Raw genomic sequence first — 72,089 nt, 5'->3', positions numbered from 1 at the left:
TGTACATTGATGTGACCCAAATCCAAATCTCAACGGAGTTAAAATGTGTTAACAACTACGGGTGCATTGATTGTGACGTGGTTTGAAATGCATTTTCACGACGTTGCAATTCTATAAAAATAAATGATAATAATAAAAGCGGTTTAAACTTAATAAAAGCACATAAGCCACAACATGTATTTAAATCAGATATTTAGCCATTATAACAATTTAAGCGACCGTGCTAGAACCACGGGATTCGAGGGTGCCTAACACCTTCCCTCGGGTCAACAGAATTCCTTACTTAGAATTTCTGGTTCGCAGACTTTATTTGGAAAAGTCGAAAATTTCCTCGATTTGGGATTCAAGATAAACCGGTGACTTGGGACACCAAAAGCCAAACCTTTCCCAAGTGGCGACTCTGAATTAAATAAATAATCCCATTTCGAATATTGTCACTTAAATTGGAAAAACTCCGCCCGCGCATCTTACCCTTCGGGGCCGGGCGCGCAAAAAGGAGGTGTGACAACCCGTGTTGCCTTATTTGGGAAATTAATTACTTGATTTAAGGGTTCTAACACTAATTGACTATTAAACCTACTTCTTGCCTTATTTGAAATTCAATTAGAATCATTTATGGTATAATTCCCTAATTTCCTATCCCTAATCAAGCTTGATTGATTATTTGATTACTTCCTTTACCTTATTTACAATATTGACCTGCCTTGCCTTAATAAGTTGTCCGCATGGTTTTGAGTATTCTTACTGATTCCCTATTTGGTATAACTTACATTCCTTACCCTAATTAACCCTTTCTTCTTGCTATTAAGTGATTACCCCTAATTAAGGGGTCTATTCCGGACTCCTCACATGATTTGATTCTATAATTATTTGATTACCCTTATTTTATGAGTTGTGATTCACTCTTTACCTTATTTGTTTTTACTTCACTAAGTGCTATATATACTCTCGTTCTGATTCTTTTAAAGACACGAACAATAGTTCACACACACCCAAAACATTCCTCTTATCTCTCTGCTGCTTGTGATCACTGCTGGACTAGCCAGATGAAAGCCAAGGCTAGGCTGTTAAATCCTGCTTACTTTACCTTCTGTTTCTGCTTCCTTAACTGGTATGCCTCTACCATTATCATTCAATTAAAATGTGTGTTTATCAGCATGCTACATCTGTTTAAATTTGTGTGTTTATCAGCATGTTACTTCTATTGAATTTGAGTGTTTATCAGCATGTTACTTCTGTTCAGTGTATGTGTTTGTTAGCCTGACTACTTCTATCCAATATTTGAGGCTACTTCTGCTCAAAACTATGTAGTCAATAGCATGTCTAACTATGTGTTTCCTAGCATGTCTATTGATGTTCAACCTATGTGTTTATGTCTACTCCTGTCCAATACATGTGTTTACTACAATAGCATGTTGGCTTCTATTTTCAGTTAGAACTAGGTGTTCTGCCTACAACAAGTTTGCATGTTTACTTATGTCTGAAATTAGATCTATGTCTTGTCTACTTCCCTACTAGCATGATTTTCTATCTGGATACCTTGCACCCCAATCCCTATTACCCTTTACATGTGGCTGTTTGATCCACCTTGCTTCTGTGTTTGGTCATTTAGTAACCGCTAATAGGCATAAGTAATCCTATTTCTGAATGATGTTTGTTTGGCTAGAACCTTTGCCTAGGTTCAAAGAACTGAATGACTCTATTTACTTCTAATTTTCCTAAAAGTTTGAAACTGTTTCTCAAAACTACTCTTGTAAAGCACTATCCACTTCAATTCCTAGAACACTTAGGCTCTTGCCCCTCCAGTGTGAGCATTGCTTTGGAGTCCACGAGACTCCTCTAAACTTTGACACACTGGGGCTGGCTAGTCCACACTGCACAAGTTGATGATTTTTTAAGAGGACCTTGGTGTGAGCACTGCCCTGGGTCATTGAGGCCCTTGGAAACTTTAACACATCAGGGTACCCCTCTTACATTATGAGATGTGCCATTTGAGACTATTTGAAAGCCTAGTTCCCCAGGTTTTTTGCTTTGGGCCTATCTAGGCTTCCTATAGGATACTGTTATCATTCATATAATTCATTTTTACCCTTGGTTTGCAATATTAATTACTATGCAAACAGATATTGGGGGTTATATATATTTTGTTTGGAATGGGTAGATATCATGCCTATAGGATTTAAAATCAGTGTTTACATCCTAGAAGCCATGCCTATAGGACATTGCAATGTTCATCACTTGTGTGCATTCTAGATATCATGACTATATGGTTCAAATCTGCTTCTTCAATCAGAAATCATATTGTGGTGCTGTTTGACTATTTGCATGCATTCTAGATACCATGCCCATAGGTTAAAATTGAATCTTGAACTTTTACATATCATGCCTATAAGTTAAAATTCAGTCTTGCATGTTTAGATATTATGCCTATAAACTAAAAATCAGTCTTGCATATTTAGATATTATGCCTATAAGTTTAAAGTTAATCTCTGCATTTAGGATTCATGCTAAATAGGTTCAGCATATTTAGCACTTAGAAAACATGCTTGTAGGGTCTAAAACCAATCTGACATTCTGGACACTATGTTTTGTTAGTTTAAAATCAATCCCAATCAGGTTTGAAATTTGCTGCATTGTCTAAAATCAGTCCTCACATCTAGACAACATGCCCATAGGATCTAATGAACCCAAACTGCTTGCTTAAAATGGTTTTACTAGTTATTGCACTTCTAATTTACGACTAGAGATCATGTCCATAGGATATCATTGATACACGCCTATGCAAGCCTCTAGGGTGACTAAAAATCATGTAAACTGTAAAACTGTGCTTCTGATTAACTACCTAGATTCAGGAAGCCCTTCTAAAATTAGTAGGCAAGCTGATTAGGTATTGATTCCCGCTTTAATAAAGCTTTGCTTATGTCCTGATTTGTGTTCACCTAGATATTCTATCATTAGGATTCTTTTTAGTTGTCTAAAACACTGCTGTCTAAGACGTGCATTTGTTTGTTCTATTTGTGGAGGTAAAATGTGAGCCCCTTAATTGTTCTTTACTTGACAATCCTAATTGTTTTGTTTGTCGCCTAGAGTTTTCTCCTTTAAATTACTGTAGGAGAGTCTAGATCCACCCTAACTAGAAGTCCTAAAATACCTCCGGGACTATATAAGTAAAGGGGCGAGTAGTGCACGCATAGGATATATCTTAAAGTTTCTAGAATGCTTTAGGCTATGACCAAGGGGAGGATATTTGGTAGTAAAGAATATGATGACCTGTGCGCTAATGCCATGCATAACCCCTCTTGTCGAGAAAGGCTTACTGGGTATTGTAAAGATGTGATCCTATAGGCTGACAAACCTAGGACCTCCCTCACTCTATTTACATATGTGTGCTTAGACTGCTTATCTATTAAACATCCTTTATTTGCATATATGTGCTTAAACTATCTATTTGTTAAATGAATAATTCACATAAATCATGTTCGGCCGGGACCTACCATTATGGACCACGATGGGTGCCTAACACCTTCCCCCCAAGGTTGTTTCGAGCCCTTACCTAATCTCTGGTAATGCAAACTAGTTATATGAGTTAATTGCTCTAGGAGCCCTAACACACCGTAATCTGTTAGGTGGCGACTCTTCAAATACCCAGTTCCAAAAGGAAACGAGTCGTTCCCCATGAATGTCGAAACCCGGACTCCACGAGGAAAAATGGGGCGTGACTCTACTGGGGATATTTTAGGCTCTTACCATAACGAACTTTTCTTGTGAATTAGTTTTAAGCATGCTTTATCTGGTGCACCCTCCCCTTTATTTGGATTTAACTGCTTATTTTTCTAGCATTTATGACTTCCTTTATTTCCTGGAACTGACTTGTCTCTTTGTTTTCTTTTTCGTAACTATCTTTCAATTATTTGAATGTTGCATTTATCGTTTTTAAAACGTGGAAATACTTGAAAACATGCTATTTATAGTTGCATATATCATGCTCAACATCATATTTCACTTGTGCGTAATCAATCCTATAGCAACACTTGATTAGTATTTTCACTCTTCCTATATATCACCCTTTTAATCCGGAAAGGCTTATTTGCGGTAAAACTAGTCGATCAGCGGTGTGTTTTACGGTTCCATGCCTTTCCCCCCTCAAGTTTTCCGCTTGAGGGTCCCAGTCTAGAACTTTATAGAAACATTACTCTGTTTAATTGTACATGCATCATGGTCAAACCTAGCCGAATTAATATGTTGTCTACCTAATAACCCTTTAAGACAAGCCTCACCCAACACTCCATCAGGTTTTTCATAATTCCAACGGACACGATCACGATTGTGTGCATTAATTTGGAGAAATAAGTGCCAATATGCTAATCAGTGCTGTATAAATAGATGAATCTGGTGGGGGAAAGGGCCTAACCACCTTTTGTTTTGCAAAAAATGAGGCACGAAGTCCCCAGATTCGGCATAGTCGGTAGCATACCTTCACTTTTGCTAGATTGGTAGAGGGACCTTCCCTAAACTGAACAAAATCATGTGAAACGAGTCTTAGGAAATTTGCCTTCTCTATTGGATCTTCAGCCAAACAAAATGTTGATCGAGGCTGCCACCATGTTTTGGGACAAAGAAAGGGTTGTGTTCCGCTTTGGGGACATATAAATGACCCCCCTTTTGGAAGAAATAGGGGGATTTGTTGGGTTGCCTTGGGATAGCCCTGGTTTATTAGCGCCTAAAAATCATACCACTAGAGGATTCCTTAAGATGATGGGGATAAAGAAAAATGATGACTTGAAGTGCTTAAAAAACTCCTACATACCTTTCGACTTCCTCTATGAACGATACAGTCACAATAGCTCTTACCATATTTTTGATGATGAGTTCTCAATCACCTCCTTGGGCTGGGTTCATCCTAGGGTCTTCGTGTTCATTGTATGTTTCTTGGGCATGCTGGTATTCCTGATCCAGAGGGATAGAATCTATACCAGGCTGGCCATGGTGGCAAAAACTTTGATGGACGGGATCGAGGGACAGACATATACCATTGTCCCTATGATCATTGTAGATATGTACCGAGCCTTGGAACGATGTCAGAAGGGGTTCAGATTCTTTGAGGGTTGCAATATGCTACTGCAGGTTTGGTTGCTAGAGTATCTCCAAAAGGGTCAATACCATCAAGAGTTTCCACGAAGGCCGTGGAATGATCACATAGACTTCCATCATCCCAAAAGAATGACTTATATTCCGGACATGTTTGCTCAACCTAAGGATGCTGTAGGATGGGTGCAGTTTTTCAACAAGTTAATTGAGGACCAGGTTTAGTGGATGTTCGAGTAGTTCCCCACTAATGAATTCATCATCAGATCCAGTGATATTCCACACTTGGTGTTGATTGGGTTAAGGGGCATATACCTTTATGCTCCCCTCAGGGTTATGAGATAGGCAGGCAAGAGACAGGTTATACAACAAGTCACTAAAATGAGTCACTTCATAGCTAATTTTCAGTGTGACGCCATCCCATATAAGAATGAAGCACAACATATGTGGACTTTGAAGATTATCATGGGAAAGGATACCATCGAGCCAGATCGATATCATGCGGGTTACTCATACTTTTACCCCTCAAGGTTGGATAATAACATAGTAGGGATCTTCGAGCCAAGGGTTGGTCCAGGAAACAGGGTCATAGACGAAGTTGCTGAAGCAGGGTGAAGTATAACAAGCTGCGCAAAAGAATTCGTAAGTCTGAAGCTGAGCATATGGAGCAACATAAGACCGACATGGATGATCAATGAGTGGAAAGAGAGGGCTGTTAAGTCCAGTGAAAGGTTGGAACATTTGGAGTACAGTCTAGTGGAATTTGAAGGGAAAATGAGAAAGAGAGTCACCGATTGCCAAAACGCTAAGGGAAATGAAAGAGGACATCTGTCAAGGGCATTCTTACTGTTGAACCTGCGCGAACTGGGGGAATTGGTCGACAATATCATCCAGTCCGGAGAGGGTCCTTCTGGGACCAAGTAGATTAGGTTTACTTGCTTTTTTTTTTAAAATGTAATAAGGCCAAGTGTCATTAGTAACATTATCTTATTTAGTGTCATTTTGGGTCGTCTATTTTTAGCATTAATGAAATGAGGCAATTATTTGCATTGGATTTCTCCAAATCTATTTGTCTCTAGGCTTACCTCGAGCACACCAAGGCTCCCAAATTAGGACATGAATTTACATTCCTGCAATATGTGTTTAAATACTGCAAACATTTTGGAACTCTTATTAACTTGTTTACCTTTTGTTTTTCTTTATCCCTTATTATTCCCATCCCCAAAGGTTGGTTCGCACATACTGACATCATCAACGTATCACAGCAGATCTATAGGCCCTCCACCTCCTTCTCCTACATGTAATACAAAGAGTATATGGAAAGCTAAAATGGATGACTTAAGTGGTATTCGAAAGAAAAATGCGGAGGATGCGAAAACATTAGACGATCGGAGTACTCCAGCACTAAATGATTTGGTTTGTTGGAACAAAAGATACTGGAGTTACAGGGAGAACTTGAGCAGGTCCACAACTTAGCAAACCTATCCCTCACCCTGAACGTCCCTGACTTCAACCAACAAACTACCAAAAAACCAGCACCTCCGCAAAATACACGAAACCAGTATCCACAAAACCCTCACGCACTACATCAATATGCAACTCCACCTCAAAATCCCAATCCCTTACTGATACTAACTCCACCACAATACCATCATCAAACAATACAATACCCACCAACCGCTACCTATCACACAACTCAGAACACACCACAACCCATTCCCGATCCTTAAAACTCAACCAATTATCACCACTACACCCAAATCCCTGGCACTTACCAAAACAACCCTATATATGTAGAAATCGTACTTCACTCTACTCAACCAATCTCCTATACACCAGAATCTACTAAGAAAGACCTACTCATAAGGAACATGGCTAAGGAACTCATGAAATTGACAAGTCGAGTTCAGGGTGTCGAATGAGGCAAAGGGATAGAAGGTCTGAATTATGAGGATTTATACATACAACCGGACGTGGAACTACCGGAAGGTTACAAACCTCCCAAGTTCGAGATGTTTGATGGAATAGGTGATCCCAAGGTTCATTTGGGAACTTACTATGACAAGCTCGTGGGGGTCGGAAAAGATGAGAGGATCCGAATGAAGCTCTTCATGAGAAGTCTTACTGGAGATGCCCTGTCCTGGTACATAAGCCATAACCCTAAGAAGTGGGCCAATTAGGTGAGTATGGAATCAGAATTTATGGATCGGTTTAGGTTCAACACGGAGAATGCACCAGATGTTTTTTACATCTAGAATTTAAAGGAGAAGCCAATTGAGACCTTCCGTGAGTATTCTAACCAGTAGAGATCAGAAGCAGCCAAGGTCAGACCGGGACTAGAAGAAGAACAAATGAACAAGTTCTTTGTCAGGGCACAAGACCCATAATACTATGAAAAGTTAATGGTCATTGAGAATCACAAATTCTTCGATATTATCAAATTCAGATAAAGGATTGAAGAAGGTATCAAAAGCGGAATGGTGACAAATTTCGAGGCATTACAGGCCATGAACAAAGCATTGCAATCAGGCGACATATCAAAAAAGAGAGATGTGGGGGCAGTAATGGTGGTTCAAGGCCCAAAATCTCCACTCATATACCAAACACCTCCACTCACATACCAACCCTCATCTCCCAGATATTCCCAACCGGCCACTGCCTATCACACTTATAATTCCCAAACATCTCATTTTCAGTCACCTCCGAATCGCCAAAACTACCCAAGACCCCAATCTAACTTTGATCGCAAACCACCCAGATCAACCAACTGTATTAAAGGATGAAAGCCGCTGGTTATGTAACCCCTATTCCCGCTGTGTCAGTGGAGAACTCATCTCAATGGGTCAACCTAAAAAAAACCTGTGCATACCATTACGGTATGAAGGGGCACACCATTGACGAGTGTCGAACATTGAAATATAAAATACAGACATTGATTGACAATAAGGTCATACAGGCAAAAGAATCTGCACCCAACGTCCGCAACAATCCTCTCCAAGATCATAAGGGCAGTGTGATACATGTGATAGAAATGAATGAAGAATGGGATCCTGAGGGGTTAATCGGGCTTATTCGAGAGAGCGATGACTTTAAACTTGCAGTTACACTCACTCCTATTGTAGTATAGAGCATTGCATATCACAGTACAACTTGAAGACAAATTCATTGCCAGAGTCCTGATCGATGGAGATTCAAGCCTCAACATTTGCCCGATGGATACTCTGAAAAGATTGGGCAAAGGATTCCATGAAATAAGGGTAGGAAGTATGAACGTAAAAGCCTTTGATGGGTCTCAAAGGGCCACGATTGGGCAGATTAATCTTTGTCTGCATATGGGGCCAACTTGGTTCGATGTTGAATTCCAAGTGCTTGACATATCAGCTACATTCAATCTTCTATTGGGTCGACCTTGGGTACATGCCACTGGGGCTGTGGCTTCCACAATACATCAGGCCGAAAGTTTGAATGGAACCATCAGGAGGTGATTATTCACAGAGATGGGAGTAACCCAATTTACACTAGTAAAATTATCCTGGTTATCGGGAACAGAAGAAGTCTAGGAGGGGAAACTTATCACCACATCTAACATGTCAATGCCATTGATAAAGACAAATGGTGGAGTAACAAAATAGAAAACATACTAGCATAGTCTGGGTATGAACCCGGCAAAGCACTTGAGAAGAATCTCCACGGCATTACTAAACCTATACAGCTGAAACGTCATGGTAATACCTTCGGGATTGAATACAAGTATACATGGTAGGAGTATGATGGCTGGTACAATATGAGGAACTACAGAAGAAGAAACTTTAGCTGGGCTGAGGAATTTGTTCCTAGAGGACGAGGATATGGATTACAGTGCGATAATTGAGGAGAAGGAGGAAGAAGGCCTCACCATTCAGACTATGGAAAAGGGAGCCGTTCATAGGAATTGGACCGCCACACCATCCCGGGTCCGCCGAGCCTCTGGGTAGCTTGGCATTTAGCCTAATTTATTTCTATAGACATGCTAGGCATTTTAGATGTTTTCAGTAATTTTATTTTAAAGACGCATTTTGTTTCAAAATAATTGCTCGATTCATCGAGCCGTACTTGTTTTGGATGTTTTCAAATTTTAAACAATACATTGCCATTTATTATTCATTATTATCTTTCACACTTTTCTTTATACAACATTATTTTTACTTTTCCTGATGAATCGGTGATTGTGACATGTAATGAGACAACGCAACATAAGGATAGTGACTCAGAAAAAGAGGATGAAATACTTGCGGAAGTTGTCAAAGAGATGTTGAGAACTTTGGGAATAAGCCTAATTCCAACCTGGACGAAACCGAAGTAGTAAATTTAGGAGACGCCGAAACCGTCAAGGAGACTCGCATAAGCATTCACTTATCACCGACAGAGAATGAGTAGTACATTCGTTTCTTGAAGGAATATGAGGACATCGTTGCATGGTCGTATGATGACATGACTGGTCCAAGCACATCCATAGTGGCTCACAAGTTGCCTACCAATCGAATGTGTCCGCCGGTGAAGTAGAAACTCAGAAAGTTCAAAATAGATATGAGCTTGAAAATCGAGAAGGAAGTTACTAAGCAGATCAAATCCAACATCCTTAGGGTAGTTGAGTACCCAACCTGGTTAGCCAACATTGTACCAATTTCGAAGAAACATGGCAAAGTCAGAGTATGTGTTGACTATCGAGACTTAAATAGAGCAAGTCCCAAGGATGACTTCCCACTGCAAAATATACACATCCTGATCGACAATTTCACCAAGAACGAGCTCCAATGCTTTGTGGATTGCTTCACGGGTTATCACCAGATCTAGATGGATGAAGAAGGAACAAAGAAAACAACTTTTATTACACCATGGGGGTGTGCTGCTACAAGATGATGCCATTTGTTCTAAAGAATAATGGGGCCACTTACACGAGAGTCATGACAACCATCTTCCATCATATAATACACAAAAAAATAGAGGTATATGTTGACGACGTCATTATCAATTCCAACAGGGCCGTAGATCACATAGCAGACTTGAGAAAGTTCTTTGACCGGTTAAGAACGTACAACTTAAAACTAAACCCCGCAAAGTGTGCATTCGGCATTACCACAGGAAAGTTATTGCGATTCATTGTCAGTAGTCGAGAAAATTAGTTGGACCCATCCAAAGTTAAGGCTATTCAAGATTTACCGCCACCAAGGAGCAAGAAGGATATGATAAGCTTCCTAGGACGTCTCAATTATATTAGTTGCTTCATAGCACAGTCCATAGTCATATGTGAACCCATCATTAAGATGTTGAGGAAAGATGCCGAAACAAGTTTGACCGAAGATTGTCAGAAGGCTTTCGATAAAATCAAGGAGTACTTGTCCGCACCACCAGTCCTAGTCCCTCCAAAAACCGGGATACCATTGTTACTCTATCTATTTGTATTAGATGGAGCTTTTGGATGTGTTTTGGGACAACATGACGAGACAGGGAGAAAGGAGCAAGCCATATACTACTTGAGTAAGAAGTTCACACCTTACGAAGCACGATATGATCTGTTGGAGCGTACTTGCTACGCTTTAACTTGGACGGCTCAAAAATTGAGGCATTACTTTTGTGCCTATACAACATACCTCATATCCAGGATGGACCCTCTGAAGTACATCTTTCAGAAGCCCATGATGACTGGAAAGTTAGCCAAGTGGCATATACTGTTAAGTGAGTTCGATATCATCTATGTAACTTAGAAGGCGGTCAAAGGACAAGCATTGGCAGACCATCTTGTTGAAACTCCTGCGGGAGGGGAATACAAACCTTTGAAAACATATTTTCCTAATGAAGAAGTATTATTAGTAGGAGAGGACATTGCCGAGGCTTACTACGGTTGGAAAATGTTCTTTGATTGAGTCGCAAACTTCAAAGGAGTGGGAATTAGAGCCGTCTTGGTATCAGAAACTAGCCAATATTATCCGGTATCTACAAAACTTAGATTTCCCTACACCAACAACATAGTAAAGTATAAAGCATGCATACTAGGGCTCAACACGGCAATCGACATGAATATTCAGGAGCTGCTGGTAATCGGTGATTCAAATTTGCTTGTGCACCAAGTACAAAGAGTATGGGCCACCAAGAATTTCATTGATCCCATCCCAGTGAGAATTCATAATCAACCAGCTTACTGCGCTCATGTTAAGGAGGAGACAGATGGAAAACCTTGGTTCCACGACATTAGAGAGTACTTGGCAAAAGGATAATACCCGGAACATGCGAACCATACTCAGAAATGCACACTTCGGAGGTTGTCCAATCATTTCTTCCACAGTGGAGGAAAATTGTACAGAAGAACTCCTGATTTGGGATTGCTAAGGTGTGTCGATGCAAAAGAAGCATCTAAGCTACTTGAGGAGATACAAGCTAGGACCTGCGGCCCGCAAATGAACGGTTTTGTTCTAGCCAAGAAGATACTCAGAACTAGATACTTTTTGATGAACATGGAAACGAATTGCATTCAATACGTTCGAAAATACCACCAATGCAAGGTACATGCAGACATGATAAGGGTACCACCAAATGAGTTCAATACAACAAGCTCACCTTGGCCATTCGCTGCTTGGGAATGGGTGTCATCGGTCCAATTGAGCCCACTTCTTCAAACGAGCACAGGTTTATTCTAGTGGCCATTGACTACTTCCCAAAATGGGTAGAGGTCGTATCCTACAAAGTTGTAACCAAGAAAGTCATCGCAGATTTTGTCAAAGATTGTATTGTTTGCTGATTCGGAGTTTCCGATTCCATTATCACTGATAATGCCACCAATCTCAACAATAATCTAATGAAAGCCATGTGTGAAACTTTCAGAATCAAGCACAAGAACTTTACAACATACAGACCTCAAATGAATAGAGCCGTAGAAGCCGCCTATAAGAACATCAAAAATATACTAAGAAAGATGGTAGAAAACCATAAACAATGGCAAGAGAAGTTACCCTTTGCCTTATTAGATATCGCACTACAGTCCGCACATCAACTGGGGCAACTCCCTACTTATTGGTTTATGGTACTGAGGATGTCATTCCTATCGAGGTAGAAATTCCTTCTTTAAGGATCATTTAGGAAGTCGAACTCAGCGATGCAGAATGGATAAGGAGCCGCTATGAGCAATTGGACCTTATAGATATGTTACAACCCATATCCACATGCGTTAGTTCATGCCATATATTAGTTAACATAAATTCAAGAAGGAATTACCTTTGAGATGATAAGAAGTTAATCATATTGGTCTTAAATGATACAAGAGTGTATAAGGGTGATTAACAAGTATTAGAAGTTAAACAAATCAAGGATGTTGTAACTCGTATTTTCAGGTAAACCTAGAGGTTCTTAATACACTCAAGGTCATGTATTAAACTGTTTGAATCATATAATATCCGTATCATAAGTCTTAAAGTCAAACAAGTTATGAAACAGAAGTCGACAAACGTTGTCGCGACTTAGGTTCATAATTTTACTTAAACATTAGGTTAAATGTTTCTAAGATTTTCTCCTAATTTATAACGAATTACGGAATGATCTACACACCAAATTAAATATCTATGAGTCTAGTTTCCAACGCATTAAACCATTTGTCAATACGATCTCGGAGTATAGAGATATTCATATTTTCACAAGCCTGCGCAAATTGGTAGATGACAAGTAGGTGCATCACCTACTTGCCAAAATGATAGGACAAAATTAAAAGACCTAAGTCGGGCAAGAGAGGAGTTTTAAGGGGTTATGAACTCAGTTATTTAATCCATATTTCAGACCCTCAAAACCAAAGTTAACCCCTGCAACTCCTCCCCAAAAATCCCACACAAACCCTAATCGATTTTCCCACTCTTTCAAGTTCTATTTGAAGGTAACACCTAGAGTTTGAAGAACCAAGTGAAGGGCTGAGTTATTCAACAAGCAAGGTAAGTTACTGCAATCTTTCATTTATTTTTCTCTGCTTTGAATTAATGGTAATTCGTTCTATACATGTAAGAACTCACGGGACGGTGATCGGAAGTCGTGAGTTCGAGTTATTCACTTGTAGTGGACTGTTTTATGGACTGTTTTGTGTTGCTATTGGGCTGCGTGTTTTACTACTATTTTGTTGAGTTTTGGAGGTGGAAGGGTGTTGAGGAACACAATATATATGTAGGGTTGTGGGCTGATAGTGATTCGTAACATTTCCGGGTCGTTTGACACGACTACGGTGGTCGTCGTATTCATGATGTAATTAGGTTGTGCATGGACTATTTTGGGAGGCTCAATATGTTTATTATTGATGTTGTTTAGGCTGTTTGGTGATTGTTTGGAATGGTGTGAAGTCATATATATAGGGGAGGTGCTGTCCGTTTCAACGTAAAATTGGTTGTGGTGGATACATAATAGTTATGACGCTTAAATGATAATGATAGTATCGTTTCTCTTATTGTAGACTAATGAGTTGTGACAATTGCATAGCTTGTGATTGGGGCAGTATATACAAGGTATTTGAGGCTATCGCTTTTCTTCTTTTGCACGACTCCGATTGTACATAATGTAATGAACGAGCTTCCAAAGATACTCTACTCTTAGAAGCTAGCAGTACTTACATTGCTTTCCCTCTTATGGAACGATTGATGTTAATGTTGCTTCTCTTATTCTTATGTTATCAATGTTGTTGGTACTTCCTGATTCTTATAAGGTTCGTAATGAAGAGTTGGTCCTAATAACGTGTACAGAGGATACCGACCTTACGTCACTCCGAAAGGTTTAGAATGTGATTCCATGAGTCGAGCATGCATTATATATATGTATCTATTTTACTCTACCGAGCCGCGCTATAGTCGGCCGGGTACGGCACATATTGTGCAACCACTGATCAGTTGGGTTTTACCGAGCTCCACGTGGCCGGGTACGATTCTACCGAGCCTTATGACGGGCCGGTTACGTTTTTACCAAGCCTATTATGGCTGGGTATGATATGATGATGATTATGCCCACAGAGGCGTATGTTTTAAAAGTTTATGTATACATACATATGTTTCATGCATTTCTTGTCAGTAGCCCTCATAATAGGTACTCAGATGTTCCAGGTTGTATATTCTCTATCCCTGCTTACATTACTGTTCATATTTATGGTTCCCTGCCTTACATACTCAGTACTTTATTCGTACTGACGTCCTTTTGTTTGTAGACGCTGCATGTCGTGTTGCAGGCCCTAATAGACAGGTAGGTGCAACTCCTCCACCACAGTGGGTTGTCCAGTTCAGCATTTTTGGCGAGATCCCTTCTTCGGACTTACCGTGGTCTTGGTATGCATTTTTGTTATAGACACTATGGGTATGTCGGGGCCCTATTCCGGCTATTATGCAACACTTATGTTCATTTAGAGGCTCATAGACAAGTGTCGACTCATGTATAGTTTGGTATGCCTTGTCGGCTGGTTTTTGTTGTATAGTCTTTCATGGTAACGTGGTAGCTCGTACCTTATATGTAGTTTCTTGATTGTCTGGTCATCCCCTTCTATGTATGTTGATGCCATCATATTTTATTGCTGGTTGTCCATGATCCAGGTCTACCATTTATTTTGATCTCGTCAACCCTAAAAGATAATAAAAAAAAGGTTAGATAAAATATACGTTGGTGCTCGGCAAGTATGGTCGGGTGCTAGTCATGGCCCTCCAGTTTGGGTCATGACAAACTTGGTATCAGAGCAAGTCTGTCCTAAGGATTGTCCATGTGCCGTGTCTAGTAGAGTCTTGATTATGGATGTGTAGCGCGCCACATTTATAATCAGGAGGCTACATGACATCTAGGGTTGTTACCTTCTTCCTGAATCTAGATCGTGCGTAGAGTTGAGTCGTAAGTGTTTGTCTCTAATATTCACCTTGTTTTCTTTCAGCGATGCCTTCGACTAGGAAGCAAACAATTAGTAGACGGCTTGATACAACTGCGGGAGAGGGTACCAGTCAGGTTCCCCAAGCCAGAGCAGGCCAAAGTAAGGCTCAGAGTGAGATGCCGTCTCATACCTCAGCTACCCCGTCTCTTCCAGAGGATATTAGGAGGCACCCAGCACCTCCAGTTCCTCCGTCTGGCGCTATAGACCAGGATATGCAGAGTGCTTTGCAGTTATTGACTAGCTTGGTAGCTGCTCAGGCTCAGAGGCAGAATACAGGTGCTGCTGAGAAACCAGTTAGTACGAGAGTTTGTGATTTTATTAAGTTAGACCCTCCAGTGTTTACCGGATCAGACCCCAAGGAGGACCCGCAGACTTTTATTGACCAGGTTCATCGTACACTTCGAGTTATGCATGTTAGTGATACAGAGGCAGTAGAGTTAGCTTCTTATCGGCTATGGGATTTAGCGGTTCTATGGTGTGATAGTTGGGAGAGATCTAGGGGTTCGAACGCTCCTCCAGCTGTGTGGAAGGAATATTCTGAAGCCTTTCTTCATCACTACTTGCTAGTTGAGATACGACGAGCTAGAGCTGATAAATTCTTGAACCTTAGACAAGGTAATATGAGTGTGCGAGAGTACAGTATGCAATTCGATTCTTTAGTAAGGTATGCTCCCTATATGGTGGTCCAGATGAGTGATAGGGTACATTTGTTCATGAATGGATTGGGACCACATCTGATAAATGAGTGCACGACAGCCTCCTTGGTGGAGGGCATGGATATTTCCCATATTCAGGCTTATGACCAGACCCTAGCGGATCGTAAGCGCTAACAGAGGGAAGATAGGGAGAAGGATAGGGGCCAGCATAAGAGGGCGAGATTTGCAAGGTATTCTAATGACTTCAGAGGCAGCGTCAGGCCCCAGTATTCGAGGAGTTCGGTGCCACCTGTAGCTAGTGCTCCCCCACAGTTTCAGAGGCCTCAATATGATCGATTTACCCATTCTAGTCCAGGTCAGAGTTCGCAGGCATCAGGCTCGCAACATCACAAGGATACTAGTCAGACGAGACCCACAACACCACGTTGTGATCAGTGCAGCAAGGCCCAATTGGACTGTGCTGTCGAGGTTCTGATGCATGTTATTCTTGCGGACAGCCTGGCCATATGATGCGGGATTGTCCTAACAGGGGAGGTGATGGTATGGCTCAGCTGACTGTATCTGTGTCTGCTTCTTCCTCATCAGTTCGACCTCCAGCACGGGGTTTTTAGCAGTCGACAGGTCGTGGTATATGTAGAGGTGCAGTGCCGAGTTTGAGGGGTGGTCAAAATCGAACCTATGCTCTAGTAGGTCGACAGGATCTCGAGTCGTCTCCAAATGTTGTTACAGGTATATTATCTGTGTTTTCTTATGATGTATATGTGCTGATTGATCAGGGATCTACATTATCATATGTTACACCCTTTGTGGCTAATAAGTTTGGCATTGAACTTGAATTGATAAGTAAACCCCTTGCGGTATCTACTCCGATAGGAGATTCTGTGATTGCTAGAAGGATATATAGAGGTTGCACTGTGATGATTTGTAGTCGTCAAACCTCAGCAAATTCATTTGAGTTAGAAATGGTTGATTTTGATGTGATAATAGGAATGGACTAGTTGGCCTCATGCTATGCAAATGTTGACTATTGTACGAAGATGGTTAGGTTTCAATTTCCTGGTGAACCCATCATTGAATGGAAAGGGAATATTGCTACACCAAAAGGTAGGTTTATTTCCTATCTTAAGGCAAGGAAAATGATCTCAAAAGGTTACATTTATCATTTCGTTCGGGTTAGGGATGCGGAGGCGAAACTGCCTACTTACAATCAATCCATGTGGTCAACGAATTCCTAGATGTTTTCCCATATGAACTCCCAGGCCTTCATCCTGGAAGGGAGATTGAGTTTAGCATTGATGTATTGCCTGACACTCAACCGATCTCTATCCCTCCATACAGAATGGCCCCGGCAGAGTTGCGAGAGTTGAAGGTGCAGTTGAAGGACTTGCTGGATAAGGGCTTCATTAGACCTAGAACTTCACCTTGGGGTGCACCAGTCCTATTCGTGCGGAAGAAAGACGGGTCGTTACGGATGTATATCAACTATCGACAGTTGAATAAGTCTACAATAAAGAACAAGTATCAAGTTTCAAGAATTGATGACCTATTTGACCAACTCCAAGGTGCCAAGTATTTCTCCAAGATTGATTTACGTTCAGGGTATCATCAGGTGAGGGTTAAGTAGAAGGATATTAAGACGGCCTTCCGGACAAGATACGGGCACTTTGAGTTCTTGGTGATGTCGTTCGGGCTAACAAATGGCCCATCAGCTTTTATGGATCTCATGAATACTATATTTAGGCCCTATCTTGATGTGTTCGTGATTGTATTCATTGATGACATTCTAGTATATTCTCGTTCGGAGACGGAACATGCGGGCCACTTGCGGGTAGTATTACAGACGCTTTAGGATCGTAAGTTATATGCTAAGCTCTCCAAATGTGAATTTTGTCTGAACTCAGTAGCGTTCCTTGGCCATGTGATATCTAACGAGGGTATTAGTGTCGACACTCAGAAGATCGATGCAGTAAAGAATTGGCCGAGACCTACAACACCATCAGAAGTCCGCAGCTTCCAAAGGCTAGCAGGATATTACATGCGGTTTGTGGAAGGGTTTTCCTCTATATCATCACCATTGACTAAGTTAACACAGAAAGCTACCAAGTTCCAGTGGTCTGACACTTGTGAACGTAGTTTTCAGGAGCTGAAGAATCGATTGACATCCGCACCAGTGCTCACTCTTCCTGAAGGAACAAAATGTTATGTGGTATATTATGATGCTTCAGGTATAGGTTTGGGGTGCGTATTGATACAACGTGGGAAGGTGATTGCTTATGCATCAAGACAATTGAAGAAGCATGAAAAGAATTATCCAACCCATGATTTGGAATTGGCTACAGTAATATATGCTTTGAAGATATGGCGACACTACTTATACGGTGTCCATGTTGACATCTACACAGATCACAAGAGTTTACAATACATCTTCAAGCAGAAAGAGTTGAATTTGAGGCAGCGTAGGTGGCTTGAATTATTGAAAGACTATGACGTCGAGATATTGTATCATCCCGGTAAAGCCAATGTTGTGGCAGACGCTCTCAGCCGTAAATCAATGGGAAGCTTAGTACATATTGAGGCAGGTAGATGGGGGTTGACTAAAGAGCTTCATCAGCTAGCCAATATGAGAATCAGATTGTTAGACTCTGATGACGGAGGTGTTACTGTACAGAATACATCAGAATCATCTTTGGTAGCCGAGGTAAAAGCACGGCAATATGAAGATCCTATCTTAGTACGATTCAGAGAGAGCATTCTGCAGTGTAAAAATATGGCTTTTGAGATCGGAAGAGATGGGGCACTGAGATACTAGGGCCGATTATGTGTGCCTAATGTGGCAGGGTTTCAAGAGAAGATTATGAATGAGATTCATCAATCCCGATATTCCATCCATCCTGGATCGACAAAGATGTATCATGATGTCAAGGAGCAGTATTGGTGGGATAACATGAGGAAGTCTATTGCAGAATTTGTAGCCCAGTGTCCAATTGTCAACAAGTAAAGATAGAACATTAGAAACTCGGTGGATTGCTTCAGAATATAGAGATTCCGACCTAGAAATGGGAGGTGATTAATATGGACTTCATTATTGGATTACCTCGCTCTTATGATAAGTTTGACTCCATCTGGGTGATAATTGATCGACATACAAAATGTGCCCATTTTCTGCCAGTTAAGACAACTTACACGGCTGAAGATTATGCGAAGTTGTATATCAAGGAGATTGTTAGGCTTCATGGTGTGTCGATATCTATTATATTAGACCGAGGAGCTCAATTTACAGCTAACTTTTGGAGGTCTTTTCAGAAGGGTTTAGGCACACAAGTGAATCTCAGCACTGCATTTCATCCGCAGACCGACGGACAGGCCAAACGTACCATTCAGACACTGGAAGATATTCTATGAGCATGTGTTCTAGATTTTAAGGGAAATTGGGATGACCATCTTCCACTCATAGAATTCACCTACAATAATATCTACCATTCCAGTATTAAAATGGCCCCATACGAGGCACTATACGGGAGAAGATGTAGATCACCAGTTGGATGGTTCGAAGTCGGTGAAACAGAATTATATGGGCCAGATTTGATTCACCAAGCTATTGAGAAGGTAAAAGTGATACATGAGCGATTGAGGACGGCACAAAGCAGGCAAAAATCTTATTCCGATGTCCGACGTCGTGATCTGGAGTTTGAGGTTGGTGATTGGGTTTTTCTGAGGATCTCACCAATGAAGGGTATTATGCGTTTTGGGAAGAAAGGTAAGCTGAGTCCAAGGTATATCGGGCCGTATAAAATTCTTCGACGGATTGGACAGGTTGCTTATGAGTTAGAATTGCCATCCGAATTGGAATTTGTCCACCCGGTATTCCATGTATCTATGTTGAGGAAATGTATTGGAGACCCTTCTCGAGTCGTCCATATCAAAGATGTACAGGTTACAGAGGACCTATCATATAAAGAAGTGCCAGTGGCTATATTAGATCGACAAGTTCGCAGGCTGAGAACAAAAGATGTAGCTTCCATCAAAGTATTGTGGAGGAACAAGAATATGGAAGAAATAACATGGGAAGCAGAAGAGGAGATGAAGTCTAAATACCCGTACCTATTCTAGAATGAAGATAACAAGGATGCTGGTGGAACACATGATATATTGGAAGGTGAAATGGCTCTATGAGGTAAGCAATAACTTGAGAATACTCTTCCTTAATACAAAATGGCGATATGCAGATAATGTACATGTCCATAATGCTTTGCATACTCTTGTAAGGCCATACGTTGAGTTAACCGCTTGCAAGTTTGTCCTCTATTTATGGGAGAAACTTGACCGGAATCCACGATGATTTAAACTCCCCATGAACCCTTACATTCGAGGACGAATGTTCCTAAGGGGGGAAGGGTGTTACAACCCATATCCACATGCGTTAGTTCATGCCATATATTAGTTAACATAAATTCAAGAAGGAATTACCTTTGAGATGATAAGAAGTTAATCCTATTGGTCTTAAGTGATACAAGGGTGTATAAGGGGGATTAACAAGTATTAGAAGTTAAACGAATCAAGGATGTTGTAACTCGTATATTCAGGTAAACGTAGAGGTTCTTAATGCACTCAAGGTCATGTATTAAAGTTTTTGAATCATATAATATCCGTATCATAAGTCTTGAAGTCAAACGAGTTATGAAACAAAAGTCGACAAACGTTGTCGCAACATAGGTTCATAATTTTACTTAAACATTAGGTTAAATGTTTCTAAGCTTTTCTCCTAATTTACAAGGAATTACGAGGTGATCTACCCACAAAATTTAGTATCTACAAGTCTAGTTTCCAACGGATTAAACCATTTGTCAATACGATCTCGGAGTATAGAGATATTCATATTTTCGCAAGCCTGCGCAGATTGGTAGATGACAAGTAGGTGCATCACCTACTTGCCAAAATGATAGGACAAAATTAAAAGACCTAAGTCGGCCAAGAGAGGAATTTTAAGGGGTTATATACTCAGTTATTTCATCCATATTTCAGACCCTCAAAACCAAAGTTAACCCCTGCAACTCCTCCCCAAAATCCCACACAAACCCTAATCGATTTTCCCTCTCTTTCAAGTTCTATTTGAAGGTAACACCTAGAGTTTGAAGAACCAAGGGAAGGGCTGAGTTATCCAACAAGAAAGGTAAGTTACTGCAATCTTTCATATATTTTTCTCTGCTGTGAATTCATGGTAATTCGTTCTATACATGTAAGAACTCACGGGACGGTGATCGGAAGCTGTGAGTTCGAGTTATTCACTTGTAGCGGACTGTTTTATGGACTGTTTTGTGTTGCTATTGGGATGCATGTTTTACTACTATTTTGTGGAGTTTTTGAGGTGGAAGGGTGTGGAGGAACACCATATATATGTAGGGTTGTGGGCTGATAGTGATTCGTAACATTTCCGGGTCGTTTGACACGACTACGGTGGTCGTCGTATGTATGATGTAATTAGGTTGTGCGTGGACTATTTTGGGAGGCTCAATATGTTTATTATTGATGTTGTTTGGGCTGTTTGGTGATTGTTTGGAATGGTGTGAAGTCATATATATAGGGGAGGTGTTGTCCGTTTCAACGTAAAATAGGTTGTGGTCGATACATAATAGTTATGACGCTTAAATGATAACGATAGTATCGTTTCTCTTATTGTAGACTAAGGAGTTGTGACAATTGCATAGCTTGTGATTGGGGAAGTATATACAAGGTATATGAGGCTATCCCTTTTCTTCTTTTGCACGACTCCAATTGTACATAATGTAATGAACGAGCTTCCAAAGATACTCTACTCTTAGAAGATAGCAGTACTTACATTGATTTCCCTCTTATGGAACGATTGATATTAATGTTGCTTCTCTTATTCTTATGTTATCAATGTTGTTGGTACTTCCTGATTCTTATAAGGTTCGCAATGAAGAGTTGGTCCTAATAACGTGTACAGAGGATACCGACCTTACGTCACTCCGAAAGGTTTAGAATGTGATTCCATGAGTCGAGCATGCATTATATATATGTATCTATTTTACTCTATCGAGCCACGCTATAGTTGGCCGGGTACGACACCTATTGTGCAACCACTGATCAGTTGGGTTTTACCGAGCTCCACGTGGCCGGGTACGATTCTACCTAGCCATATGATGGGCCGGGTAAGTTTTTACCAAGCCTATTATGGCTGGGTAGGATATGATGATGATGATGCCCATAGAGGCGTATGTTTTAAAAGTTTATGTATACATACATATGTATCATGCATTTCATGTCAGTAGCCCTCAGAGGTACTCAAATGTTCCAGGTTGTATATTCTCTATCCCTGCTTACATTACTGTTCATATTTATGGTTCCCTGCCTTACATACTCAGTACTTTATTCGTACTGACGTCCTTTTGTTTGTGGACGCTGCATGTCATGTTGCAGGCCCTAATAGACAGGCAAGTGCAGCTCCCCCACCATAGTAGGTTGTCCAGTTCAGCAATGATTGGCGAGATCCCTTCTCCGGACTTGCCGTGGTCTTGGTATGTATTTTTGTTATAGACATTATGGGTATGTCGGAGCCCTGTTCTGGCTATGTTGCAGCACTTATGTTCATTTAGAGGCTCATAGACAAGTGTCGACTCATGTATAGTTTGGTATGCCTTGTTGGCTGGTTTTTGTTGTATAGTCTTTCATGGTAGCGTGGTAGCTCGTACCTTATATGTAGTTTCTTGGTTGTCTGGTCATCCCCTGCTATGTATGTTCATGCCTTCATATTCTATTGCTGGTTGTCCATGATCCAGGTATACCATTTATATTGATCTTGTCAACCTTAAAAGATAATAAAAAAGGTTAGATAAAATGTACGTTGGTGCTCGGCAAGTATGGCGGGTGCTAGTCATGGCCCTCCAGTTTGGGTCGTGACAAGATCGAAAGATAATGAACGCATTATGTCACAGTCAGCTTTACTAGAACAGATTGTCTAGAGCTTTCAACAAAAGGGTCAAACCAAGATAGTTTGCACAAGGGCAGCTGGTGCTGAAGAAGATCTTTGCGCATCAAGATGAAGCCAAAGGGAAATTCTCTCCAAATTGGCAAGGTCCCTACATGATTCACCGGGTGCTAATAAGAGGAGCACTCATACTTGTAGAAATGGATAGAGAAGTCTGGCCAAAACCAATAAATTCAGACATAGTCAATAGATACGATGGTTAGATTGTTTACCTTTTCTTCATTTGATGTAATTGAGCAACGCTAGACCTGATTCCCATTTAAGAGGGGATACGTAGGTAACCCTGCGGGTTCGGTCAAATCATAATAAAATTTTCATTTCCCCCAAAACTAGAAACTGGGGCAAAATTTTGAGGAGGACCCTCAAAATTCTGGAGCAAGTCCAGCCGACGCCATCACATGCCAGAAAGTCAGAAATTGGTTAAGAAAATGGGGCAATAATTTTGAGAAGGATTCTCAAAATTCTAATGAAGGTTAAACATGTTTCGTCACTCTCAAACAACCTAAGGATCTTTTACCAAACTGGGAAGAATTTTGAGGACGACACTCGAAATTCTAATACAAGAAAGTTGTAATATCGCTGAAATATGTTACAGTCATCAGTTCATCTAAACTACTTGATATTTCACTATGATACTTGAAAATAACTCTATTTTCATTAATAATTGTATATTTTTGAAAACTCTATTTCTGTAATAGCCATGTGTTACTTAGGGAAACTCAAACAAGGCATCCAGAACAGAGGAGCAAAGCCAGCAGACGAAGGTACAAACCAACCTCCCCTTACAAAATATACAATTTTTCTTTGAACACAGGCACATCTGATGTAACAGTAGCATTCGCAAATATATACACGCAGCAAAATTACTGTCAATGGGGCCACCAGAAACCGAATATATTTCCAGCTAAGAAACACTCTGCTTTTATTACCAATTGTTCAATGCATAAGGCTTAGCACTGCCTTCCATTCACATGGGACTAAGGCCTGTCCCACATCTTGCATGAGACTAAGCTCTATCTCCATCTGCATGAGGCTAAACCCTACCTCCATTTTGCATAAGGCTAAGCTATGCCTTCCATTTGCATGGGACTAAACCATGTCCCGAATCTTGTATAAGGCTAAGCCCTGCCTCCATTTTGCATAAGGCTAAGCTCTGCCTTCCATTTGCATGGGACTAAACCATGTCCCGAATCTTGCACAAGGCTAAGCCCTGCCTCCATTTTGTATAAGGCTAAACACTGCCTTCCTATTGCATGGGACTAAGCCCTGTCCCGCATCGTGCATGAGACTAAGATTTGTCTCCATCTACATGAGGCTAAACCCTGCCTCCATTTTGCATAAGGCTATGCTCTGCCTTCCATTTGCATGGAACTAAACCTTGTCCCGAATCTTGCATGAGGCTAAGCCCTACCTCTATTTTGCATAAGTCTAAGCATTGCCTTCCCTTTGCATGAGACTAAGCTATGTCCCGAATCTTTCTTGAGGCTAAGCACTGCCTCCATTTTGCATAAGGCTAAGCACTACCTTCCATTTGTATGTGACTAAGCCCTATCTCAAATTGTGCATGAGATTAAGCCCTACCTCCATATCTGCATAAGGCTAAGCACTGCCTTCTCTCTGTATGAGACTAAGCTCTGTCCCCATCTGCATGAGGCTTAGCACCGCTTCCATATTTGCATAAGGCTATGCATTTCCTTCTCATGGGACTAAGAATTGTCCCTCCTTGCATAAATGTTGCTCTATTCCGGCACTACATATTGGCTCCTCTTACGGGCTAAGCTTTTCCCTCAACCTTACAGGACTAAGCCTTGTCTTGTTGATTTTCTCATCATATTATTGCATCTCATGGCATAAACATCGCCAACTTGTCCAAAGGCGTCATTGTCTAAAGGCATCAAACTCATAGCTATAATACACCATGCCATGATGATCCCTCAAATTTGCATATCATTATTCAAAGGCGTCATGCTTCAAAGGTACCATTTTCATGGCCCGAGAACACCATTTCATGGCCTGCGAATCTACTATCTTACAATTTATGGCCCAGGACATCTGTTTACCGTGAAAATGGTAGTAACAATTAAATTTGATTTTGTGGTTCTAAAAATACGTGATCTATTTTTATGCTTGTTGTTAGGCAATGGATGCTAAGTAAAAGATTATAAGGCAAGATTATAGCTTAAAAATGATATGATAACCCAACCGAACGGCTGGAGGTCGGGGTATCGAGCTATCATATATGAGGCTTCGAGGTCGAGTTCGGGATCGGCTTAGGGTAGCCGAGGGTTGACTAACAGTTATAAGAGCTAAAATAATGGCTCTTTATGATCAATGATAAGTAATAAATGAAGAACAATAGATAGAACACAATAATATAAGCAATATATATGTGTAATGAGAGGAAGAGAATATGTTATAGAGCAGAGAGAATGTTCTTGTGTATTTAGTATTGAGCAACAGTTGTTTACGAAATGACAAGGATCCCCTTTATATATGAGGAGGTATCCCAACATAGTACAAATGCATTTATTGTAAAGACATGGGGGTGGTACAACCACTTAATGCCACTGACGTTACTGATTTACTCTGCCGCGAGGTCGACCGTTGCTTACGCTATCTCGATGTAGATTAATAAGAACCCTCGAGGCCAGTGTCACGCCCCAAAACCAATGGGCGCGACCGGCGCTCGACCGGGTAGCCCCCAGCCAAGCGGACCTGGATGCCTTTCCTATTCCACGTGATACCCTGCGTTTCCATTACCCCTTAACCAAGTGAAATAGCCATTTATAAATTTAAACACATTCTTATGAGATTTACATAACATACATAGTTACTTAGCGTGGTTTACAAGTTATACTGCCCAAAATACATAAGTACATAACCCACATTTCCTGTCTACGGAGCCTCTAGAGATACAAAAGAGTGTTACAATACTTGCCGGTAACAAGGCTCCGGCTATACCTTACGCAAATACCAAAATAAAATTTTCGGGAGGATAAGCGGCATGAGCCACGCAGGGCCCCGAGAGGAAAGGGGCTCACCAATTCAGCTGACGGGAGGTGAAGGAGTGCTACTGTCGGTGGGCTGGAGTACCTGTTATGGAACCACCTACAATCATAACACGAATGTAGCGCCCCCGACAAAAGGGACGTCAGTACATTTGAATTGTACTGGTATGTATGAACAAACTTTACCCCAAGTAAAATCAAGAAATACACATATAACAAACAGTAATAGAATAAACAATCAAATGCACATTGAAGGAACAACCAAAGCCAAACAAACTCCACAATCTCTCCTTTTCCCTTTTCAACATTATTTCATCACATCAATGATTTCACAACTTTCACATATTTTTATTTCAATAGTGATTTCGATCACTTTTCCACCCTTATTACCTCGGCCACCCTTATCACCACAACCCACACCATATTACTTTGTGTTGCGGCGCGCAACCCGATCCTACCGGACAATCATATTTCACACAACAACAACAACAACAATTCACAAAGAGTGTTCATAAACATCAATACCAATTCCAACATATACAATAACCTATACAAAATTCAAGTCACAACGATAATTGCCCATAACAAGTCACGTATGATATTGCCACAGTTGTTCCAATTGTATCAATTATGATTTCTTTCCATTGTTTGTTCCATAGCTCTTACCACGTAACACATTCATACCCACACGCACTTGTGTTATTTCCATTTTACTCACACCACTATAACGGAAAACTTAACCATTCTGTTCAAGGCACATTAATCACAAGAATTTCACAAATAGTCCACATAAGTAAAACATACTGATTACTCGTACACTAACAAGGTGACTTTACAAAGGTTAAAGTTAGCAATACATACCTGGAGTCGAATTCCCTTTTTAACATCTACTTTCAATTCACCAACAAACTAGTACCGTCAATCTAGTTCACAAGTTAACGCGTATAACTTAGAATTGAAGTTCACAAACTCAACCCGAACTTACTTAGGTTATCAACCCCTCTTTTGCAAATCTTTACTTCTACCCAATTCCTCTTACTAGATTATAGGTTTTAAAGGACATGCATGTGTATTTCAACTTCCATTTTCAAGAATCAACGCATGAAAATCCCCATTTTATTTAAATATGAAAACAAATGAAAAAGGGTTGGGGATTTTACCTGCAAGAACGGAGATGAAGAAAATTACTTGAAATCTCCCGGCCTGGATGACTTTGAAAAATAAAATTTATGGAGATAAGACTTTCTCTCTCAAGAATTCTCTCTTCCCTCTCTCTTGTTTTGTTCAGAAAATAGGTTAAAATGAGGGGTTGGGGTGTTTTATTGAAGAAGGGGTCGGGTTTAAAATTTAGAAAAATAGAAGCCCAGGTTAGGTATGCGATCGCACTTTGCGATCGTAGAGTGGAAATGTGGTCTGCAGAATGGACCACAAAAGTTCTCCCAAAATCAGAACACACTTCCTAGGTATGCGGCAGAAATGCGGTCCGCTTACGCGTTCTGCAGTCGCATAATGCACCGCAGAACTGCCCCTCACAAAAATCCCAAGGGAAATGTGCGACGACTATGCGGTCCACATATCGGTTATGCGATTGCATATTGGATCTCATATTTAACCTCCAGTTCGACCAACACACTGACTCACTTTGCGGCGATTATGCGGTCTACATACCTGATATGCGACCGCATTCTCGACCGCAGAATCGCATTTTCTGGAAAACAATATTTCTTGACTATTTATAGCATAGATCAGTACAAAAGGTCCGAGCTACCAGGTTTTGAGTACAAGTTTTCACATGGCCTTACATCCTCCCCCACTTAAAACCATTCGTCCTCGAATGAGAATTTTGGAAGTAGGTTGGTTTTGAAAACATGATATGCAAACTCCCAATTTTTTAAATTTTTTTTGCCAGAGTTCCCTTTGTAATTAGACTTATCTACTTGTCAGAGAGCCCCCAAAACATTATTTCCAAGCACCATTACGCTATCCCTATTATCCCTACAACTGGTATACAATTCATTACCTCAACACCTGCATATAATTTGGCCACTTCAATGAGTTCCATACAGTTCAACCACTTCAATACACTATATGCATTTCAATTAATCATTACCAATCTATACTACCTTTAATCATTCACTTATCACAGGAGTTCTTACAAAACTTTCATTTACCAAAAAGGGGCTTGTGCATGACTCAATTATTCACAACACATACAATTCTTGCACAACTTGAGGAGTTACAATAGTAAAGCATTTAGGGAAAAATATGGAGTGTCTTTGCACCAGAATGAACACAACATCAGTTTACTTAGAGACAAGAGTTCGCACGATCACTACTAGACTTGTTCAAACAGATGGGGATATTTTTCTTTCATTTCACTTTCCGCTTCCCGCGTGGCTTCCTCGACTTGTTGACTTTGCCATAACACATTAACTGAAGTAACTTCCTTGTTTCTCAATTTGCGGACTTGCCTATCAAGAATAGCGACCAGAATTTTTTCATATGATAACTCTTCATTGACCTCGATAGCCTCGATTGGCACGATGGTGGATGGATCTCCAACCACTTTCTTTAACATAGACACATGGAACACCGGGTGCACTAATGAAATTTCAGGGGGCAATTCCAGTCTATAGGCCACCTGTCCTATCCTTTAAGTGACCCGATACGGCCCGACATATCTAGGACTCAACTTCCCTTTCTTCCCAAATCGCATGACTCCCTTCATAGGAGATACCCTCAAGAACACCCAATCATCTACTTGGAATTCCAATTTTCTTCGACGAATAGCTGCATAAGATTTCTGGTGACTCTGAGCAGCTTTCAGCCTTTCCTGAATGATTTTAACTTTTTCCATAGTCTGGTGCACGAGATCTGGCCCTAACAATACTGCTTCACCCACTTCGAACCATCCAATCAGAGACCTACATCTCCTCCCGTACAATGCCTCAAATGGGGCCATCTGAATTCTAACATGAAAGCTGTTATTGTAAGCAAATTCTATAAGTGGCAAGTGATCATCCCAATTACCTTTGAAATCCAAGATATAAGCCCGTAGCATATCTTCAAGCGTCTGAATAGTCCGCTCCACTTTACCATCAGTCTACGGATGGAAAGCCGTGCTGAGATTCACCTGAGTACCCAAACCTTGCTGAAATTTCTTCCAAAAATTAGTTGTGAACTGGGCCCCTCGATCTGAGATAGTAGAAAGTGGAGTGCCATGAAGGCTTACTATTTCCTTGATATACAATTGAGCATATTGTTCCGTAGTATCCGTGGAGTTGACTGGGAAGAAGTGAGCTGATTTGGTGAGTCGATCCACTATTACCCAAATTGAGTCGAACTTGCGCTGAGTGCGAGGTAACCCTACCACGAAATCCATGTTGATCATCTCCCATTTCCACATTAGTACTTCCATAAGTTGAGTTAACCCACCGGGCCGCTGGTGCTCAGCTTTTACTTGCTGACAATTCGAACATTTAGATACAATGTCCGCCACACCCCTCTTCATACCGTTCCGCCAATAAATTTCCTTGAGATCACGGTACATTTTCGTAGAACCTGGGTGCACAGAATACCTGGAATTATAAGCCTCCGCCATTACCCTCCCCCAAAGATTATCCACATCTGGAACACATAGCCTACCTTGACATCGTAATACACCATCCTCACTACCGAGTGAAAATGTCAAAGTCCTGTTGTTCAAAACTGCCTCCTTCATTTGCGCTAATGCTGGATCAATGAGCTACTTTTCCTTGACTTCCGCTACCAGTGACGATTCTGCTCCATTACGCACCATAACCTTCCCCTCGTCTGAGGTCGAAATACGAACCCCTAGACTGGCCAATTGATAAACCTCCCGATCCAAAGGCCTCTGATCCGCTCCCAAATGAGCCAAACTACCCATGGACTTCCGAATGAGAGCATCGGCCACCACATTCGCCTTCCCTAAATGGTATGAAACATCCATATCATAATCCTTGATCAATTATAACCACCTTCGCTGCCTTAAATTCAACTCCTTCTGCTTGAACAAATATTGGAGACTCTTGTGGTCCGAGAACACATCCACATGGACCCCATAAAGATAATGCCGCCATATTTTCAAGGCAAATACAACTGCTGCAAGCTCCAAATCATGCGTCGGATAACTCTTCTCGTGATTCTTGAGTTTCCTTAAAGCATACACTATAACCTTCCCATGTTGCATCAACATACACCCCAAACCGACCCTGGAGGCATCGCAATAAACTACAAATCCTTCTGTGCCTTCCGTCACGGTCAATATCGGCGCCGAGGTCAATCTCAACTTCAATTCCTGAAAACTTTTCTCACAAGCGTCGGACCATTGGAACTTAACTGATTTCTGCGTTAACTTAGTCAAAGGGGAGGCGAGGGTAGAGAATCCCTCCACAAACCTCCGATAATACCCCGCTAAACCCAAGAAGCTACGGATCTCCGTCGGGGTCGTGGGTCTAGGCCAATCTTTTACTACTGCTATCTTTTAGGGATCCACCTGAATCCCTTAACCTGAAGCTGATGGAAAAACTAACACTGGAGTTGTGGTCAAGGCTGTCTTGAGCTTCTAAAAGCTCTCCTCACACTCATTCGACCACATGAATGGAGCACCCTTCTGAGTCAACTTGTTCAAAGTTGATGTGATAGATAAAAATCCCTGAACAAACTGGCGGTAATAACCCGCCAAAATAAGAAAGTTGCGAATCTCTATGGCTGAGGACGGTCTAAGCCAACTTTGAACTGCCTCTATCTTCTTCATGCGAAAAGTATAAAGAAAATATCAAAATGGATAAAATATTAGTAAAAAATTTGGCATGCTGCAAAAGTAGAATAGCACCCCAATTTGGCTGCACAGATAAATATTACAAAAAAGAAGGAAAGAGAAAGAAATTTAAATCAAAATATTCAAAATATAAATATAGGAAACCAAGAGGAAGATATTATGTAAAAAATTATAAACATAAAAAACCATATAGGAAAAGGAAAAAACTAACAGAATGTACTTGCTATAATTGTGGAAAGCTAGGACACTTAAGGTAACAGACTCCAACCAAAATTCACACTTTGAAAATTTAGCATACAGCTGGTGCTGATAAAGGGTCTACAAAACTGCCCTGAGGTGATCGGCATGATCCTCCCGACTCCGGTAATAAACAAGGATGTCATCAATGAAAACAATCACAAAGGAGTCTAGAAATGGCTTGAAGACCCAATTCATAAGATCCATGAAAGCTGCCGGGGCGTTGGTTAGCCAAAAGACATGACCAAGAATTCAAAGTGACCATAGCGAGTTCTAAAAGCGGTTTTAGGAATATCTTGTTCTCGGATCTTAAATTGGTGATACTCGGACCGTAGATCAATTTTGGAAAAGAACCTCGCACCTTGCAATTGGTCGAACAAATTATCTATCCGAGGCAAAGGATATTTATTCTTGATGGTGACCTTGTTAAGCTACCGATAATCAATACACATCCGGAACGACCCATCCTTCTTTCTGACAAAAAGAACTGAGGCACCCCACGGTGACACACTTGGCCATATGAACCCCTTTTTAATAAATCCTTCAGCTATTCCTTTAACTCCCTTAACTCCGCTGGCGCCATTCTATATGGTGGAATAGATATCGGTCGCGTATATTGCAATACATCAATCCCGAAATCAATCTCCCTATCTGGCGGGATCCCTGGAAGCTCATCCAGAAACACTTCAAGAAACTCATTCACGACTGGCACGGACTCGGGGACAGACACTTCTGAAGTGGTGTCCGCCACCTGGACCAAATGGTAGATACACCCCTTCCTAATCATCTTCGAAGCCTTGAGGTAGGAAATAAACCTACCTTTCGGTACCACACCATTTCCCTTCCACTCAATAACTGGCTCATTAGGGAACTCAAGCCTCATGACTCTCGTTCGGCAGTCAAGTTTAGCAAAGCACGAATAAAGCCTGTCCATTCCCATAATCACATCAAAATCCACCATTTCAAGCTCAATAAGATCGGTCATGGTAGCACGGCCACATACCATGACAACACAATTCCTATAAACTCGCGTGGCTGTAATAGAATCACCAACCGGAGTCGATACAGAGAACGACTCATAAAGCTATTCGGGTTCTACCCCAAAACTTGAAGCAATGAATGGGGTGACATAAGACAAAGAGGACCCCGGATCAATAAGAGCATAACAATCAATGGCCTGAACAGACAAGATACCTGTAGCAACATCTGGGGAGGCCTCTGCATTCTGGCGACCACTCCAGGCGTAAAACCGGCTGGGTACACCTCTACCACGAGCTCCATCCCTAACTACACCGCGCCCTGCTGGGGCTAGAGGACACACAGATGATGTGGCAGCTGAAGAACTGGATGACAGAGCAAATCCCCTACCCATGCCCTGACTAGGTGCACGACAGTCCCGCTGGATATGACCTCTCACCCCGCATCTATAACACACCGGAATATCCAAATAACAAGTCTCAGAATGGAACCTCCCACACATGGGGAATGAAGCCCTCCCTTGCTGCTGTGTTCTCCCTCCTGGACGATCGGAATGATGGGGTCTCCTAATGTCTGAACCTCATCTCAAGTGACTGCTTTGCTGATTAGTGTGCACAGATGGCGGTGCACTTGCTGAGGACTGGGCATATGACTGGGATGGCCCTGATGGACCTCTCCCCGGAACTGGTCTCCTTGAGTGACCCGCTGATCGGGCCCTGCTGCTACTCTCCCTTTCTGCCCGTATTTTCAACTTCCTAGACTCTATGGCCTGAGCGAACCCCACAATCTTCCCATATTTCATATCCATGTGTAAGGCCGCTGTAGCAGCCTCATTCACCACCAAAGGACTAAGACCCTGAACGAATCGCCGAACTCGAGCATCCATGGTCGACACTAACTGAGGAGCATACTTGGACAACCTCACAAACTCCATGTGGTACTCCCAAACACTCATACTGCCCTGCTTGAGGACCTCAAACTCTGTGGCACGGGCCTCCATTGTCTCGGCAGGCAAGAAGTGGTCCATGAATGCATCTACAAACTCATCCCATCTAGCCGGAGGTCTTCCCTCCCCACGGGAATCCTCCCACATATCGAACCACGAATATGCTGCTCCCCTCAACTTGTATGAAGCCAACTCAACCCCTTCCATCTTTGTAGCCTTCATCACTCGAAGGGTCTTATACATTTCATCAAGGAAATCCTGCGAATTGGCCTCTGGGTCTGTGCCCGTGAACTCTGGAGGGGCAAACCGCAGAAACTGGTTGACTTTGGAGCTGACGGAATCTCCCTGTCTGTTGGTGGCCGCAGGGGCATTATGAGATCTCTGGGCCTGAGCGACCACTAACTGGGTCAACATATGGATGGCTCCTCTAAGGTCCCCATCAGAAACCCCAGGACCGGAAGATGGAATTGCATCAAGATCAGGAATATCAGCGGGAGGGATGGTAGCACCCTCTACCGTAGCTGGAACAGGAATACTTGGATCTGGAATAGATGGGCCAGGCGGATCCAAGACCGGGGAGTCACTCTCACCCACGGCATCAGGTACATGATTCATAGCCACACTTGGGGTGTCATTGGCCCCAAGGTCGAGTCTAGCCCTCTTTTTAGGTGTCATTACTGAAAATTTGGAACAGAGTACGAGTTAGATGTAAATACTTCCACTTTTCACTTCACCGAACGATATAGAGTAACAAAGAAGAAGGTAATTTCCTAAATGCCCATGTAGCCTCCAACTTATAGATGTGGTCGACAACACACCAATAAGGACTCTACTAGACACAGCTCCGAGACATCCTAGGACACTTTAAAACCTTAGGCTCTGATACCAAGTTTGTCACGCCCCAAAAACCGAGGGGCGTGACCGACGCTCGACCGGGTAGCCCCCAGCCAAGCGGACCTGGGTGCCTTTCCTATTCCACGTGATACTCTGCGTTTCCATTACCCATTAACCAAGTGAAATAGCCACTTATAAATTTAAACTCATTCTTACAAGATTTACATAACATACATAGTTACTTAGCGTGGTTTACAAGTTATACTGCCCAAAATACATAAGTACATAACCTACATTTTCCTGTCTTCGGAGCCTCTAGAGATACAAAAGACTGTTACAATACTTGCCTGTAAGAAGGCTACGGCTATACCTTACGCAAATACCAAAATAAAATTTTCGGGAGGATAAGTGGCATGAGCCACGCAGGGCCCCGAGAGGAAAGGGGCTCACCAATTTAGCTGACGGGAGGTGATGGAGTGCTACTGTCGGTGGGCTGGAGTACCTATTATGGAACCACCCACAAATAGTAATAGAATATTTCATCCCATCAATGAATAAACAGTAATAGAAAAAACAATCAAATGCACATGGAAGGAACAACCAAAGCCAAACAAACTCCACAATCTCTCCCTTTCCCTTTTCAACATTATTTCATCACATCAATGATTTCACAACTTTCACATATTTTTATTTCAATAGTGATTTCGATCACTTTTCCACCCTTATTACCTCGGCCACCCTTATTACCTCGGCCACCCTTATCACCACAACCCACACCTTATTACTTTGTGTTGCGGCGCGCAACCCGATCCCACCGGACAATCATATTTCACACAACAACAACAACAATTCACAAAGAGTGTTCATAAACATCAATACCAATTCCAATATATACAATAACCCGTACACAATTCAAGTCACAACGATAATTGCCCACAACAAGTCACGTATGATATTGCCACAATTGTTCCAATTGTATCAATTACGAATTCTTTCCATCGTTTGTTCCATAGCTCTTACCACGTAACACATTCATACCCACACGCACTTGTGTTATTGCCATTTTACTTACACCACTATAACGGAAAACTTAACCAACACATTCAAGGCACATTAATCACAAGAATTTCACAAATAGTCCACATAAGTAACACATACCGATTACTCATACACCAACAAGGTGACTTTACAAAGGTTAAAGTTAGCAATACATACCTGGAGTCGAATTCCCTTTTTAACTTCTACTTTCAATTCACCAACAGCCTAGTACCGTCAATCTAGTTCACAAGATAACGCATATAACATAGAATTGAAGTTCACAAACTCAACCCGAACTTACTTTGGTTATCAACCCCTCTTTTGCAAATCTTTACTTCTACCCAATTCCTCTTACTAGATTCTAGGTTTAAAGGACATGCATGTGTATTTCAACTTCCATTTTCAAGAATCAACGCATGAGAATCCCCCTTTTTATTTAAATCTGAAAACAGATGAAAAAGGGTTGGGGATTGTACCTGCAAAAACGGAGATGAAGACAATTACTTGAAATCTCTCGGCCTGGATGACTTTGAAAATCAAATTGATGGAGATAAGACTTTCTCTCTCAAGAATTATCTCTTCCCTCTCTCTAGTTTTGTTCAGAAAATAGGTTAAAATGAGGGGTTAGGGTGTTTTATTGATGAAGGGGTCGAGTTTAAAATTTAGAAAAATAGGAGCCCGGGTTAGGTATGCGATCGCACTTTGCGATCGCAGAGTGGAAATACGGTCCGTAGAATGGACCGCAAAAGTGCTCCCAAAATATGAACACACTGCCTGGGTATGAGACAGAAATACGGTCCGCATTCTCGTTCCGCGGTCGCATAATGCACCGCAGAACTGCCCCTCACAAAAATCCCAAGTGAAATATGCGACAACTATGCGGTCCGCATATCGATTATACGATCACATATCAGATCGCATATTTAACCTCCAATTCGACCAACACACTGACTCACTTTGCGGCGATTATGCGGTCCGCATACCTGATATGCGACCGCATTCTTGACCGCAGAATCGCATTTTCTGGAAAACAGTATTTCTTGACTTTTTATAGCATAGATCAGTACAAAAGGTCCGAGCTACCAGGTTTTGAGTACAAGTTTTTATAGGTCCTTACTGCCAGATCCCCGAGCTAAGCTTCGAGCCTTCAGTGGGAAGTTTCCTTGAGGTTCCTTCATGACCATAAATCAAACCATTGATTTATGCCATATACAGATAATCCCCGCGTTTCCTAGAATAAAATGATAGGAAACGGTTTTAAACTCCTACTCCTTAGGTGCTACCATCATGATGTCAGCCTATCACAATATTAAATGCCATAACCCAAAAGCCACACAAGGGTCATCGTCAACACAACTATTGAGAAGCCCACGAACTATTTTTTTGTTTGATATCTCCGCTGCCTATACGTCTCATATAATGACCCCAATTGTTTAATGACCCGCACTTTTGTGATTCCTTCAAAATTCCAGAGCCAAATCCATCTTCCCTTATGCCCCCCTTTCTTTTGTTCTTGGTTTCCTGCTTCCCTTATCGAGAAAAGGAAAATTTACGGTTGACATGGCCAGAACCTCCAAGACGGTGCCTCGGAAAGATGAGGTTGCCTCTTCATCTCAAACCTCTAAGAATAAATCCAAGGGCAAGCCGAAAATGGCTCCTACTGTCGAGCAATGTACACCCACTAGGTTCAATAGCATGAAGGATTTTCCATCAAGAGACCTTCATCTACGCCTGGTCAATGCGAGCACGTGTCCCAATTCATTAGCGTTATAAAAGATATAGACAAAGTGCAAATAGACTGCTAATGGGATAAAAAAGGTGCTGGTCGAGATTCCTAGCCCTAAAGAGAGAATAATGGACTATAAGGCCGACTTTATTCATGTGTACACATACCCGTTCACCTTGGGTCTTGTCGACTCCTCGGACCCTTTATTCTTCTCCGGCTATTGACCAGGTCATTCTCGACTTCTGTTGTAAGTACCGGGTGACACTTGGCTAGATTTACCCCTCTTTTTGGAGGATAGTTTGCATGCTTCGCTACTTTTCCAGCAAAGCAAGAGTGTGACTTTTACTCTTGATCATCTGATCAGGATGTACAACCCGCGTCTTTTCCGAGGCTTGATTAAGCTTCACCCTCGATATTTGAAACCCTTCTTCTCAAGTATTGACGAACATAAGGATCGGTGGTGGATGAGCCGGTTTGTCCGAGTAAGGACCTCGGACATTATTCCGGCTAAGTGGATGCCGTTCCCAGAGGAGTGGAACATGAAGTGTAAGTGCCTCTTCTTTGCGTATGTTTTATTGTCTTCTTACCCTTTTTTTCTCAAGAGCTAACTTTCTCTATGCTCACGCAGCCACAATTTGGTATCCTGAATCTGTTCAGGACCTGTTGGGGTGGATTAGGGGATTAAATTCATCGTTCCCCTATCCTGAGCGTTCTTGGCCCGAGTTGGCTAAAGCGCGGTGGGTGTCCAAGAATCATGGTAAACTCGTTCTTGTTGCCTCTATCACATTTTATATTTCTTCCCCATATCCTTCGTCCTAATAGATTTTGATTATTATGTTTGCGCAGGCCGTGGCGATTGAGTACAGATGAGACCGCCTCCTGATGGTGAGGAAGAGGCTCCAACACCTGATAAGAGCAAGAAGAGGAAGAAAGGGGTGACAGCTGAGTCCCTTATGGCAAATAAAACAAATTCTCACAAGCCTCGAGCTGAAGTCAAGGTCTCGTCTTCAGGTTTCAAAACGGGCTCTGATGACAAGGATGAAGATGATGGTGAGGACGATATCCCTTTGGTAAAAAGGAAGAGCTTAGGAACGGATTCCCCCTAAGTGCCTGTGCCGTAGGCCGCCGAGTTGGGAACAACTGATTCGACTCGAGCCCTATCTTCAGAAGATCACAAGGATGGCACGAATACGGTCCACAAGCCCCTAACCGAATGTGATGCAGCCCCTCCCGAGGAGACCGTTGTTGCTGGTTCCAAAGGGCCCTGGCTCGGAGCTTCTCGGTGATGAAGCTTGCGCGTTAGCGATATCAATGCCCTAGGCGGCCTCAATTTGGGTCCTCGGTTCTCGCCCAGGGAACTCAGGGACGCTCAGGACCCAAAGGCTACCAACGTGGAGGGTCCTCCCGAAAGGGAAGAAGGGCTTGACCACTTCCTTGATGGCATTACTGATGTTAGTGAAAACATTGATCTTGACACTCCCAACACTATCAAGGAAGCGGAGAAGTTTCAGCACAAGGTGATAGGTTTTTATGTACACCTTTCTAGTCTCAAGTACCTTCCATTGTTTTTCTGACTCTTTCGTTTCGTTGTAGGCTAAAAAGTTGTATGATCATGCCTTTTCTAGTCTCCAAGATGAGCTTGCATGCCGTGGAAATGAGTTTGAGAAGATCACCTCGGGACTGTAGGAGTCGAAAGCCTCCTATGCAGGGAAAAAGGAGGAATTAAGCGAGCTTTGGGCGAGTTTGAAGGGAGTACTCCAAGAAAAAGCTGGCCTTGCTGAGCAGGTAACTTGTTATTCACAAATTCGTTCGCCATTCTCATAATTTGATGTTTACTGACTTATCTTTTTTTTGCAGATTGGGTAGAAGAATTTGGAGGTCCTCGAGCTGAGAAGGTGAAAGGAGGTTGTGACCTCGGAATTGGCATCGACCCAAGGTCTTCTCCAAATGCTCGAGAAGAGATTGCTGCTCTATCTGCGCCCAAGTCCGGGGTCGAAGAAAATGCTGCTACTTATCTAAAAGACACCACCACTTTGAATCAAATAGCCCGAGATATATCAGTGGAGGCCGAGCAAAAGCTGACTCGGATTGTCGCTCATGCTAGTACAAATGCGAGGAGGCAAGCCTTAGAGTAAGCTAGTGCTAAAGGTGTCGATCTCTTAGCTGAGATCGAGGAGGCCCGAGAGTTGGAGGGAGAATTGGCGCTCTTGGTCGCTTTGGAAGAAGGTCCCGGAGATGGTTCAGAGGGTAGTGGCGATAAAGAATATGCATGCATCGCCTTTTCATCTTTTTTTTCCTTTTTGTGTATGTATTCCCGGGAAAACAGGTCTTGTAAAGATGCTCCTTGTAAATATATTTTTTGGCAATGTAAGAAAAGTTTTCTGCTTCAAGTCTTTGAATTCTTTAAATTTCAGCGTTCATGCGGTGTTAGCCTTCGAATTTTTATGTTGGCTCTTCGGAGCCCATACTTGGGGTAATCGAGGCCCTCGAGATTGAGCACCATCTCAAGATGAAGTTGATAGCTTCTTTGGAGCATATGCTTTTAATAGTAGAAATCCTCGAGGTCTTAATGTTTCCCGAGCACCGCGTGATAACATTATTCATGCGACACGATAGTGGGCCCCCGGGATGGTCCCACTAGTACATTTCCCAAATAGTGGTGCTGTCATGGTCAGACCTAATTGGTATTCTGGATAGGAGAACAGTCGCCACTTGCCTCTATATATGCATTCGCTCATATCTTAGCTGGGGATTCTGCTATTCTAGGTAATTGTCCCTCTTATAGAACATTTGTTCTTTGTGCTAGCTCTTTAATTATTTTAACTAAAAGCCTTCACCCGAATCTTCATCCTCCCCTTCCTACTTTACTGTATCCATGGCCGCTGCATCAAAACCCATTCATCAAGAGGAGGAGAGTTTTGCCTTTGTTCCAAGTTCAGTCGGTGGTACACCGACGGTATCCAGTGAGCTAACCTCGAGGTGCTTTGTCTCGAGGAAAGACTTTATGTTGGAGAGACCTCCCAATGTTCAAGGACATCAGGAGAATGCATCGAGATTCATCTCCTCAATAGGGGTTTTTGACCCATGTCGAGGGGTTTTTCAATGTGTACACACATCCATTTATGTTGGGCTCCCTGATAGAGTCGTGCTTGAGTTATGTAGGAGGTATCAGGTTACCCTGGCGCAGGCTAACCAATCCCTTTGGAAGATAGTGCTGATGATAAGGTACTTTGCGGATAAGGCTAGGATCAAATTCACCCTTAGCCACCTCGTTTGGTTATATCAGCCCCTGAAGAATTTTTGACATTTCCTGAGAAATGGAATTTCATATGTAAGTGGTATACTTATATTTTTATCGCTTTGTCCATAGTGGAGGCAAGATCCATAAAAATGTTTTTTCATGTCATTCTCTTTAGCGGTTCCTTGGTTGCCGAACAAGGTTCCTAACCTGGCTGAATGGTCTCGTAAGGTGGCAGCTTGCTTGACCTATGATAAGCGCAAATGGCGAGACCTGTCCAAGGGGAGATGGGAGGCAAAGCATCATGGTAGTTGTTCAGTGGATTGTTTCCTCAGAAAGGTACTTTGTTTTTAGCGCAATAACTCTACCGCCGTAGGTGTTAGAGGTTTTTCCGAGATGAGGTCGTGTCCCCTAAGAGAGAAGGAGAGATTTCCGACCATGGGGTCGAGGATCGATAATAAATGGAAAGAGTCTTCGAGGTGTGAGGATGCTCGTAGTGGGGCGAGTCCTCCTCTGAGGATTAAAAGAGACGAGTCGGCCGAGCTTCCAGCTTCGGAGGCTTCTATGTTTGAGAAAACATTACTTGTTCCCGTCGAAGGTACTTCGAGAGACAAGGATCATCTGGCGCATTCCTCTTCTCCTACAAAAGGCACTTCGGAGGAAACTAAGCCATCAGATGTAGGCTCGACCTTTGGTGAGGCTCAACAACTTAGCTTCATGGTAATCTTTGTAGCCGGTATAAGCTTTTTTCAGTTTTGTGTCCTCCCTTTCTTATTGAGTTTTCTTTTGCAGGCCTTTGACAAGCTTAAGTCCAAGTTGCTTCACCGTGAGGCCAGGCTGCAGAAAGCTTTGGATGGGGAGAAATCCCTTAGGCTCCTTTGTACGAAAAAGGAAGATGAGTTGGTATACCTGCGGTGTGAGGCGGGTCAAAATCGAAACTACAAAAGCCATTTGGAAAGACAGGTAACCTACGCTTCATGTCGACGTATGCTTCTCTTTCCGCTTTCGGAGATTAATATTCTGATATTTCAGTTGAAGATAAAAACGGAAGAGCTGGAACGACTTTGGGGCAAAGGTTGCCGGGTCAAACGTGAGCTTAACGAGTTGAAGGCTCAGGCAGATGCCCAAGTTGCGACCAAGGAGGATGCTTTGGCTAAGGCTTTCACTCTTAATGTGCAACTCTGGAATACCCGTACAAATAATTTTGTCTGAGCGAATATGATTACAAGAAGTCTGATCTTTTAAAAGTGAAGGTCGGAGTTGTGGATGCCCGGGCCGAAGCTGTAATGAGCCGTACTAATGCTGACCAGAAAGTAGCGGCCTATTTATAGGGCGCTGCCGATGCTCGAGCTGAGCTGAGAAGGGATCGTGACTATGAGAGCAAAAATAAAGAATATGTGAGGTGTAAAACTCGGAGGGAAACGCTTCAGGAAATTCATGCCATGAGCTTCGATCTCTCAAAAGAGATAAAGAAGGCGAGGGTGGAAGAATATGATGTTAAATTCCTTCTACCTGATGCCGAAGACGGCGGGAAAGAGGCCGACGGACCATAATCCCCGAGGGGGACGTAGATTAGATTAGGCCTTCCTTTTCTGATTTTGCGTATAGTGCTTTCGAAGAACATTTGTAAATGGAGCTTGTATTTTCTTGCATATATGTATAAGAGGAAACCTTGCGGTTTTATTTTTCTTGCATTTCCCTTTGCCTTGATTTTAGCCAGATGAACTGGTCTTCGAGTTAAAAGGAATCCTCAGATTCATGGTATGGCCCCAGGGCTCATTGGGCTGGCGCGTAGGCTCTTACGCGCTTGGTCTGTACGAACTTTTAGTAGAAGCCAACATTCGAGCTCTTATGCTTTTTCTCTTAGGCATGTTTGGTCAACTATTTTTGGTTCAGTCTCCGAGTCGGGTATCGACTCGAGCTCATTCAACCCTTAAGTTTTTGAATTTCAAGCTGGCCCTTAGGCTCTTATGCGTTGGGTCAGTGTAACCTCTTGTATGTGCTAGCGATAGTGGCTCTTACGCATTGGGTCGATACGACTTTTTGTATGGGTTGGCGATAGTGGCTCTTACGCATTGGGTCGGTACGACCTTTTGTGTGGGCTGGCTATTGTGGCTCTTATGCATTGGGTCGGTACGACCTCTTATATTGGATTTATTTTTCCCTCGTTAAGGATTATTTTGGAATTGTGCTTCCCTAACTCTTCAATGATTTGATAAAAACCTCGATTATGGGTTGTTATATGGTGATTATCGAGCACCTCAGGAGGTTTGGCTCAGTGGTTGAGTATCTCGAAGCCTGTATTTAGGAGCTGACATGGTCAAAGCTCTTTTGCCTATGTCGCGGGTAGCCTGTTTAACCAGTTCTTTTCGAAGCATTTTCGAAGTAATTTGAAGGCCTGTGATTTTATAGCGATGGTTAGGCATCCCCGAGTCGCGTTAGTTTGGCTGGTATAGCCTTGTGACCGTAGTCATCTGTGTTTGGCCAGAGCCATTCAGTTCCCAAGTGAAGTAGTTTCAGCATCTATATCAAGGGTATTCCTTGTTAGGGGTCTTACAAGTACGTTATATAGCCTTAACATTGAGATCGGGATTATGCCTTTAGTAAGGTCTTACATGTTTTGCATGCCTTTGAGGTCTTACAATTTTTGCTACTTGGTACAAGTATGGTTCATGCCTTGCTTAAGGTCTTATAGATATTGTCACTTGGTACAAGTGTGGTTCACGCCTTGCTTGAGGTCTTATAGATATTGTTATTGCCTTATATATGTCTTACGATACCGAGGTTGCCCACTTGAGGTCTTATGGCCTCAGGTTTTTGATAAGTCGAGAAGGGTGGCTATTGGCGACATTCCCCAAGTCATCGAACATTTCCTGGCTCGGGTGCCATTTCTTGTAAACTTGGTGTTGCCTCATTGAGGGCTTATGAATTCTGAGTTTCCGACCCGAAGGCCATATGGCTTCTGAGTTTTCGACGCTAGTCCCCGAGTGTTCGGAATGTTTTCGGCTTTTGGAGCCGTTTATGCAAACTTGATGTTGCCTCATTGAGAGCTTACGAGTTTGAAGCTCCGACCCGGAGGTCATACGGCTTCAAATTGTTGACGTTAGTCCCCAAGTGTTCGGGACGTTTTTGGCTCTGGAGCCGTTTTTGCAAAACTACTAAGCTTCTTTGAGACGCAAAATGCTTTGGAGAGTATTCTTTGATTACTTCGTATAAGTATACACGTTTTTGCTATTAGGAGCTCGGTTATTCTATACGGGCATGGTTCGTTCGACTGTTTGGCCGCATACATTATTTTCCTATCGAGACTCTATTCATCACATCTTGGATTCTCCAAAGAGGTGACCTTCCAGGGGGATGCCCCCCAGTATTCGAGGTTGATTGAAAAAGGAATCCTTGAATACTTTTTGAGTCTTCCTTAGGTAGCATATATATGTTGACTCATTTAAAACCTTGCCGGTAAAACCCTTCTTGGGATGAAAACCCGATTGAAGGAAAAGAGTGCAACGTATGCTTTGAAACCTTAAGGTCTTCGAGATGGATAGTGCTTCGGATGTCTCAGTCAGACACCTGCATAAAGGTTAGTGTAAAGGGTAAATTAAAGGGGAAATGGTTATAGCTTAGTGGTTATGGCGCTTTGAGCCTCGGTAGGCCTTTAGTATTTACTCGGAGGACACGATACAGTCCTTTATTTGTTCATTCGGGTATAGCCAAGAACTTGTCTTATGGTGGCTATTTCATTGTTTGTTTATCCTTCAGCTCCTTTGATGGTTGAAATATTGGTGTTTTGGGTTGTGCCGGCCAAATTGACTAGTAGGGTGGTTTCCCCTTTCGCTGTTTCGCTTGCCGTATTGAACCCGTTGAGGACTCATGAGGCGGGCATAATTTGGTCGAGCTACCTGGATCCACTAATACTTATTTAATTTGAAATGTATTTACGAGAAAAGAAGTTACCAGTGTGTCGTTATGGGGCTGAGATAGAGCCTCAGATTCGTTTTTCCCTAGTGAGGGATGTTTGTGTTCTCCTGACCATGGGTTCCTGTAGGGCACCAAAATCTTAAAAGATCGTATGGATGATATGTTGTGGCTCATCTACTTCATTCTTCTTGGTCTCCTCTCTTTCTCAGGACTGATTTTTGGCCCGGTCGTTGAGGAATTCTCGTTGGTGACCTTTGCTGAGTAGTAGGGGTACTTCTTCCTGTAGCTGGTGTCAATCCTCGATCTTGTGTCCGTGTGTGCTATGAAATTTACACACTATGTTATGATTTCTTTGCGAAAGATCTGATTGTATAGGTCTAGGCCACCTGGCGTCTCAGATTTTACTAATGGCGAACACAATGTCTGAGACATCGACATTGATGTTTTATTTAGACAAGCGAGGTGCCTCCGTTGGCCCTGTGTGCCTATCGAATCCAGCTCTACCGACAAGTCCCCGAGGATTCTGGCCTCGGTCCATCCTTCAATCATTGAGGGGTATGTTGCTCCTCGGGGCGTTTTGTATCTTCAGGATATGGTTAGTTTCTCTCTTTATTCGGCTTTGACTCCTTCGATGGGTGCCTGCTAGGATATACCAAGCCTGAGAGGGCTCCTAGTTGGTCGTCTTCGACCCTGATCTTTGATTGGTATCGGTTGTGAAAGTCCAACAAGGTCACGGCGGGATATTCGACTAAGTTCTGCTTCAGCTACTTTGAAGCTACCGAGCTTCGCGCGTTCAAGCCTTGAGTGAAGGCCTGTACTACCTAGTTGTCGGAAACTGGTGGTAGTTCCATTCACTTCATTTGAAAGCAAGATACGAATTCTCGCAGCATCTCATTCTCCCTCTTCTTGATCTTGAAGAAGTAGGATTTCCTTTTTGCTATTGTGATGGCACCAACATGTGCCTTTATGAAAGAATCTGCCAACATGACAAATAAATCTATTGAGTTTGGGGCCAGGTTATGATACTACATCATTACCCCTTTTGAAAGCGTTTCTCTGTACTTTTTCAATAGGACGGATTCGATCTCGTCGTCCTTTAGGTCGTTGCCTTTCACTTCACAAGTGTAAGAAGTGATGTCTTCGTTGGGGTCTGAGGCTCCGTTGTACTTCGGAAGCTCGGGCATTATGAACTTCTTTGGAATGGGTTTTGGGCCACTTCCTATGGGAACGACTTTTGCACAAATTTCTTCGAATCTGTACCTTTTAGAATCGGGGGTGGGCCCAGAATTAGATCGACCCTGGAATCTGCACCCCGACTTGATTCTATTTGTGAGGTCCTCGAGCATATTTACAATGGCGGGGTAAGCTATAGACTCGTTGTTGCTTGATCTCTCTGGTACTTGCTCGGCTGGGGGAGCCGTCCCCGATGCTACCGTGCTGGGGGTTTTCTGGTGACTTTACACCTGAGCAATCACTAGCTGTTGTGCGTGTAACATGTCAAAAAAAACGTGAAGGCTAACCTCTCGTTCTTCCTAGTTGGGGTTTTCTAAGCTTTTTGTTGGTCTCCTTGGTGCACGCTCCTATTACTGTGAGAGCTTATATCGACCTGTTGGGCGTCGCGTGAGACCAGCAAGAAAATAATCACTATTGTTTTTGGCCCCACGGTGGGTGCCAAACTGTTTACCTTGAAAATGGTAATAACAATAAAATTTAATTTTGTGGTTCTAAAAATACGTGATCTACTTTTATGGTAGTTGTAAGGCAATGGATGATAAGTAAAAGATTATAAGGAAACATTATAGCTTAAAAATGATATTATAACCAAACCGAACGGCTGGAGGTCGGGGTCTCGAGCTATCGTATATGAGGCCTCGAGGTCGAGTCCGGGGGTCGGCTTAGGGAAGCCGAGGGAGGACTAACAGTTATGAGAGCTAAAATGATGGCTATTTATGATAAATGATAAGCAATAATTGAAGAACAATAGATATAACACAATAAATATAATCAATAAATGAGAGTAATGAGAGAAAGAGAATATGTTATAGAGTAGAGAGAATGTTCTTGTGTATTTTGTGTTTAGCAACAGATGTTTACGAAATGACAAGGATCCCCTTTATATATGAGGGGGTATCCCAACATAGTACAAATGCATTTATTACCAAGACATGGGGCTGGTACAACCACTTAATGCCACGGTACAGGTTTGGACCAGCCTAATAGACCTTGTCAGATCTAGTCACATGCCTTGGGAACCTCATACCGATCCATCGACGCCACTAATTTACTCTGCCTCGAGGCCAACCATTTCTTACGCTACCTCGAAGTAGATTACTGAGAACTCTCTAGGCAATAGCTCCGAGCTAAGCTTCAAGCCTTGGGGGGTGGGGGGAGTTTCCTTGAGGTTCCTTGGTGATCATAAATTGAATTGCTGATTTTTGTCGTATACAACATCATAATCTAATGACATCATCCGCATCGTCCAAAGACAATCTTTGATGGTCCAAAGAGAATTTTCATCCTCTATATATTCTCATGCATTGTGTTTTTAAGTTTTGCAGGTAATCCAGAAGGTAACCGTTCTCTGAACAGGAGCAGCCTTCGCTCCGGTTTCCGCTCATGACGTTTTCACTTTGCCATTCATAGCCGATTCCCATCAATCACCCACCTACTTTTTGATATCCATATATCTTCCCTACAATACCTTCGTTACACTCTAGACCCATAATCATAACCCTATCTGACATTCCCCTTCATAAAAGAACCTTTGTTGAAACTGGTTACCATTCCTATAACAACTCCATCGTCTTCATTCACCAGTGGATCCAAAACTACACATGGCCTGATTCTTGTAAAACTAGGGATATATAGGGAGCTCAAAGACCAGAGTCCGACCTCTATTTTTCAAAACATCCCATTCAATCAAAATTGGCCATCATTTCTTTACCCGAAAACTCTTTCATCCTTCCTAGGTAAAGAGGGCAGCTGTTGATACCGAATTTTTCCCTATAATATTTTCAAAACTATGAGCTGACATCAATTGGCATTTTTCATACAATTTCTGCATTTTGAAAAGATCTTAATTAATTTAGCTTAGTATTTTATTTATAAAACAATTACTGATTGCATCACAAATAGTTTTATAATAATTTTGTGGCTTAATTTCATCATTTGCATTTGTACAAAGTTTCAATTATTGCACAAATAGCCACCGCCACCTAAAACTAGACCTAACCCTAGCCGCCGCCATCCAAAACTAGTCCTATTCCCTCTGATTCTCACTCAACCCATTGATTTCCATGACCGTTTGAGGCTCATACTGATCTTCTACGTCTCCTGACTGCTCATTCTTACGATTTCCTGGAAAAATCTCGAAGATGTCTAAGCAGATCTAGTTCGAGACTCTCTGAGAGCCTATCTATGGTTGTAAGTGTTGCTATCTCGACGCTTTTACGGTCCAAATCTCTTGTTTGAGACTGGATTACCTTTAGCCTTTCATTCCTTCTTCAAAGCCCTAATTTTTAAACACGGATCCTTCCAGATCATTGTAGATTTGGAGAGATTCCGAGTTTGTCACAATTTTTTCTTTAATGTTATTCTGTTTCCCTACCGATTAACCAATTTTTAGCATTATATTACTTTATATTTTGGGTTATTTATTATCTTCTATTTGAATCTCTGCATACTTGAAATGTTTTCAAGTTTCCATGATTTTTCTTTATGTTACTCTTATTCCTTTACTATTGACCGATTTGTAGAACTATGATACTTTAGGTTTTTAATTTCTCTATTTTTTGTTGCTCGAATCTCTGTATGTCTGAGGTGCTTTCTGTTTCCATGGCTATTTCTTCAAATTTTCCCTATTCTTCGTACTACTAATCAACCCTAAGTATCTTTCTAATTATCTGCGGATTCCACTTCCATTTTTTGCAAAAGGTTTTATGAAGTTTTTATGTTTCTCACATGGCTATGTTTCTGGTCCAATTAATTGACTATTCAGTGTTTGATTTCAACCTCTTGCTCGTTATCGTTTGAATAATTGAATGATTGACCTAATTATCTAGGGTTTCTTTTGTTTACTACACTAATTTACTGATCTCCGATTGTTTTCCTTAATCCTGAGTTTCTTAATTGACATCTCTTCTCCATTTATGGGTTCATTGACCCTTTGATTGGTTTTACCCGTGTTGCATTATTTGTGAAACTGATTACTTGATTTAAGGGTTCTAACCCTGATTGACTGTTAAACCTACTTCTTGCCTTATTTGAAATTCAATTAGAGTCATTTATGGTATAATTCCCTAATTTCCTATCCCTAATCAAGCTTGATTGATTATTTGATTACTTCCTTTACCTTATTTACTACATTGACCTTCCTTGCCTTAATAAGTTGTACGCATGGTTTTGAGTATTTTTACTAATGCCCTATTTGGTATAACTTAGATTCTTTACCCTAATTAACCCTTTCTTCTTGATATTAAGTGATTACCCCAAATTAAGGGGTCTATTCTGGACTCCCTCACATGATTTGATTCTATAATTATTTGATTACCCTTATCTTATGAGCTGTGATTCACTCTTTACCTTATTTATTTTTACCTCACTAAGTGCTATATATACTTTCATTCTGATTCTTCTAAATACATGAACAATAGTTCACACACACACCCAAACTTTCCTCTCATCTCTCTACTACTTGTGATCACTGCTGGACTAGCCGGCTGAAAGCCAAGGCTAGGCTGTTGAATCCTGCTTACTTTACCTTCTATTTCTGCTTCCTTAACTAGTATTCCTCTACCATTGTCATTCAATTAAAATGTATGTTTGTCAGCGTGCTACTTCTGTTTAAATTTGTGTGTTTATCACCATGTTACTTCTGTTGAATTTGTGTGTTTTATCAGCATATTTATTTACCATGAAAATGGTAATAACAATTAAATTTGTTGATGGGATTCTAAAGATACGTTATCTATTTTTATGCTAATTTGTTAAGCAGTTGGTTCTATGTATGTGAGACTTAGAAACGAAATAAGAGTTAAGGATAGGGCGAAAATCAAATTGTTAGGCCAATTATCGGGGCCTCGAGTTTGTCGATTCGGGGCCTCGAGGTCGATCCTGAAACTCGACTACGAGCTATCGAAGTTAGTTTCTATGCGACTAACAGTTATAATAAAATTAATGGAGGCTATTTATGGCCAATGACAAGCAATAGATGATGAACAAATATGAAGATAATAAATGAAAGCAATAATATCAAGAGAATATGTTAGAAAGAAAATAAAATGTTCTTGTATATTGTGTGTGGAGTAATTGAAGCAACAACCCCTTACAAAGTGTCAAGGATCCCCATTATATAGGAGGGGAATCCCATCATATTACAACAAGCATTAATTACAAAGGTACGGAGATATGACAACTAGATGACACCTTGATTCGGGTCTTAGAGTAGCTCTCTAGGCTCTGTCAGTCCTAGCCATGTGCCTTTGGAAATCACCATTTCTACCGTGGTCGTGGTAAACATTATCTCAAGACCGAGCATCAACGAACCTCGAGGGAGAAGATTCGATCATAACCTTGTAGCCTCAAGACTTCGAGATGATCTTCAGAGGTACTTTGATAATGAGAAATTGAACCCTCCGATTTCACCATATACAGATAGTCCCTACTTTTCTCAGAGAGGAGTGATAAGAAACAATTTTGACATCCAACTCTTCGGACATCCCGCAATGATGTCACACTGATGATATCATACTTATGATGTAAACCTTCACGATAATTGGTACATCCCATGGACTTGTCTTTTCAGCGTCATTCAATATACTACCGATTCCCTTTCTTCAAGGAGACCGTATCACCGTCGATCTAGTTTCCAATGGCGCATTGATTGTGCCTGTCGATCCGTCTTTCCATACTATCTTTTTATCCAAGTGCTTTTCAACATCTTTCCATCCCTTTCTTCTCATTCTCATTATCCTTCTCCATTACTACACGACGTGTTTGGGGTCTCTAGCCTTAAGGTCTTATGGAGGCATTCTTATTAGCCATTCCATGACCTTTTACCTGGACTTTCCCGTGCCGAGAGAGCTTATACTGTCTCGTTGTTGTTGTTGTTATTGTTACGGTTATCACTGATGTCACCGTTGGATTATGGTGACGAGATAAAGGGGGTTGGCCTACTTTGACTAAGGAGGACATTTGGACTCTACACTGCTGCTCGGGAGAGTGTTCGGACTATATATCACTGCTCACTGTCCTACCCCGACATGGTGTATCATTTCATCCCTCGGGTTTTTTCCCAAGAGATAAAATGGCGCGACTGGCCGTTAAGCTATCATGGCATGATGTCCCGGAAGGTTGACTTGGAGCGACCGTGCAAGTAGGGTTAAAGCCTGCCAAATCTTTAACCTTTGGCTTCAGCGGGCTATGTCTCTTTTTTCTCTATCTTCTGCATCACTTTCCTCTTTTTTGCCTTCCCACTTTCCTCTTCTTCATCTTCTCCCTCTTAAGTATTGCTCTATGGGATTGAGATGGGAACCTAAAGGAGGTGGCGGTCGAAGGTATCACCATTAAGGATGCATGTTAGAGGAGGTGGCGCTCGGAGATGCTGCTACCGGAGATGAACTTTCGAGAGTAGGCTAGGTTCTAGGCTTTTACTACATGTGTACCCTTTCACTTCTTTGTTTCTGTGTAAGGACCCCTCGTGGGCTTTTGTAATTGTATGTAATGACCCCTTATAGGCTTCTGTAATCAAAATTTTATGAATATGAAGATGTTTCCTCATTTTTGTCTTTGATGCTTGCTATATTTCCTTTCATTTGAACTTGTGGAGACTCTGAATATGTGATTTTATCGGCTACTATCAACATCGAACCTAGATGCGAGTGTTTTTTCCGTTCTCTAATAGATTAATAAGGCTTTGCGTGGAACCTTTTGCGATCCCTTGGATCGAGCCTGGATTGGGCCAATGAACTCGGGTCGCCGGGACCTTTACTTCGAGTAGAACAAAAGTAACGCTTTGGGACTTGAAACCATGATTTATTACTTAAGCTTCATGGTAACCTTTGAGAAGAAATTTTCTCGGAGATCCGTGGATAGGGACTGTCTTTGATCTTTCGAGGGTAGTCCCCGAGTGGAAGTTCCTTCAAATTTGGACCACCTAGAAACTTGCTTTGAACTTAGTGTAAATAGCCTTAAGGCACTGTAGACTGTAGATAGATCCAGGAAGAGTGTTAATGCGAGATCAGACGGTGTCCCGGGGCCAAGCCCATACGCGGGGAGTTTAAATGCTTATTTCCTAGGAGCCTGATTCCCTTTTTACATAAGCCCCCGAGGTCGAGTACCACCTAGGGGTCTCATAATGATGTCATTGACTATCTAGATCCTAACCTTCCCTTTGATAGAGGTCCTCGAGGTCGAGTACCACCTCGAGACTAGCAATGATGTTGCTGGACTTTTAGAGCCTAACTTATTTTTGATAGAGGTCCTCAAGGTCGGATACCACCTTGGGACTAGCAAAGGTGTTGTTGGTCTCTTATAACCTAACTTCATCTTGATAGAGGTCCTCGAGGTCGGGGTACCACCTCGGGACTGGCAAAGATGTTGTTGGCCTTTTAGAGAATAACTTCCTCTTGATGGAGGTCCTTGAGGTCGGGTACCACCTCGAGACTGGAGAAGGTGTTATTGGCTTCTTGGAGCCTAACCTTGTGTTACAGACATTTCCCCCGGATGAGGGCATCACGGATCGTACCGATGGATTTTTGAATGTGTACACATATCCTTTCACACTGGGCCACCTTGATAGGTTTATGCTCGACTTCTGCCTAGAGTATCGGGTTACCTTGGCGCAGATCCATCTATCATTTTGGCGAACAGTATTGATAGTGAGATTTTTTGCAAAGAAGGCGGGGCTTGATTTTACTCTTAGTCATCATATCAGGCTGTATTGGCATTTCCACCATCGAGGTCTGCTGACTTTGTCATGCCGATCGATCACGCCCTTCATTGTTGATGATGAGGAAGATGGAGACTGGGGGTGGATGAGTCTTTTCGTTAGGGTGCGAACCGCTGACATTAACCCCGTGGAGCTTATTCTATTCCATGAGGAATGGAACTATACACGTAAGTGGTGCATTTCGTGCCTTCTCAGTTCTGTCTATGATGAAAACCTGGTTTCTTAACCGTTCCTTTATTTCTTTTCCCACAGCGGTTTCATGGGCACCAGACGACGTTCCTGATTTGCTAGATTGGGTCTGAATGTTGGCGACCCACTCGACCTGTGATGAGCGCAAGTGGCGAGCTGTGTCTCGGGGCAGATGGGAAGCGAAACATCATGGTAAGTGCTGTGTTATACTTTCCCCTCCCTTCCTTCATTTGGAGAGGCATTTTTCCTTTATGCGTATTAAGCTTGCTATTGTAGGCATTGAAGAGCCTTTTAAGGCGAGGCCACGCTAGTCTGGAGAGGGGGAAGGGTTTCCAAATCCTGGGTTTAAGAACGACAACAATAAGCGAGAGATGTGTTTACATGGCGATAGCGCACAAAATAAGTCAAAATGGGACCGGGGCATTAGAGCGAAAGCATTTTCCGGGCCTGCCGTGTCCGCGGTTCTTGGTTCTGGGAAGAGGGTTTCTCCATTGCTATCACCTTCTTTTTCCGTCGATTGTACTTCAGGAGATACTAGAAAATCGGGGTCGCACGCACCGAGCGACCGTGCTTCGACCGGAGTCGACTCTTTCAAGGCTGAAGGAACTGGATTGGCAGGTGTGCACTCGGCCTTTGAGGAAGCCAAGCGGCTTCACTTTGTGGTGAGTTTTGCACAGATCTTTCGAGCTTCGCGCCTTCATTTACTTATTGGGTTTTCTTTTATAGGCATTCAACAAGCTTAAGTAAGGGCTGCTTCGTTATGAAGCCAGGCTATGGAAAGCTCTACATGAGAAGAGATCCCTTAGGCTCCTTTGTGATGAAAAGGAAGTCAAGCTGGTATGCTTGCAGCATGAGGTGGGCCAGAGCTTGAATTACGAGAACCTCCTTAAGGAGAAGGTAAATTTCTATCATGGGTGAGTGTGCATTCCGCCTTCTAGTTTATTTCAGTTGTAGAAAAAGTTGGAGGCCCTGGAGCACCTTCGAGAAAAAGTTGACCAGGCCAGGCGTGAGCATGATGAGCTAAAAGCTCGAGTGGAGTCCTAGGCTTTATAGGGGAAGGACGCCCTGGCTAAATTCCTGCTTTTGAAGCTCAACTTTTCTTAGGTCGTGATAATGCTTCGGTTTAGATAGATATGATTGCGAAGCTTGAGTCCAAGCTTTCGAAGGTCAGGGCTGAGGTTGTTGATGCCTGCGCTGGAGCTGTAATGAACCGAACTAAGGCTTACTAGGATATGGCGATCTATTCAAAGGATGATGCTGATGCTCAATCTGAGCTGAGAAAGTTCCTCAACTGTGAAGGGAGGATTGAAGAATATGCTCGTCACAAGTCTCGAAGAAAGACCCTCGAGGAGATCTGTGCTAGGGGACTCACCCTCTCGGAGGAAATGGTCATAGCAAGGGCAGATGAGTGTGATGTTCAGTTGCTTTTGCCCAATGTCGAAGAAAGCGAAGATGAGGCCGGAAGGCTGTAGCCCTCTCGGTGATGGGGATGAGGTATATTTTGTCATCTGTATGTAGCACTTTCGTAGTATGTTTGTATATGGAGATTGAGTTTTTTTTCATATGTTTAAGAAATAAAAACTTGCGTGTTTATTTCTTTCGTATCATTTTCTGTCTTGAATTTGGCCAGGCGAGCTGGTTTTTGCTTTGGTAGGAAACCTTACAATAGTGATGTGGACTCGGGGCTCATTAGACTGGCCTGTAGGATCTTACGTACATTTTCTCTCAGGCATATTAAGGCCACCCATTTTGGGCTTAGTCCCTGAGTCGAGAATTGACTCAAGCTTATATGACTTTTGAGTGGACAAAATTTAGGCTGGCGACAGTGGCTCTTACGATTTTGGTCGATGCAACCTTTTAGTATATGTGGGCTGGCAACAATGGCTCTTATGCTTTTGGTCGATGCAACCTATATGTGTGCTGGCGACAATGGCTTTTAAGCTTTTGGTTGATACGACCTGTATGCAGGCTGGCAACAATGGCTCTTACGCCTTTGGTCGATACAACCTTTTAGTGTATGTGGGATGGCGATAATGGCTCTTAAGCCTTGCTCTTAGGCATTTTTAGTTAACTATTTTAGGTTCACTCTCCGAATTGGGTTACGACTCGAAATCGTTTGACCCTTGAGTTTTGTATTTTTGTGGACTGGCAACAATTGCTCTTACGCCTTGGGCCGATACGGCCTTTTATGTGTATGGCCCTTGGGCTCATTAGGCTGGCGACAATAGCTCTTACACTCTTGGTCAATGCGACCTTTTATTGGCTTTATTTTTCCCTCGATAAAGATAAATAGTGTTTTCCTGACTCTTCGACGACTTAATAAAAAACCTCGATTGTGAGTCATTATATAGCAATGATCAAGCAACTCAGAAGGGTTTGGCTCGAAGGATGAGTATCTCGAAGCCGATGCTTAGGAGCTGACATGGTCGAAGATCTTTTGCCTATATCGAGGGTACCCTGTTTAACCGGTTCTTTTCGAAGTAGATTCGATGTAATTGAAGGCCTGTGATTTTGTAGCGATGGTAGGGCGTCCCCGGGTCGCGTTAGATCGACTGGTACAACCGTGTGACTGGAGTCACTTGTGTTCGGTCCGAGCCTTTGTGTCCCGAGTGAGATAGTTTCAGCATCTATATCGAGGGTATGCCTTTTTAGGGGTCTTGCAAGTTCGATATATATGCAAAACTTGAGATCGGGTTTATGCCTTTAGGAAGGCCTTACAAGTTTTTCATGCCTTTGAGGTCTTATAGGTTTTTCATGCCTTTGAGGTCTTACAGTTTTGGATACTTGGTACAAGTAATGTTCATGACTTGCTTGAGGTCTTACAGATATTGTCACTTGGAAAAAGTGTGGTTCATGCCTTGCTTGAGGTCTTATAGATATAGTTGTTGCCTTATGTATGTCTTACAAGACCGAGTCTGCATGCTTGGGGTCTTATGGCCTCGGGTTTAGACAAGTCGATAGAGGTAGCACTTGACGGCACTCCCCGAGTCATTGAGGGTTTCTTGATTCGGGAGCCATTATTTGCAAACTTTGTATTGTCTCATCGAGGTCTTACGATTTTGGAGATTCCGATCCTGAGGTCGTACATTTTTTGAGATTTTGACGCTAGTCCCCGAGTATTCGAGGTACTTTCAGCATTGGAGATGTTTAGCAATTTTCATGTTGCCTCATCTGAGGGCTTATGATTTTGGAGTCTCAACTCGGAGGTCTTTCAGGTGTTGAATTGTTAACGCTAGTCCCCAAGTATTAGGTACGTTTTTGGAAGAGTAGTCACTTTTGTGGAGGTTCAGATCTTCTTTTGGAGTGCGAGATGCTTTGATAAAAGATATTCTTCAATTATTTGGTACAAGTGTATATGTTTATGCCATCGGGGGTTCGGCTACGCGGACATGGCTCATTTGACCGTTTGGCCCGGTACATCATTTTCTTATCTTTTCCAAGTGTATGACCTTCCAGGGGGGTGCCCCTCAATGTTCGGGTTCGATTGCAAAAGAAACCTGGAAAACTTGTTGGATCTTCCTTAGGTAGAATATAAGTGTTGCCTCGTTAAAACCCTTGCATGTAAATCCATTTTCAGGATTAAAACTCGGTCGAAGGAAAAGAGTGCAATGGATTCTTTAAAACCTTAAGGACTTCGAGCAGGGTTAGCGCTTTGATTGCTTTGGTCGGGTACCTGCATAAGGGTTAGTACAAACTATGAAATGAAAAGGGAGATGGTTATACCTTAGTGTAGGATGTGTCGGCGATGTTTCGAGGACCGATATGTCCAAGTTACTCGAGATGAGGATGAGGTACGGTCCTTTACTTTGTATAATTGGGCTTATTCGAAGGTGTAGTTCGATTACCCATTAGTTCTTTTGTGGGTGGAGGTATTGGTGTTGGTGCCACGTCGTGCACCGCGAACATTTCCCTCACAACATGTTATTCCCCGTAGACGGTTTTAATCCCATCCTTCGTCGGGAATTTAATCATTTGGTGGAGAGTGGATGGTATTGCTCTCATGTAGTGTATCTACGGCCGTTTGAACAAGGCATGTACCTCATTTCTCCTTCGATGACATGGACTTTAGTATTTTGGGTTTTGCCGGCAACGGTGACCGGGATGGTGATTTCTCCTTTTGTCGTTTCACTTGCCATGTTGAATCCGTTGAGGACTTGAGTGGCGGGCACGATCTTGTCAAGCAGCCCGAGCTGCTCTATCACCCTCGACCTGATAATGTTGACCGAGCTACCTGGATCCATGAGTATACATTTTATTTGAAAAGCATTTACAAGGAAGGAGATTACCAGTGCGTCATTGTGATGTTGAGACAAGGTCTCAGTGTCCTCTTCGTTGAACGTGAGGGCATCCTCGGGTATTTACCCCCGGTATTGCTTCTCTTTGGTTATGGATATTTTTGTCCTTGTTGCGGCTCCCAAGATCATGTGGATGACATGTTGTGGCTCGTTTTCCTCGTTCTTCTTGGTCGCTTCCCTTTCCCGGAACTGATTTTTGGCTCGGTCACTAAGGAACCCCCGGAGATGCCCTTTATTAAGTAGTCAAGCTACCTCCTCTCGTAGTTGGTGGCAATCCTTGGTCCTGTGGCTGTGCGTGTTGTGAAACTCGCACACTAAGTTATGATTCCTTTGTAAGGGATCCGATTGTATAGGCTTGGGCCACCTGCATCTCTAATTTTACTGATGGCGAACACAATGTCCGACATCGACATTGAAGTTGTATTATAATAAGTGAGGTACCCCCGTTGCCCCTGCGTTCCTATCGAATCTAGTCCTGTTGATGAGTCTCTGAGGATCCTATCCTCGGTCTATCCTTCGATCATTGCGAGGTGTGTTACGCCTCAGGGTGTTTTTCCTTTCCTCAGTGTATGGATGATACCTTTCTTTGCTTGGCTTTGGTTTCTTCGACGGAAGACTACTTGGGTATACTAAGCCCGAAGGGGCTCCCAGCTGGTCGTCTTCAGCCCTAATCTTTGACTGGTATCGGTTGTGGATGTCCGACCAGGTCACAGCGGGATACTCGATCAAATTCTTTTTCAACGGTTTTGAAGCCATCTAGCTTCGTTCATTCAGACCTTGAGTGAAAGCCTGCACCGCCCAATCTTTGGAGACTGGCGGTAGCTCAATACGTTCTATTTGGAAGAGAGATATGAACTCTCATAGCATTTCGTTCTCTCTCTGCTTGATTTTGAACATGTCGTATTTCCTCATTGCTACTTTGATGAAACTAGCATGTGCTTTTATGAGTAGCATGGCAAATAAATCTATGGAGTTAGGAGCTAGGTTGTGATACCACATCATGGCCCCCTTCGAGAGTGTTTACCCAAACATCTTTAGTAAGACGGACTCGATCTCGTGATCCTTTATATTGTTTCCCTTCACTGCAAAAGTGTAGACAGTAAGGTGCTCATTGGGGTTTGAGGTCCCGTTATACTTTGGGAGTTCTGGCATTCTGAACTTCTTTGGAATGGGTTTTGGGGCTGCTTCCTCTGGGAACCGCCTTTGTATGAACTTCTTCAAATCCACGCCTTTCAAGACCGGGGGTGCGCCTGGGATTTGGTCAACCCTGGAATTGTAGGTCTCTACCTTCTTATCGTTGGCTTCTATCATTTTCTCGCCCGATTCGATACTTTTGGGGAGGTCCTTGAGCATTTTAGCGTTGACTGGATCAGCTATCGACTCGTTATTGCTGGGCCTCTCCGGTAGTTGTTTGGCTGGGGGAGCTTTCCCCGGTGTTACTATGCTAGTAGTTTTCTAGTGACTTTGTAGCTGAGAAATAGCTAGCTGTTGTGCCTGCAACATTTCAAAAATAACATGAAGACTAACCTCACATTCTTCCCTAGTTGGGGTTTTCTGAGCTTCTTGTGGATCTACTTGACGCACACTCATGTCGGTATGTGAGCTTATATCGACCCGTTGGGCGTCGCGTGAGATTGCGTCCATGGGGACTAGCTATGGTGCATTCCTAGGGTTTTGTGGTGGCACACCAATACCTGGAACAACCACACCGTTTTCCCCGTGGTCCTTAAGATTGTTGTTTTCACCTCAGTTTACTGAGTTAGACATTTTGACTTGAAATCGAAGATCTTGGACAAGAAAAAACATGAAAGATAACTTGCGTTATAGGACGAAACCAGCAAGAAAATTATCACTATTATTTTTAGCCCTATGGTGGATGCCAAACTATTTACCGTGAAAATGGTAATAATACTTAAATTTGTTGATGGGATTCTAAAATACATAATCTATTTTCATGCTAGCTTGTTAAGCAGTTGATGTTATGTATGTGATACTTAGAAACGAAATAAGAGTTAAGGATAGGGCGAAAATCAAACCGTTAGGACAATTATTGGGGCCTCGAGCTCATCGATTTGGGTCCTCGAGGTCGATCCCAGAGCTCGACTACGAGCTATTGAAGGCAATTTCTATGCAACTAGCAGTTATAATAAAATTAACGGAGGCTCTTTATGGCCAATTATAAGCAATAAATGCTGAACAAATATGAAGATAATAAATTAAAGCAATAATATCAAGAGAACATGTTAGAGAGCAAACAGAATGTTCTTGTATATTGAGTGTGGAGTAACTGAAGCAACAACCCCTTACAAAGTGGAAAGGATCCCCTTTATATAGGAAGGGAATCCCATCATAGTATAACAAACATTAATTACAAAGATACGGATCATAACCTTGTAGCCTCGAGATTTCGAGATGTTTTTTGATAATGAGAAATTGAACCCTCCGATTTCACCGTATTCAATGTTACTTCTGTTCAGACCATGTGTTTGTTAGCCTGACTACTTCTATCCAATCTGTGAGGCTACTTCTGCTCAAAACTATGTAGTCAATAGCATGTCTAACTATGTGTTTCCTAGCATGTCTATTAATGTTCAACCTGTGTGTTTATGTCTACTCTTGTCCAATAGATGTGTTTACTACAATAGCATGTTGGTTTCTGTTTTCAGTTAGAACTAGGGGTTCTACCTTGAGCAAGTTTGCATGTTTACTTATGTCTGAAATTAGATCTATGTCTTGTGTACTTCCCTAAACATGATCTCCTATATGGATACCTCGCACCCCAATCCCTATTACCCTTTACATGTGGCTGTTTGATCCACCTTGCTTCTGTGTTTGGTCACTTAGTAACAACTAATAGGCTTAAGTAAACCTATTTCTGAATGATGTTTGTTTGGCTGGAACCTTTGCCTAGGTTCTAAGAACTGAATGACTCTATTTACTTTTGATTTTCCTGAAAGTTTGAAACTGTTTCTCAAAACTACTCTTATAAAGAACTATCTACTTCATTTCCTAGAACACTTAGGCTCTTGACTCTACAGTGTGAGCATTGCTTTGGAGTCCACGAGGCTCCTCTGAACTTTGACACACTGGGGCTGGCTACTCCACACTGTACAAGTTGATGGGTTTTTAAGAGGACCTTGGTGTGAGTACTGCCCTGGGTCCCTCAGGCCCTTAGGAATTTTGACACATCAGGGTACTCCTCTTTCATTATGAGATGTGGCATTTGAGGATGTTTAAAGGCCTGGTTCCCTAGGTTTTTTGCTTTGGGACTATTCGGGCTCCCTATAGTATACTATTATCATTCTTGTAATTCATTTTTACACTTGGTTTGTAATATTAATTACATTGTAAACAGATATTGGGAAAATTAGTAAACAGGAGGGATTATTATACATATTTTGTTGGGAATGAGTAGATATCATGCCTATAGGATATAAAATTAGTGATTACATCCTAGAAGCCATGCCTATAGGACATTGCAATGTTCATCACTTGTGTGCATTCTAGATATCATGACTATAGGGTTCAAATCCACTTCTGCAATCATAAATCATATTGTTGTGCTGTATGACTATTTGCATGCATTCTAGATACCATGCCTATTGGTTAAAATCGAATCTTACACTTTTAGATATCATGCATATAAGCTAAAAATCAGTTTTGCATGTTTAGATATCATCCCTATAAGCTAAAAATCAGTCTTGCACGTTTAGATATCATGCCTATAAGTTTAAAGTTAATCTCTGCATTTAGGAGTCATGCTAAATAGGTTCCGCATATTTAGCACTTACAAACCATGCTTGTAGGGTCTAAAACCAACCTTACATTCTGGACACTATATTTGGTTAGTTTAAAATCAATCCTCGCATGCCAATCAGTTTTTAAATTTGCTGCATTGTCTAAAATCAGTCCTCACATCCAGAAAGCATGCCTATATGATCTAATGAACCCAAATTGCTTGCTTAAAATGGTTTTACTAGTTATTGCACTTTCGATTGATGACCACAGATCATGTCCATAGAATATCATTAATACACACCTATGCAAGCCAGTAGGGCGAATAAAAATCATGTGAACTGTAAAGAAATCATATCATTAACTGTCCAGATTCAACAAGCCCCCTTTAAAATTAGTAGGCAACTGATTAGGTATTGGGTCCCGCTTTAATAAAACTTTTCATATGTTCTCATTTGTGTTCACCTAGATATCCTGTCATTAGGTCTCTTTTCAATAGTCTAAAACACTGCTGTCTAAGACGTGCATTTGTTTGTTCTATTTGTGGAGGTAAAATGTGAGCCCCCTTAATTGTTCTTTACTTGACAGTCCTAATTGTTTTGTTTCTCACCTAGAGTTTTATCTTTTTAATTACTGTAAGAGAGTCTAGATCCACCGTAACTAGAAGTCCTAAAATATATCCAGGACTATATAAGTAAAGGGATGGGTTGTGCACGCATAGGGTATATCTTAAGGTTGCTAGAACGCTTTAGGCTATGACCAAGTAGAGGGAATAGGGTAGTAAATGATATGATGACATGTGCGCCAATGCCACGCTTAACCCCTCTAGTTGAGGAAGGCTTATCGGGTATTGTACAGATGTGATCCTATAGGCTCACAAACCCAGGTCCTCCCTCACCTTATTTACATATGTTTGCTTAGACTGCTTATGTGTTAAACTTCCTTTGTTTGCATATATGTGCTTAGACTAATTATTTGTTAAATGACTAATTCACATAAATCAAGTTCGACCGGGACCCACCATTGTGGACCGCGAGGGGTGCCTAACACCTTCCCCTCAAGGTTATTTCGAGCCCTTACCCATACTCTAGTAATGCAAACTAGTTATATGAGTTAATTGCTCTAGGTGCCCTAACGCACCTTAATCCGTTAGGTGGCGACTCTTCAAATACCCAATTCCAAAAGGAAATGAGTTGATCCCCATGAATTTCAAAACCTGGACTATGCGAGGAAAAATGGGGCGTGACAGCACCATCAACACTTCATTAAATGATGAAGTTTACGTCGAAGGACAAAATAAAAACCGTGTATAGGGAACAACATGCAGCGAGGGAAATGTTCGCGGTGCACGATGTGACATCGGCATCAACGCCTCTAACATCAAATGAGCCAAAGGATGAGCAAACAGTGAAGTAGCAATCACGAGACACATTCTCGGCTCCACCCGAATAAAACGAGCAAAGGACCGTGCCACGTCCTCGATGCAAATGTTTGAAGCATATCGAGGCTCAAAGCGCCATCACCACTAAGGTATAACTACCTCCCTTTTCATTAACATCTTACGCTAACCTTTTGTGCAGGTGTTCGATCAGAACAGTTGAAGCGCTGTCCAGCTCGAATACCTTAAGGTTTCAAAGCATACGTTGCACTTTTTTCCTTTGGTCGGGTTTTATCCCAAGAAGGATTTTACCTACAAGGTTTTTCACGAGGAAACATCTATATGCTACTTAATGAGAACTTAACATGTATTCAAGGCTTCTCTTCAATCAACCTAGAATACTGGGGGGTATCCCCCAGGGAGGCCACATTTTCGAAGAAGTCAAGATGAGCCAAACAGGGTCCCGGTAGGGAAAAGATGTATCGGGTCAAACGGTCGAATGAACCATGCCCGCATAGAATAATTGAGCCCTTGACGACGAAAACATTTATACTTGTGCCAAGTAATCAAAGAATATTTTCTCCTCCATAAAAACACCTTACGCTTTAAAGAAGTCTGTTGCTTTTACGATAAATGGCTCCAGAGCCAAAAAATCTCCCGAACACTCGGGGATTGACGCCAAAAACCCGAAGCCATATGAACTCCGGGTCGGAAACTTCGAACTCGTAAGCCCTCGATGAGGCAACACCATGTTTACAAAGAATGTCCCCAGAGACAAAAAACATTCGACGTCTCGGAGTTAGTCGTCGACTATCATCCCAACGAACTATCAGGGACTCAAGGTCATAAGACCGCAAGTGGGCATCCTCGAGCCTGTGAGCACGTGATTTTGCCTCATACGAATTACTCCAAAATAACTCCTGAAATTAGGTCTTTTCTTTAATTATGTGTTATTTTTAGGAAATATTGTACGGATTTCCTGTTTGTTTGCATAGGTATATGTGTGTGTGTAATTTTATTAATGCATTTAAAAATACAAAAAAAAAATAATATAATATAATATGTGTTGTATGTGCATTTAGGATTTAGTTTTTAAATTTAGGAATTAACAGGTTTGTTTTACAAAAAGAAAATCACAAAATATGTAATTGTTGTAATTTTGTCATTTTAATGTGCCATTGGGTGATTTAATTTTTGTTTGTTTTGTATGTTAATTATTGTAAGTGTTAATTAATATTTGTAGTTCTATTTAGATTTTTTTTAGGAATTGTGAAAATTAAAAAAGGAAAAAAGAATTCAAAAAAATAAAGAAGGATTCGGACTGGGCCAGTTTTTAAAAGAAAATCAGGCCCAAACGTTATACCTCCTACCCGACCTAGATCTGCCAACCCAAAAAACCATCAAACGACGTAGTATAGGGCAAGAGCTACGTCGTTTTGATGGTGCCCATCCAGGTAATTTCCAGACATTCAAACGACGTCGTATTGGTATTCTTATCTGAACCGTTGATCAAATAGATCCAACGGTCCAGTTCAGTTCTTTCATTAAACCAAACGGCGACGTATGATCATATTTAATCAGGACCGTTCATTATTTTAAATCTAATGGTTCCCAGGCCCTCCCCATGACCCGACCCACTCCCGTCTGAAACCGACCCATTCCCCCAACCTAAACAAATGACACCGTTTGGATAAACGAATTGATCCGGGCCGTAGATCTTACCTGATCCAACGGTCAAGATCAGACCACCCCTCCCCTATATAAACTAAATTCTTACCCCAGCCCCCTAACCAAGCACCCCCCTCGCCTTCCTGTTCATCATCGTCTCTGAGACGACACCCCCCCAAACCCTAGCCGCCCTAGTTCCCTCTCACCTGAAACCCGGCGGCAACGACGCCGCCGGTCACCACCTTAACACCCCTGAACCCCCTCGACCTCCTCTTTCCAACCATCACCATAACTCCCCTCGAATCAGGCCCCAGCTCTTCGAATCTTAAATCGAAGGTGGGTCTGAGGACACGACCATCTCCAATGACCACCAAACTAACACCCAGTAACCTCCCAGCCACCCCCAATACAGATCTTCAAACCGTTTGGTTCGAATCATCTCAGAGCTTCTCGAATCTTCATTTGAAGATTCGAGCCAAATGTGAACTCGTCCAGATCCGTCCCAAATTCATACCAAATAACCCCTAGGCCTCCTTCACCCCTAAGTCATCTTTGATTCCCTTCGAATCTGCCCAAAAATGTTCGAACCCCAAATCCGAAGAAAGACAAAACCCTAAAAATTCAAACCATGGAGTCTGTCCAAATTAGATAAAATATTGGGGTCTAATAGACATTAATCGAGGTATTCTCAATCGAGAATACTTCGATTAAAGTCTGTTCGACCTCAAAGTGTCCAAATTCAAGTTCGAGCCAGGGTCGGAATATTTATGAGGTTCTGAGGTATTTTCCTTTTTCTTGTATTCCATATTTATGATTTTTGTTTATCTATGTATCTGTTTAGTATAGTTTTATTAGTTTTCCATCTTCTATCAGTCAATTCTGCTCATCTTCAGCGGACTTTTTATTTTGTCCAATTCTTTCACTTGTTTATTGTTTGCTATAATTGTTATATTCTATAATTTGTGTAATTGATCAAATAAGTGTTGTTGATTGGTCTAGTACGTTTGAATGTTAAGATTAGCCTGATAATAGTCTAAGTTATGGCTCATTCATGTCTGTTTCCCCTCTTGCCACATTCATGTTCTGAAGTTGTACTAAAATGAGTTCATTGTTATATTTGAACTTTGAATTGAGCCTGTTGGTATGTCCAGTTCCTTGAACTGAAGTTATTGGCTACCTTGGATCATTGGTCTTATGTTGATGCCATTTGATCTGATTTAAATCCATCCTGGTTTGAATGGTCATTTGAGTTCACATTGAATTGGTTATAGTTGTTGCAGTTAATTGAATTCAGTTAGTGATTGGATTTGAATAGTTTGGAGAGGTTCAATGCAGGATTGAAAGGGAATGGGTAGGGCAGTAATAGCAAAGGAATTTCAGGGGTGTTTGGGGAATAAAACAGTTAGTATGATACTTTATTGCTAGTGCTTTATCAATGGGGTATTAATTAATCCTAATGGGGAACCAAAGGAAGTGGAGGGGCTGAAATTAAGTGAAAGTTTTCCTTAATGGTTGGTTCATTAGAAAAGCAGTTTTAGTAGCAAATTTTAGGAGAAAAATCTGCCTTAGATAACAAGGGGGGTCCGGGCAGTAGAAAAAGAGGGGAAACAAGTTGTATAAAAGGTGTGTTGGGACTGATTTCAGGGGGACACAAAAAAACAGAGAAGGAGATATACTGAGAGAAAAAAAAAGACAGAAAGAGAGGACAAAAGGGAAAAATAGAAAAAGAAAAATAGAAAAAAATAGCACACACACACACACAGATAAAAGAGAAACAGAACAGAAAAATAGAGAAGAAAGAATGAAAAATCAGAAATATTGTTTCCTCATATCTGTCCGGGCTTGTTTGGTGATACTGTTTGATTGAATCTGAAATTTTCTTAAATTTTTTGCTACTATTCGTCTGGATTTCACGGTTTCTGTCGGTTTTGCTCAAATCTGCTGAATTGTTTGGCATTTTATTTATGCTGTTGGGCTTCTTTTGCTGCTACTGCTGAATACTACCTCTTTTACCCTCATTTCCAGGTATATATTTAGACTCATGATACTGCAAAGTTTCAAGATTATAGAGAAATGGAATCTGGAATTTCAAATATGTCTGCTATTCATTTGAAGGCATTAGTTGAGTTTCAATTTTTTTTAGTTAACTATTAGCTTGCGCCTGACATGAGAACTATTAGTTAATCATCCTCTTTTGAAGTTAGTATAAGCTTTGCAATAATTCTATTTATTTCAGAATCTCATTAGGTATAGTTATATTCGAATTGTCGAGACAGGGGATTTGGTAGAAAGTTGACTATTCTTAAAACTTTGTATTTAGACCATGTTAACTAAGCGCTTGGTAACATGAAAATATCGGGGAACCACGCTAGTAAATTTCGTCAAGTCCGATATTGTTTAATTCTAGTTGACATAAGTATTCTCGTTTATACAAAAATAGGGCCTAATAATGCGGATAACTCTAAGTGAGAGGTGAATCGATATAATTCGTTACGATTAAGATATTGGAATATTACGGATGGTTCAGATGTGTATTTACGTTACATGTAATGTCATTTTATTAAATCAATTTGTAGATTAATTCTCTTTCTTAACAACAAATGGCCCATTTATTTTAGGAATACGATTAACTTATTTCTTAAAAATTAGTATATAAAAATAATGTCAATGATTTTTACAAAGTATAGATTTAGTATTTGTAAATAGCTTGCGTAAGCCGAGATAAAAATTGGTTTGATTTTATCTATCCCAAACTCAATCATCGTAAGTAAACTAACCAAATAATTAGAACTTTGGACTAAAAAAAAAGTTGTGTAGAAGAAGGTCGGATTTATGAATGCTAATTGCAACATTTTAAGTCAAAGATATACAAAGTAGAGTTCGCTCCGAGTAGAATAATGGAAATTCTTCGAAAACTACTAGTTTGCTTATCAATTAAATTTTTTTTTTCCTAGTTTTGCACGTAATTCGCTTTGGTAAGTTTTTAAACATATTCACTTAATCTTAAGCCTAGGAAAATAATAAATAACTTGTGCATATAATTATCAAGTACTAAAAATACATAAACAAAATACATATACCGTATTCACGATAAAAATAGTAGTTTTAGTTGCACGTTATTTATTTATTTTCATCTCATTAATTCTTTTAATTTGAATAGTTTTGAGGTATATAATTCACACGCTTAAAATATAACTTGTGGCCAACACCTAATAAATTTTGATTTTTTTTAAGAAATCTCGAGAAATTCCATTCGGTGATTTCCCATGGCTTTCATATTTAAAAATAGATAGACATAATAAACATTTGTAGAAAATTTATATTGCCATAAAAAATATTTTGTGTAATTGGGGACACGTTCGCGTGACATGATTACATTTCTAAAGAAAATTCGGAGTATGCATTCGCGCAACTTCGAGCAAACTTTCTTAATAAAAGGTTTTTTTTCGGAGGATATTAAATTAATTTATTTCATATAACCCGAGATGTGCAGTTCACTATTTAATCATACAAGAGTGACGACTGTTCGTAATTTTATTTTAAGCACGCGCAATTTCGGCCATAAATTCGTTTTATAATAAAAATATAAATAATGCTATCAATCTCATTGTGTACACGTATGCGTGGTACGATTCTTTACATTTATAAAAAAAATATAATGCGAATATACGTGCGCATGATTCGCTTCAAGGAAGGTCTATAATTGAAAACAATCTAACCAAAAGCGGCAACAAAATCATGCAACAAGAAATATTGTATTTAGTAAATCAAGATAATTAGGCCAAGTATAAAAATGGTTAAGCGACCGTGCTAGAACCACGAAATTCGGGAATGCCTAACACCTTCTCCCGGATTAACAGAATTCCTTACTCGGATTTCTGGTTCGCATAATGACAAACAGAGTCATATGTTCCTCGATTTGGGATTAAAACCGGTGACTTAGGACGCCATAAAAATCCCAGGTGGCGACTCTGAAATTAATAAAGAATCCCGTTTCGATTGTCCTTTAATCGGAAAAACTCTCTTTACACTACGCCCCCTCCGGAATGTTGTGTAAATGAGAGGTGTGACAGAGCCCGAAAGCCCTCCATGCGGTAATAGTTGAAAATGTAAGACCTCTATGAGGCATTATCAACAATATAAGACCTTTATATGGCAACACCAAACTGTAAGACCTCAAGTAAGGCATGAACCATACTTGTGCCAAGTAACTTATCTGCAAGACCTCAAGCAAGGCATGAACCATACTTATACCAAGTAACTCATCTATAAGACCTCAAGTAAGGAATGTTAAAATTAGTAAGACCTTACAAAAGGCATAATCCTGATCTTAAAGTTAAGGCTATATATCTGAACTTATAAGACCCTTAAAAAGGCATACTCTCGATATAGATGCCAAAACTACTTCACTTAGTGACTAAAAGGCTCCGGCCAAATATGATGACTATGGTCACAAGATTGTACCATCCAAACTAACGCAACTCATGGAAGCCCGACCATCGCTATAAAATCATAGGACTTCAATTACTTCGATAAAACTTCAAAAAGAACTGTCATGACCCGGATTTCCCGCCCTCAGGAGTCGTGATGGCGCCTACTGATGGGAGCTATGAAAGCCAACCCTTAACGACCTTTTTCATTAACCAATTTACTTCTTTTAACCATTATCAGTTATAGCATGAAGAACAATGGAATTTAATAACTATGCGGAAGACGTAAATTTATGAAACTGAACAATAATGCGAAAATCAACATATGCCTCTACCCAAGAACTGGTGTCACATTACTCACGAACTTCTAAGAATACTAAATACAATCGTTTGAAAAGAAACATATAAAATGTTTGTCTCGGAAACATGAGATAACAGATTGAAATAAAAGATAGAGGAGACGCCGGGCCTGCGGACGCCTGCAAGGCTACCTCGGTGTCTCACTGGACTGAAGGCTGGCTCCCGCGCTACTGCTGCTGACCAAGACCCGGATCTGTGCAAAGAGCACATAGTATAGTATCAGCACAACTGACCCCATGTGCTGGTAAGTGTCCAGCCTAACCTCGGCGAAGTAGTGACGAGGCTAGGACCAGACTCCAAATAAACCTATGCAGTTCTTGTACATATGTATATAGCGGAAAAGAGATACAGAAATAACCAGTCAATGTGGGAGGGGGAAACATGCTGTGGGGAGATAACCGTTTCAAATAGAAATCCTCAATAATAGAAGAAGTAGCAACGCTAAAATATCAACAAGAATCAAAAGTCAAAAATTTGCACGACATCACCCTTTGTGCTTTTACTCTCATCCTCACCAAAACAATACACGGCATCACCCTTCGTGCTTTACACTCTTCCTCACCCAAAAATCAATCACAAGGCAAATAACGTAAGGGAATCTATATCCTCAAAGTAAATCAAATAACAACAAGTAATGAAAGAAACAACATAACTCGGATATCAACAAAGAATCAGAAATCAACAAATGCACGACATCACCCTTCATGCTTTTACTCTCGTCTTCACCAAAACAATCATATAATAAAAATTTGCACGGCATCACCCTTCGTGCTTTTACTCTCTTTCCTTACCATATAATCAATAAAATCGGCATGGAATGGCACATCGTGAGGCACGACATCACTCTTCGTGTTTTACACTCTTTTCTAACAATAGCAAACAATGCACGACATCACCCTTTGTGCTTTAACACTCTTCTTCACCCAAATAACAATAACAAACAAAGGGGAAAGGGAGTAGACAAATAATGGTAGAAATCCCGCCAAGGGAACAATATCAATATTCTCAGCATCCCGGCAAGGGAGATAATCAACAAAGCAACAAACATCCCGGCAAGGGAGCAATTTAATAAATCTTTCTCTTTCTTTCACTTTCACTTCTTATCTCACTTTACCACTTGAGCCAACGCTCCATAGGGGTTCAATCATCTTGTATACTTTCACAATTCATATTATAACTCGAGACAATGCCCCACGAAGTTCAGGGATCATAATTTCTTTCACATGCTTGTTACAATCTATAGAAAATCATCATTAAGGCATGGAAGATACAACAAAATCAGAATGTCCGCAATATAAAGACTCACGTTCATGTTAGACACCAACATATAGATACTCGTCACCATGCCTATACATTGTACTCGACAATTAGCACGTAGCAAATAAGACTCAACTCCAAATCCCTCAAGCTAAGGTTAGACCAAACACTTACCTCTAAGCTTTGAAGACCACTCAAGCCTCAATTATAGCTTTACCCCTTGATTCCACCACCAATCCGCTCGAATATAGCCACAAGTTACTTAATTACATCAATAAGTGCTAAATGAATCAACCCCAATGCATGAAAATGAGTTTTCCCAAAGTTTTACTCAACAGTCAAAATCACCCCCGGGCCCACGTGGTCGAAACCCGAGGTTCGGACCAAAACCCGTTTATCCATTCCCCCACGAATCCAAATGTACAATTTGTTTTGAAATCTGACCCCAAATTGAGGTCCAAATCCCCAATTTTAGATAAAACCTAGGTTCTACCCAAAACACCAATTTTCCCCCATAAAAATCTTTGATTTTAAGTTGAAATCATGTTAAAAGATGTTAAGGAGTGAAGAAAATGAGTTAGAAATCACTTACCAATCGTTTTGGAGAAGAAAAGTTGTTTAGAAAATCGCCTCTTATGTTTTGGGGTTTTGAAAAGTGTAAAAATAACTGAAATTCACGTGGATTTATACCCCTCTGAAGCCACCAACGCGGACCGTGCTAAGCCGACCGCGGCCGCGCTGGTCCCTCCTGAAGCCTTTGGATCTTTGCCCCGTGAGGACCACGCAAAGCTGACCACAGCCGCACAGCACCCACCGCGGACCGCGCAAACGCGACGGTGGCCGTGCTGGTCCCTCCTGAAGACCTGTGGATCTTTGCCCCGCGAGGACCGCGCAAAGCTGACTGCGGACGCACAACACCCACCGCGGACCGGGAAAATGCGACCGCGGACTCACACGATTCCTTGCGGGCCGCGCTAAAGGGTTCAGAGGCCTGCAATATTTTCCTGAACCTGCAACATCTGGTCTTTTAAGTCTACAGCATCACGGAACCTACTTGGAACTCACCGAGCCCTTGAAGCTCTAACCCAAGTATGCACACTACCTCAAAAACACTCTACGAACATATTCGTATGATCAAATCATCAATATAACATCATAAACATCGAATCAAACCTAAAGATCAATAAATTCTTCTCAGATTTCCTTTTAAACATCAATTTCCCAATTACGGTCAAGATCACGTCAAACGACGTCCGTTTTTAACCAAACTTTACAGAAGTGATTCAAAACATATATAAGACTTGTACCAGGCGCCAGAACCAAAATACGGGCCCGATACCATAGTCTTCTAATCAAATTTCATTTCCAATTTTCCTTAATCATTTCAAGAAAAACAATTTCACTCAAAAATTCATTTCTCGGGCTTGGGACCTCGGAATCCGATTCCGGGCATACGCCCAAGTCCATATTTTCCTACGGACCCTCCGAGATCGTCAAATCACGAGTCCGGGTCCGTTTACCCAAAACATTGACCGAAGTCAAATTTATTCATTTTAATATCAAAACATAGCATTTTTCACAAAATTTCATTTTTAAGCTATCCATCTACGCGTCCGGACTGCGCACGCAAATCGAGACAACCCTAAATGAGGTTTTCAAGGCCTCGGAAGCACTGGATTCAATTAGCAACACGTGATGACCCCTTTTGCTCGACATATTCTCCACCTCTAAAACAACCGTTCGTCCTTGAACGGACAAAAGAAGGAAGTACCTGAGTCGGGGAATAGATGAGGATAACGGCTCCGCATGTCGGACTCGGACTCCCAGGTCGAAGCCTCAGGGGGATGAACTTTTCACTGAACACGAACCTCCGAAGTCAATTGCACAAGCCCATAGCATATCCTCCAATATCTGAATAGTCCGCTCGGACTGTCCATCCGTCTGAGGATGAAATGCTATACTCAACTCAACCTGGGTGTCTAACTCTTGATGAATTATTCTCCAAAAACGCGAGGTGAACTGCATACCTCAGTCCAAAATGATTGATACTGGCACACCATAAAGGCAAACAATCTCCCGGATATAGATCTCAGCTAACCTCTCGGATGAATAGGAGACCGCCACAAGAATAAAATGCGTTGATTTGGTCAGCCTATCAACAATGACCCAAACTGCGTCGAACTTCTTCCGAGTCAGCGTAAGTCCAGTAACGAAGTCCATAGTGATTCGCTCCCACTTCCACTCGAGAAGCTCGATCCTCTGAAATAAAACCACCAGACCTCTGATGCTCATACTTAACTTGCTGACAATTCAAACACCGGGCCACATATGGAACAATATCCTTCTTCATTCTACGCCACCAATAATGCTGCCGCAAATCCTGATACATCTTCGCAGCGCCCAGATGGATAGAGTAGAGGGAACTATGGGCCTCCTCTAAAATCAACTTTTGAAGCCCATCCACATTAGGCACACAAACTCGACCCTACAATCTCAGAACTCCATCATCACCTAAGGTAACCTGCTTGGCACCTCCACGCTGCACCGTGTCTCTAAGGACACACAAATGGGGATCATCTAACTATCGATCACGGATACGCTCCAATAACAAAGAACGAGTGACCGTGCAAGCTAATACTCGACTAGGCTCAGAAATATCCAACCTTACAAATCTATTGGCCAAAGCTTGAACATCCAAAGCAAGCGGCCTCTCACTGACTGGAATATAAGCAAGACTGCCCATACTGGCTGACTTTCTACTCAAATCATCTGCCACGATGTTGGCCTTTCCCGGGTGATATATGATAGTGATATCATAATTCTTCAACAACTCCAACCACCTCCTCAAATTCAATTCCTTTTGCTTGAACAAATACTGAAGACTCTTGTGATCACTGAACACCTCACATGCCATGCCATACAGATAATACCTCCAAATCTTCAATGAGTGAACAATGGCTGCCAACTCCAAATCATGCACTGCATAGTTCTTCTCATGAATCTTAAACTACCTCGAAGCATAGGTAATGACCTTGCCCTCCTGCATTAACACTGCACCAAGACCAATGTGAGATGCATCACAATAAACGGTGTAAGGCTCTGAACCTGTGGGAAGAACTAACATTGGTGTCGTAGTCAAAGCTATCTTAAGCCTCTGAAAGCTCGTCTCACACTCGTCTGACCATCTGAATTAGGAACCCTTCTGAGTGAACCTGGTCATCGGGGCTGCAATAGATGAAAACCCCTCCACAAACCGATGATAGTAGCCTGCCAATCCTAAGAAACTCCGAATCATTGTAGCTGAGGCTGGTCTAGGCCAATTCTTGACTGCCTCAATCTTTTTAGGATCAACCTGAATACCCTCTACGGACACAATATGACCCAGAAATGCAACCAAACTCAACCAGAACTCACACTTTGATAACTTAGCATATAATTGACTATCCTTCAG

This window comes from Nicotiana tabacum, chromosome 5 (genome assembly GCF_000715075.1).
Source record: "Nicotiana tabacum cultivar K326 chromosome 5, ASM71507v2, whole genome shotgun sequence".
NCBI lineage: Eukaryota > Viridiplantae > Streptophyta > Magnoliopsida > Solanales > Solanaceae > Nicotiana > Nicotiana tabacum.
Note: the sequence above shows the minus strand (reverse complement) of the source record.